The sequence below is a fragment of the Neopsephotus bourkii genome, unplaced genomic scaffold, assembly GCF_033783945.1.
Source record: "Neopsephotus bourkii isolate Nb327-2 ecotype Australia unplaced genomic scaffold, CSIRO-AGI_Nbou_v1 NB_1622, whole genome shotgun sequence".
NCBI lineage: Eukaryota > Metazoa > Chordata > Aves > Psittaciformes > Psittacidae > Neopsephotus > Neopsephotus bourkii.
In genome coordinates, this window is record NW_026902097.1 from 298,218 (window position 1) to 369,125 (window position 70,908).

At 49.7% G+C, this 70,908-nt stretch overlaps 1 protein-coding gene across 2 annotated transcripts; it reads left to right on the forward strand.

Moving 5' to 3' along the window:
- The first annotated feature begins 12,824 nt into the window (after positions 1-12,824).
- On the forward strand, positions 12,825-46,819 carry ADRB2 (adrenoceptor beta 2). Of its 2 annotated transcripts, none has more exons than XM_061372824.1 (2): positions 12,825-14,155; positions 43,403-46,819. In XM_061372824.1, exons 1-2 carry the CDS (start codon positions 12,982-12,984, stop codon positions 43,435-43,437), a joined length of 1,209 nt encoding a protein of 402 aa, XP_061228808.1. In that variant the 5' UTR covers positions 12,825-12,981; the 3' UTR covers positions 43,438-46,819. The 2 variants fall into 2 exon arrangements, with proteins under 2 accessions (XP_061228808.1, XP_061228807.1); XM_061372823.1 differs by lacking the exon at positions 43,403-46,819 and adding an exon at positions 20,780-21,501.
- The last annotated feature ends 24,089 nt before the right edge of the window (positions 46,820-70,908 follow it).

The window sequence follows — 70,908 nt, forward strand, 5'->3', positions numbered from 1 at the left end:
TTCTGTCTTGGCAGAACTTAAAAACATCCTTTAATGCGTGAGTCAGTCCCTAGGCATCTCCATACATCCTATTTTCCTTCTAGCCACCAGCACGATGATTAGAAACCTGTTTGGATAGTGCTTTGCTATGGCCTGCCAGGAGCCTGGGCATGGTCTCTGGGTGCCAACCCTGCCTGCAGAGAGGGGGTTGTGCATGGTTCTCATCTCCTCTCTTTGGGCCATGAGCTGACAAGCACTGGCCACAGTGGCACTGAAAGGACTTTAACTCCTACCCTGCCTTTAAAAACTGCTGTGCCAGGTGAAAGAGAACTTGAGAGAGGTGTCCAAAGCTGACGTTCCCTTGGGTGTTATCAGACCTTCTGCTGGGCAGAGATAAAAGATGCTGCTAGCGTGCACTTCTCCCCATGTCTCCTCACTGTGTGTTAGACGAGTCTCACTCAAACCAAAGACCATCCTGCCATGTGAAAGCAGTCTTTAAGAGAAGCAAATCAGACCCATTGCCTTCCACTGGCAGCTGGCAGCAGCAATGGGCTGAGCTATCCACAATTCAGCTCTGCAGCTAACATTAGATCTTTCTCTTATTTCCTGGGAGAGCTCCCCTGACAGCAGAACAAGCAACCACCCTTTGCTGAACAGCTGCACAAATGGGAGCTGTCAGCAGCATCCCAGACCGTCGAGGAGCCCTGGCTGCCAATAGGACTTTCAGAAACCCATGGTTTTTAATTTGCAACAGGAGCTGCACACTCATTTTTCCCCCCCTTGGTGAAGGAACAATGCTGTGTTCTTATCAGCAGAAACATTTGCTGGGGAGTGGTCCAAGAGTGACGGATGCAAGGCTCTCTTCTGTGAAGTGCTTTGTCCTATTCCCAGATGAAGTATGTTCGCATCCAGTTAAATCCATTGAGCTTTTATCAGTGGGCATATATATAGATGTAAGAAAACAGGGATGAAAAAAATGCCGTAAGGCTCTTGCATTCCTTATTCCAAAGTAATACATTATATGGCAGATGATTAGCCATATTTGTGCTGTGCTATTAACCACAATAACCATATGAAGAATCCACTTTCCTAGACAGTGTCCTGGAAGCAGGAGTGGATACCTACTATTGGTATCCAGTAATAACGGAGAGAGGAGGCTGCAGAGATGCACAGACCCTTTATAGATGAAGAACAGATGATTTGGCTCACTGACAACCCAGATAAATTCAGTAGTGCTTCCACCAGTAGGATGGAGGGACTATAATGGATGCATTAAATATGTGCCATTTCTTTCCACCCTTGTGAGTGTGGGTTTCTAGGCAAGATCACAGGTCCCAGTGCACACTGCAGATGTCTATGAGGTATTACAATTGCTCAGAGCAATATGGAGCTGGGATTATTGACCCTCAATCTCAATCACCTCAGTCCCCCTCATCTGCATTGCTGGCAGCCAGATGTCATTCACACTCTCACACCCTGCAGCTCTGCCAGAGCCGTAAACCCCAGGGTGGTTTGTGACATGAGCAAGTCGGACATAGGTGGGAAAGTGCAAGACCATTGCTGCTGCTGCTCTGCCAGGCTGATAATGCATTCCCAGGGCTGAGGGGCTGCTGCCCCCCTTACTTCATACCACTGCCATGTGTCCCTGGTGCCCAGGGTTTCCCTGGGAGAAGGTGAAGATGCTCTTTCCTTCTCCAGCCTTGCTGAAAATCAGTTCAGGGGAAGTCCAGAGCATGCGGGGAGCCCCCTGCCTAGGAGGCAGCTTTTGAGACCACCAGCGTTTTACCCGTTCCTCCACTGCATACCTGGTGCTTTTCAGTCCTCCTTCCTGCTCCTGCTCTCTGGCTCTCCCAGCACCCTGGCTGTGTGTTAGCCTGTGCACTGACACCGGCTTCGAAGTCACCTTCGGTGGCAGAGGAGCAGGAAGCTGGGGATTAACAGGAGCATTTCTTGTGCGGGAATAATCATGTGCACAGATCGGATAGCCCTTCACACGCCAGAGCTACTAATGAGGTGTTTCCCCTGTGGCTGTTGAAGGACTCATAACCAAGGTCCTGCCCTATTCCGTTTCCCAGCAGTGACTATGGCAGCTGTCTGACAGAGGTCCTCTCTTCTTGCCCTCTCCTGTTGCTGCCCTTCTTGATCCCACACACAGACAGTGCGTTGAGTCCCCCAGCTCCAAGCTCTGTGTGGTTTCGGGGCTCAGTATGCAGGATCTGCTCTGCAGCACAGCCTCTCCTGATCCCACTCCAGTGTTGGGTTCCAGCACATCCATGCGGACCCATCGCAGCCATCCTGCTCCTCCAGGGCACTGCTCACCAGGACACACTCTACGGACACCCTCACTGCTCAGCTACCTTATTTTCTTACAGGGTTGGACTATTTAATTGTAATTAGTATTTACATAATGAATAGCTAAGCAACAAGCTTGTTTTTCATCAAGGCAGTACTAAACAGCTATCATGTACCTTTCACTTTGCCAAGCAAATGTGTCAATGGAAAGTAGGTGAGTAAAGTGCAGATTTTGCCTTTATGGCACACAGAAGACACTGCATAGAGTGACATTGTTTAAAGGTGATTTGGATGTCACTAGCAGCATCATATTCTTGAGTCTAATCTAAGGGCATCAATGGAAAGTGTGATTTGAAACAATGCTCCTGGAAAAGATGGATGATCTTAAGGTCCTTTCCAACCCTATCTATTCTATGATTCTAAATCCAGACCTCAGCAGGACTCTGCTGTAATCCTGATGATGGACTTGAATGTGCAGGAGAGGGTACTGAGAAGTGGCCATAGCATGAATGAGGTGGTGTCGCCATGTAAAGGACACAGCAGAGGGGTTTCAGGCTCTGTGCTCCGCTGCAGTTTTGCCTTTTCAGGGTTCAGTATGAGCCAGCTGCTTCCTGACACGGGCTCCCCTTTGAAAGACTTTAGCTTCAGAGAAACAGTGACCAGGAATGAAAGAGCCAGGAGCTGGGTCTCATGGGGCTGGTGCAGATGCCTTTGTTCCTGCCCCCACAGCAAAGCTCCTGTGAACTGGGGTCTCCCACATTTCCCACAAAACCTGCTAACTTCACTCATAATGATAATAATAACACAGACTGAGAGGGCTGTTGGATTAATGAGCTTCAAATTCTTGGGGGAAAAGAAAGGTTCAATGACTTGGCTGGCAAAGTGAGTGATGGAGCCAGGACCTACGGCCTCTTGGTCCCACACTCGCTCTGAAGGAGAAGGTTATTACTCTTGGCACCAGAGCCCAGTGAAAAGCAGCTGCTCTGTATGCTGAGCCCTGCTTCAATAAACCACCCACACCCACCCTGGGGGCTGGGAAATACAACTACTAAAGTCAAGTTGATAGCAGGTGAAGGATAGGGGTGCTGTGCATTTCATTTTTGTTTATTTAAAGCCTTGTAATTACTTTTTACATGGCTTTATTGGTTATTATTTATTTTGGACTTCAAGCAGGATTTTCCCTTTTAAAATTGCACCCACTCGGCCTCGGCAGCTGCCTTAACTCATGCAATAGGAATGAACTGAGATTTACAAGGAAAGGGAATACATACCTTCCTAGAAAATGTTTGTCTTATCAGGTCTATCGACCACAGTCACACTAAAACTCTAAATCTGGAAAGGGACAAGGCTTTCTTCCAGGTGAAAAGTCTGTGATATGCTGCACAGGACAACTACAGATGATGCAGTGGACACCAGACACAGTGAACAACCAGGTCTCCTCCACACATCTGCTTTGCCTGTAAAATCACCAGTGGTCTTTTAACTTGAGGCAGCCTCTTTGGAAGCTATTTAAGTTGTTATGGAAACTGTTTAAAGGAGGGAGCTATTCTCAAAAGGAAGCCTTCCCCTCAAACATCTACTGTGTTTTTGTGGCAGAAAGCCCCATGCTGCATTGATGGCTCCTGACCCACCTTTATCTGCAGCTGAGTGTCAAACCCACTCAGGGGACAGGCAAAAGTTCCTGTTTCTGGACCAACATGCCTCCTCCCTGATGTGCACAGCCCTGTGTTGTCAGCTCTGGGATGTGGATGCTGCTCCTGTACCACACTTTAGCCTTGAGAAGCAAAGGCAGTTGCTGTGCTGGAAAAGGGATGGATGGCCATCTTCCTGTGTTTCCTAAGCAAGCAAGAACCACACACTGACCACTGATGGGGAGCTGGCAGGTCCCTGTGGTCCTGCCCCACCACTCTACTGCCTAATGCTGTTCAGAGCAAGCTGCTGTCAGTGGCAGGGATGCACACAGGTCTCCCTCTGCGAGTGCTTTACCCACAGTACACCTGCATACAGATGATTGCCCGTGGTTACATTACACATGAAAACAGTGGTGACTGTTGAATTCAACCATGACAGGGCTAACAGGGAGAGTGGGGAGCTGTGGTGACTTACAGAGAGGTTAAAAACTGGAATAAAATCCCCTTGTGCTGCTGCTCAGAAACACATGGGCTCCTTTGCAAAGGAGGTGGGACAAGGCCAACACAGCACATAAGCTCTCTGCTAGTGCTGGGGTATGCTGGAGGAAAGCCAGAGGCCCTTCCAGCTGCTGGATCCCCAGGACTGATTCATTTTAAGACTGAAGACAAGTCATTTGACTGCATCTGCATTTATAGCATGTACAGCACCACGATTTCCATGCATGGTGCTCCTGTTTGGCTGCACAGCAGAGCTGCCAGGCACAGGCATGACCTTTTGACAAGAGCCTTCAAACCCTGCCTCAGAGGGAGCTGGCAGCAGTGGGAAGAGCTCAGCATGGCTTTCAGGGTAATGAGCATCTCAGCAGAGGAGCCAAGTGGGCTGCTAGAAATCCCATGGGTGAAACCATAGGAATTCTGCCCCCTGAAAGGGCAATGGCATTTCTGCCTTCACCTCTTCCTCATCCTCAACCAGGATCCTGATGTGCAGATTGACTCCACAACTCGTTAAAGCTGTAAAGTAGATATGTTTTTTATTCAACGCTGAGATGCATGGGGATAATTCCTCAAAGTCATGCGTACCTCAGTGTTGCTTCCCTCTACATTTATAAGGTTGCACCATACGCCTATACATACTCATGTCCTATCCCTGCTTCATATTACAATGAACTAGAAGGTCCTTTGCGCCTGCACAGTGCCCCCTCTGGTCATGGGCAGGGGTCTCAAGATGAAGTAACTGAGTCTTCCTCCTGTGGGTAGGGGTCTTCAAGATGAAGTAACTGAGTCTTCCTCTTCTTAAACTTTTCACCTTTTAGTCTTCACATACGGCCTTAGGGTTTGGTCCCAGCCATCAACCATCTGCTTCTCCCCCTTAACAGTAAATTCAGGCGTCTGCTTTTCCTTCTCAATAGCTGCTTATCAGTAGAATCAGGCGTCTGCTTTTCCTTGTCAATAGAACCAAGTGTCTGCTTTTCCTTGTCAATAGTTAGTGCCTTTGTTCTGCTTAGTAGGCACGATAGGTGCAGACAATACCTTTGCTTAAGCAAGCCAATTCCTCTAACCCCCTTGTACAACCCCCCTGTACATTGGTCCACTCTCTGCATCAATCCATGCTTACATCTAGCTCTGCGTTTTGGAAAAGCAGGATCTCCCTCATTGCGCCACCAGGTCTCCATCAGAGGTTACACAAGTGATTATGAAACCAAATGGCTTTGACCTGTGAACTGAGAAATCAATGGCTGGGCAGGGCTCAATTCACTACAAAAATATTCCCAGGCACCTTCAGAACATCGCATTAGTTTCTTTCATTCTGGGGAGACGGCAAGGAGCCAGCCTGTGTTACTCTTGATTCATACATTAAGATCTTCATTATGACCCTTGATTTACCTGCCCTGGCCTTCTGCCATGCCCAGCACAGCAGAGCCTGGATGCAGTGCAGAAACCAGAGGCATTTCTGGGGCAAAATGTTTCTAGAACTGGAAATGTAAGTGCAGAAACCTCCTCTGGGGTGTTTAGCAGCATGGAGGTCCCCATGGACTCAGGTGATAGGAGTGCAAGGCACAGAGGCTGGGCTCCTGGAGGGTTTTCTGTGTCACTGCCAGAGCTGGACCATCACGGCAGCAGCATCTCCAGGGATGCAATCAAAAAAGTCCTTAAGCGTCATGGACGATGAAGCAAACAGCATTCAAACAAAGCCATTGATACTATCCTGGTGAACTGAGGGAGAGCATGCCTGTTCTATGGGAATGGGGAGGAATTTGGAGAATACAGAGCTCTCAAAAGGTTGTGTTTGTGCCTCCATTGAAGAGGTGAATAGCTTGAGCAGGAGAGAAAGCTCAGGCTGGCAGGCTCTCCATCTATTTAGCTAGTTGGACCTGCAACCGTGCTCTGCTGTGAGCTGGCGGAAGGGATTGAATTAGACTTTGCCAGGGCTAATTTTAGTCAGAGACAGCCTTACACCATTTCCCCCAGGGCTAGCTACATTAACGAAAATATAAAATCAACCACAGATTAAAATCACCCTATTACCATAGTATAGCAAATAAAAACACTAGCCAGAGATGTAATCGCACGTGCTATTAGAATGCACTAGCACACAAAACACCGTTCCCAGATACCGTCTCCTAGATGAATGCCACACACAATAGCCCATCTAAAAGCGATTACTTACATTGTTTGAGGAGTTACACACGGTGTTTGTTCTGACATTCCAGAGTGGGCTGGGGTGGGTAAGGAGTCTGGGTGGTCAGGAGACACGGTGCCTTTCACTTCGTGTGCTGCTCTGAATTTAGCAAGGGTCCATTAATGAGCAGAGAAAGGGAGGACTGGCTGATGTATTGCAGGTGGGATACGAGCTGAAAACATCTCCCAGGGCTAGGGAATAAGTTAAAGAGGGTTCACATCAGTTGTCATGTCCAGGTTGAGAGGAGGCAAGTAATGTGTGAGCTATGGAGACTGAATTCTGACTCTGTTGTATACATCACCTTGGCATCTTAGTGTTTACACCCTTCTTGCTACCAGACATGGTCCCCCATTAGGCAAGTTTGTTGATGGTAACCAGCATAATAAATATATTTGCATGCTCTGGAGATATTCGTGCTCAGAAGTCTCAGCGTGATAAAAGCAAAATCTTCATGACAATTCCCACTGCAAATGTCCAATCTCTGTAAAACAGGCAAACTGGTGGCTACAGTCATACTAAAGCATTGCAAAGAAATAAGACAAGCCCGGCTTATGCTAAGCCATTTATGTATTGTGATTTCCTTTCTCTAGCAGGGCATTTAGGGAAAGGAATGGACCATATATGTTGTAACCACAGAGAAAAACGACCTTTTTAGCAATACCTTGTGCAGTCCTTCCAGAAGACCTGTCAGACATCAGTGGATGTCTTCTTCAGATGCCCGGAGGAATGAGGATTAATTAATTTTGGCTCATTGAAGGAAAACAGAAAATTAAGGGCACAATGACTGAAAAGGGCTGGGTGATCTAGGAACCAAATACCAAAGACTATAGTCTTTGTGTGTGTATTGACACTCCAGGTCTGGAGCCTCCTATACAAATGCTAAGCACTTGCCCAAGGGCTCAGAAGACATTGTGGGTCCACAAGGATTGCATCCCTTTTGAATGATGCCCACAGAATGGCCAGGCAGCTGCAGGGTACCCAGGCACCAGCTGCTGGTTTGGCCCAGCACATGTTGATGTACCCGCTTCCAGACCATGCCAACGGCCTTGCCCTCAGTGGAAAAGTCAATTAAACTAAATTAATGTCCCTCGGGTTTGCAGCAAGATGAAGATCATGCACACAGCACCCACCATGGCCATGCTACCTTGCAGCAGCAAGCTAGCAAATCCCCCTGTAGCTCCTGAAGCATCCCTTGGAGCCGAGGGAAAGCTTGGTCTGATCAGCAGCCACACAAGCTATTTTGGGTTTGATATGCAGCAGATTTGATAAGAAAGCTCTCAGGAAAAAACAAATTTCCTCTTGGACTCAGTAGAACTGGGCACATATTCCAGCACACACAGTTCCTTTTCCTAGAAGCTCATGAAGTAGCCTTCTAAAATTAGGAATGAGAGGTGAAGTTCTGGCCCCAGTTCAAGCAGGAACTTCTATCTCCAGGACCAGGATTCACTTTAGGGGTACAGTAGACCCTCACTGGTGGTGGAGAAGTGAGGAGGGCAGAGGCCCTTGTGCTTTCTGTGTTGCTTCTCTGGTGTGCTTCCTATATACATACCTGTTATTTATGTGAAACAAAGGTTTCCATTGCATCAGTGCCTAGTGATGCTGAGCATTATCTGAGATGCTTATACCACTTTGAAAGAACAAGGGCTGGACGTGAGAAGCAAGTCACCTCAGTACAGCCACAATTCAGTGCATTTGTGTTTGGATCAGGCTTGTTTGCCTCACACTGTGTGTGTGCGATTGAGTGTGGCTCCAGCCCAGGCTTCTGTGAGATTATGGCTATGTTTATATAGCCTCATCTGCTCTGTGGCCCCAGGTGCCCATTGCACCTGAGCGGTGTCTCCTCTGAGCTGCTGGTTGGAGGTAATGAAGCAGAAGCCACCTCTGTGCTGATGATGCCTGGAGGATGGGGTGCATTTTGCACTCAGAAAACCTCCCTTCTGTGGCAAACTCCCCTTCTGCAGCCTCCCACCATGTGGGGAAGCAAGATGCTGGGCAGTGACCAAGAAAAGGCTACTGGTGGCATGGGCTCAGAGGTCATTGCCAGAGACAAGTCAAGAGGGAGGTGTGGGTTAGCGACAGTGATCTGCTGTGCTTATGAAAACAGTGTTCAATTGTGGGAAAAGCAGTAATGAGAAGAAAAAGAAGTCTTGATAACAATCTTTTACCTCTCACTGTTATTCCGATGCTCTCTTCTGTTTCCTCTGCTGCCCTCACGTTGTGTCATTTTTTAACCTATATTCACCATCGGTATTGATTTACACACGAGCAGTTCAGAATTTGGCCCAGAGACAATGAATCTCTGGTGTTCAGCTGTCCCAGCCAGTGTCATGTTCCATATAAAGCACTTCAGTTTTCACTGGGGTCATTGCTCATACTCAGCAGTTTCCTTTTTCCTTGGTCTAGTCAAAAAACAATAAACAGTAACAGTCTCCCTCCAAATGCCAGTGCTCCAGAGGTTAATAGCTGTGATCTCCCATACTCAGCGGATGCTCTGAGAGATGCACAGGGAGGACCAGAGGGTCCTGCCCACCTTGGTGCAATGATTCCAATGGTAGAACGATTCTCACCCTTCAGTTTCCCTTCACACCTCCAGAGCACCTTCTCAAGGGAGGATGTGGGGACAGGCACTCTTTAGCAGTGGTAGCACCTTTGGAAGCATTAGGGATGATCGTGCTAGATGGGTGCTGTCTCAGGCACTTCACACCATCCTGCAACCCTCCAGAGTGGAGGAGAGCACCTCCACAGCTCATATCCATGCAGAACACAGGATGGGAATGGTCCTTTGGGGCACTGGAGATGGGTTAGGGTGCCCAAGGGTGGAGGTGGCAGCATCTCTATCATCAAAGAGAAGCAGGAGTGCTTCTGTCCCTTCTGCTGCCCTCCCTGCTGTAGGTGGGGGCCAGGGGCAGCCCTGGGCTTCTCCTGCTGCAGGCTCCTAAAGCAAGCAGATGCCCCAGGGCTCCCACCAGACCATGCAGCGTGCTCCAAGAGAGAAACAAGCAAACAAAGAAAGAAACCCACATGTTATCACTCAAACCTTAACTTCCAATTGCACTGTTCCAAACACGCATAGAGAGATTAACAGAGAGCTGGAAGTCATGGGTGGCTCCCCCTCATGGCTTATAAAGCAAGAGAGAAAGAGAAATCAAAAGCCAGGAGGCTGCAGTGCTGCTGCCACAGCTAACCTGCCGAGAGCTCCCTGACCCCTGCAAACAGCCACAGAAGAAGGATGCTCCCGTGCTGTCTGCAGCCTCCCCGCAGTGACATACCAAATACTGATATTTATCGGGTCTCCGCAAGAAGAGGATTTTACAAATTCCTCTCCTGCCAAACACTGTGTCAAAGACTGTCACCTCCCAGCTTGCCAAGGCCCTGATCTGGCCAGCTGCTTAACATCAGAGTGCTTGTGCTTTCCAGCTTGTGACAAGCATCTGAGCAGGCGGGGTTAAAGCCAGCATCGCTGCTAGTCACAGCCCTCAGGAAGGTCTTGCATGCCCCAAAGCCTGGCTGTTTTTCCCAATTATGTCAGTTGGGCTAATAAAAGTGATTACCTCTTGCTACCAACCCTGCCTCTCTCATTGATCCCACAGGCTGTTCTTCAAATGTCACCCAGCAAGGAGGGAGCACACATCCAATTATAAAAAGAGAAAAGATTAGTGTGATGATGAAGCAGCAGAGTCAATGGTGCAGCACGAAACAAATGAGATGTGCTTGGTTTTGACATCCTCCAAGCTCAAGGAACCCAGAAGAAAGGCATTTTTAGGCAGTGCAAGAAGTGCAAACTTGTCTTCCTCTGAGGTTTGGTATTGTATTTGTTTAAATAAGGAGCCTTAAACCTGCTGGAAAGCCAATAACTACTCAAAATTGACCTGTGGTCACCAGTCCCACTTGGTGGGGGTCACCACTGCTTAGCCAAGGGCAGAAATCAGCTCAATCCGTGGGCCCACCCTGGCACACCTCACAGAGGTGAACAAAGGTTGCCAACACAAGCAAGAGCTGCAGAATCAAGGAAGAAAAATCAGCCTTTTTCTGCTTCCTTCACCACACCCTGTTAGCCAAAGCAGAGGCTCAGGCTTCTTTAGATATAGTACAACAAAGATGAAACACTCAGATGTAAGCTGGGCTGGCTGATTTCTGTACCCTGGGCCACAGAGGCTTCCAGAGGACTGAAGCAGGCTCTTGGGAGGGATGGAGGACTGCTACCAGGGATGTGCAGGACATAAAGATGTCTTTGATAAAGCACTTGTTGTGAAGCAGAGAGTGGTGTTTCCTACCACCCTCAGTCCTGCCTCTCCTCTTTCCAAGACACAGTGCTTCATGCAAGGAGAAACATTTGCATGGCTGTTAGGGCATGGACCTAGTGCTTTTTGAGCTCTTTGATTTGGTGTTGGAGTATTCCTACATGTTTGTCTAACCCACAGGAAACTTCACAGCAAACTCACCAGGTTATTACCGGAAACTTACCCTGAGCACTTTCTAGAGCCTTCTGATCAGCTCTTACAAAAGAAGGGGGGACGGGGAGCTGAGGACAACATGGAGTGCCCAAATCTCGTTTTCCCACCCCGTGGCTCTTTTGTTCACATCTCTTCATTTTTAAACCCTCTGAAGTGTGCAGAGTGTGGAAAGAGCACGGGGAAGCCACTGGTTAGGGAAGATCCCTGCCTAGACAGAAACCTCCTACCGCTGAGCTGCCTTTCATCTCATTTCCTGATTCCAGCACCTCGTTTGCCCCTCTGTTTAAACCACAAAGCTTCCTCCCCGTACACTCAGCTCCTCTATAAATAGCCAGGCACAGGCGGGTGAGACACGGACACCCAGCGGGCTGTAGCACAGGGCTGGTGGGGTGAAGGCTGTGGCTTTGCTGTCGGGGAGAATCAAGGCAGAGGTGTGAACCCCATGGGGTTCCAGCAGCTGACGTGTTTCAAATGAGAATTAACATCAGCAACTCTGTAATTGCTAGTGAAGGCAGGAGTGCTCCACTGCCTCTGCCAGAGGAGGGACATAGTGCAGCACCCAACCAGACACTCCTGGTGCAGCTGGAGGTTTGGAGGTAAACCCAGGCAAAAGCAGCTCTTTCTATTCAACCTTTCTGTGACACAGGGCAGTTTCAGAACCACAGCCTTCAGGCTTCGCTGTCACCTCCACAAGCTCTTGGGGCCTGCAGGCAGCATGATGTGAGAGAGCAGCACTAGGCTGGACAGTGTCAGCATAGAGCAATGGGCAGAACTGAAACTCCAGCAGCAGCGTTCTCTCCTGTTAGGCTAAAAGGAAGTTTCCAGAATTCCTTAGTCCTTATTTAGCAAATTTATTTGCTTTGGAGGGAAATACTTGTGACTGATAGCGTCCAGAGCCAGCCACATGCCTCGCTGCAGCATGGAGGACTGTGGTACGTGGCAGTGGCACAGCCTCCCTGACTGCCTCCTGGGGCAGCCGAGGGTGTCTGTACCTTTGACCAGCTCTGGATTCTGGGGCTGACTGCATCTCCAGCACTTGGATGCATCCCACCTCCCTGGATGCCTGTGTGCCAATGGGCTGGACTGGGGGTAAACCACAGCCATGGTGCTGGGCTGGGGACTGGCAAGGCCAGACACCTAAGGTGGCATAGAATCATAGAATGGTTTGAGTTGGAAAGAACCAGTTCCAACCCCCTGCCACGGGCAGGGACACCTTCCACCAGAGCAGGCTGCTCCAAGCTCCATCCAGCCTGGCCTTGAGCACTGCCAGGGATGGGGCAGCCACAGCTTCTCTGGGCACCCTGTGCCAGCGCCTCAGCACCCTTACAGGGAAGAACTTCTGCCCAAGAGCTCATCTAAATCTACCCTGTTTAAGTTTGAATCCATTACCCCTTGTCCTATCACTACAGTCCCTAACGAAGGGTTCCTCTCTGGCATCAGTGTCACTGGTGAGGATGGGGCTCTCTGGAAAGGTCAGCACCTGGGTCCTGAGGATCTCCTTAGTGCCGGGTGCGGGGCAGGGAGCACACGGGGTGCGGGACTGCGAGACACGGGGACACCCCGGCGCTGGGGGACACGCGTGGGGCGGGGTGCAGAGGGCTACGGAGAGGGGGGTGCGAGGTGCGCGCGGGGCGCGGCGCGGGCCGCCATTGGCTGTGTGGCGGTGATGTCACGGCGGGTGTCGCTATAAGCTCTGCGGCGCCTAACGGGCTGGGGGAGTCCGGCGGGCGGGCGGGCGCGCTGCCGCCGCCGCGACGGGACGGGACGCGCACGAACAGTGGGGGAGCGGAGCGGTCCCAGGCACGCTCGGCGGCAGCACCCCCGTGCCCAGCCCGCCCCGCACCTGCCGTCCCCTATGCGCGGCGTCCAGCGCGGCGCTGCCGCGGAGCAGCTCTAGGGCAAAGGCGAGCCCCCGCCGCCTGCCTGAGGGGTTCGCTGCGGGGCCATGGGGGTGGCAGGCACCGAGCTGCCCGGCGGCAACGTGAGCGCGAACCAGAGCGCCGCCGACCCCACGCTGTCGCGGGACGTGTGGATGGTGGGCATGGGGATCCTCATGTCGGTGATCGTGCTGGCCATCGTCTTCGGGAACGTGCTGGTGATCACCGCCATCGCCCGGTTCCAGCGCTTGCAGACTGTCACCAACTACTTCATCACCTCGCTGGCTTGCGCCGACCTGGTGATGGGGCTGGCCGTGGTGCCCTTCGGCGCCTGCCACATCATCATGGAGATGTGGAAGTTTGGGAACTTCTGGTGTGAGTTCTGGACCTCCTTGGACGTTCTCTGTGTCACAGCCAGCATTGAGACTCTCTGTGTCATTGCCGTGGACCGGTACTTTGCTATCACCTCCCCTTTCAAGTATCAGAGCCTGCTGACCAAGAGCAAGGCACGTGTGGTCATCCTTGTGGTGTGGGTGGTCTCTGCCCTCACCTCCTTCTTGCCCATCCAAATGCATTGGTACCGGGCAGACCGTGACGAGGCCATCCTGTGCTACGAGAAGGACACGTGTTGTGACTTCTTCACCAACCAAGCCTATGCCATTGCCTCCTCCATCATCTCCTTCTACCTGCCGCTCGTGGTCATGGTATTCGTGTACGCCAGAGTCTTCCAGGTGGCCAAGAAGCAGTTGCAGAAGATAGACAGGAGCGAGGGAAGGTTTCACACCCAGAACAAGGAGCAGGAGCAGAAAGGGGGAGCTGGGCACCGCCGTTCCTCCAAGTTTTTCTTAAAGGAGCACAAGGCTCTGAAGACCCTGGGCATCATCATGGGCACCTTCACTCTGTGCTGGCTGCCCTTCTTCATCGTCAACATCGTGCACGTCATCCAGGACGATATCATACCCAAGTACGTGTATATCCTCTTGAACTGGTTGGGTTATGTCAACTCTGCCTTCAACCCGCTGATCTACTGCCGGAGCCCGGACTTCAGGTATGCCTTCCAGGAGCTCCTGTGCCTCCGCAGGTCCGCCCTGAAGATGTATGCCAACGGCTACTCCAACAGCAACGGCAAGAGCGACTACAACGAGGAGGACAACGGCTACCCCTTGACATCGGATAGAGCCTGCGAGCTGCTGTGCGAGGAGGGCTCCTTCCCGCACCCCGAGGAGTATTTGCACTGCAAAGGTACCGTGCGGAGCGGATGGAGGCTGGGGCGGGGGGGGGGGGGGGAGCATGGAGGTGCCGGTAGCTGAGGCTGTGCAGAAAGCTCGTCCCCGGACGAACTTCCTGGCAGTGGCCGGTCTTGAACTTGACCTTAGTGTAGGGGCCGGTGGCGGGCGCAGGGCCCGGCTGCACGCCCCGCTCGGAGGCAGCGGAGTCGGGTCCCCTGCCGGAGCCTTCCCGGTTCCCTGCTATAACCCAGGAACGCCTCCCCGGGCAGAAGGGCAGCCTCGGGCGGTGGTGCCGGTGTTCGGCCCAGGGGCAGCGCGGAGATAGCACTCGGTGACATCCCCCCCCCCCCCGAGAAGGGATGCTGTGGGACTCGGTGGGGCTGTGTCCGATCCACTGCAGTTGCAGTCGGTGGGGCAGTTTAAACAACACCCAGAAAGAGGGAATGCTTTCCTTGCCAAGTGCTGTAGAACTTTCAGCTGAAATAATAATAATAGAAATAAATGGACCGTTTTCCCAGAATGTGGTAGTGTGACTGTGGGACTCAGGAATGTGACGCTGGGAAGGAGGTCGGGTGAAATGCTGCTAACAAACCATTCTTTCGTTGAGGCTCCAACCAAAGCTTTTAAACTGCCCGGTTTGTTTAAGTACAAGTCTCCAATGACAGCGAGCCCGATGAGGTGGGAAGGGAGGAGGTGGGACGGGAGGAGCGTTTGTTTTCCGAGGCTGGCAGCGCAGCTCCGGCCGGGGGTCGGTCGGTTTGAGGAAGGTTCCCCCTGCGCAGGCTTTGCTGTTTGCTCCCGGGCTGGCGGCGGGCGCCCAGGGCTGTCAGCAGGGAGACACGGGCGGGCAGGTGCCGAGCGGCACCGGAGGGTACGGCAGTGGCGGCGGGGACAGTGACCCTGCACGGCAGTGGCGCTGCTGCCATGGGGTTGTCCTCTCGGAGTCCCTGGCTGGAGGGAAGCAGCGATCGGAGCGAAGGGAATGGAGCTTCCCCCTTCCCTGCAGCCAAGGCTGCCATGTGAAAGGCTGGACCCGAGGGCCGAGAGAGTGTGCTAGTGCGGGGTCTTCTCAGAAACACCCGGGAGCGGTGGGGAGAAACGGTGCTCACGGGATATACAGGGCCGTGGTGTCCCGCAGAGGGATGGATGCTCAGGCACCGCTTGTATGAGCATCCCCTCCACGTCCCCCTTTCCTCCCGCATTCCCACGCACTTGCTCTGCGGGGGGCTTGGGGGGGGTGGGGTGTCCGTTCTTGCGTTGCTGCTGGGGCCGTGCTGTAGTCGGTATGCGATGTCTGGGGGTCTCCGAGTCCTCGGGGAAGAGCTGGCTTTGTAAATGCGGTGGGGTGAGCCGAGTCCCCAGAGGGGTCCCCTCGCTGCAGGCGGCAGAGGGGTTTTGGGGCAGCGCTGCAAGGAAGCAGCAGGCACAGTCCTGAGGAGACCAGAAGCTGAGGGGGGAGGAATGGAGAAGGGATTCTGGCTGCCGACACCTCTTTGCAGTTGCCACCGCGTGGCCCAGGCTCTCCCGGCTGTTCTGAGAAGGGCTTGCCCCAAGCGGTGATGCTGAAAGGGGCCGCCCCAGGGAGGGCTGGAGGGGAGCCCCCCCGGAATGGCAATGTGTGTGGGGGGTGTTGCTGCTGGTCTCTGCTGCGGCTGCTGCAAGGTGCAGGGCAGTGACAAACTCCTCGGGCTCCCACACTCCTCATAGTAAAACCCCACCTGGCTTTTGTGTGGCTGGGCTCTGGAAACTGCTTGTGCTCCCTTCCTTTTTTATCCCAAAGAGGTCCTGATCGTGTCTGGAAAGAGTGCTGTGACGGAGGAACAGCCGTAAGAGCCCTCTCCTCCTCTAGCCCTGTGATGGGTGCTGGCTCAGCCCTGCTTTCCTTTCCAGCTCAGCACTAGAGCAGGGACTGTGCCTGAGAGCCCTTCCTTCCTGCCTCTTGCTGCTTCTGATGCCCTCATCTTCTGCCTTGGTGGGGTTGTTGGCAGTGCCCGAAGTCCTCTGAGTGTGAGCCGCAGGGCAGAGGAGGGTGTGATGCCATGGTGTGGTGTGCGAGGCCCCAGGTCAGCAAGAACATGTGCTCCTCAGATAAACATTAACAGGCTGTTGGAGCATGGGGGACGCAGCACAGGACCAGACCTGCAGTCAGGTGCTGTTTGCTTCCTACTGCACAAGGACTGGAATGCTGTGTGTGCTGTGCTGGAGGTACACTGAGATGCACTTTAGCTTAGAAAGGGCCATGAGTCATGTAGTGTTCAGGGGGAAGTAAAAATTCACCTCTTGATTGTAGTGATCGATATCTCCTCCGTTTTTAACCTCACCACTTGCTGTCAGTCACTTGCTGTGTTTTGCAGCACCCAGAGGCAGGTAGCAAGGGCACAGAGGGAATGGGTGTCCCACAGTGACAGCTCATGACTGAGGGGTCACACCAGCCTCCAGCAGGTTCAGCAGCCAAACTCTCCTGATAGACTGCGGCACAAAGAAATCCAGTGTCCACATTTCAGTTGCTGTCTGTGTTTTTACTGTTACTAATTATTTGCATTTCAGCAGCATATGTTTTGGACCAGGACTTGTCCAAATAATTGCTCTATTTGCTTGGCTGGCTGTGTTCCTGCTTCAGATGTTGTGGCTGTACATAGCCAAAGCTGAGAGATGAGCAAGTGTCTTAATTGCAGAACCTCTGCAGCATCCAGAGTACATGGATGTGGCAGGGACAGGAGACACTGGGCTGTTGGCACTGGGCAGCTGACCTCGGTAGTGCCATGCTCAGCTGCGCTGTTAGGAAACCTTGGGCTTGCAATGAATTCTGAGTATTGAAGAGCTGATTTCTTTCCTCTATGGCAGTATTAGTAAAACGAAATAAGAGCTGCATGGTTCTGGGTGCAGAGGGAATGGAAAGGGGGTAATATTGAGGGAAAAAGCTGAACTTGACAAACCTTTCCTATTCCATGGTTGAAAAAGAAAAGCTGTGTAAGGAATCCTTTGGCCTGTTTACACATTTGATAGTAAAAGGATAGTTTTATAGGCATCAAAAAAAAATGGAGCACTGAAGTCAGGACAACAGCTGCTTGAATTGATTTAGCATATTTAGGATTTTACCTGAGCAGATGGTTGGCTCAGGTTAAATGTATCTGATAAAACACACAGCAGTGACTTAATTTGAGGAGAATCATTGTGACCAAATGCCAAATTCTTATGGCAAACTGAGCTGGCTACCTGCCCTGCTGCTGGTTTGTACCTTACACCACTGCCACAAAGGTGAACGGAGCATGGGTTATGATCCAGTCTGGTGTCAATGTGTACAAGTAACTGGAGCTCTGCGGTACATACCCTGCTTTTAGCCACTTTGGCCAAACAGATTGTTATTGTTTTTAAAGTCAAGAGGAGCGTCACAAATGCAGCATTTGTGTTGTTACAAAATACTGACCTCACCGTGTCCTGCTTGTGATTCAGGCAGCTGTAGCTTTCACATCAGGGGCTGCCTTTGCTTTGTCCTCCAAACAGGCAGAGTACCGAGAGCTGCTGAGTTATGTTGGTCCTCCTCTTCCTGGGAGCATTCCTGGGGAGCTTCTGCTTTCTGGGAAGCCAGGCCTTGAAATATAACCTGCCTCTTGCTCTGGCATTGGGGAGGTGCGGGAGTGCAAGTGGAGCTGGCAGAGGGAGCAGGGTCTGGAGGCAAACCCCCCCCGGGAGCACAACTTCAGCACATCTTCAGGACTGGCCATTCCCAAAGCACCTCATATCCCAAACTGCTCAGCAATTCATCATGTGCAGCACTGCACATCACTGCATATCCCACTGCCGGGGGGTGTTGGGGTCTGCCTGCCCCAGCCTCACCGGTGAAGCCAGGTCCATGCCTGTGGCCTCCCCTGTGGTTCAGGTGAGGGGGAGACCCTGCTGACAGGGGACACTGCTGAGGCAGGGGGTACAGCGGGTACAGTGGAGAGGGATGGAAGAGACTTAAGTTACCAAATGTACCCAAGTGCTCAAAAATAGGCCAGGGTTTAGTAGTGCAGGAAAAGAGCCTGGCTTCTCTTGAAAGGGAGCAGATATGTGAGCAGGCACACAGCGTGCTCTTCAGCTCTCCCACGTCACAGCCACTGAGCTTTTCAAAGGGCTTATTTATGTATTTACTTACTATAAGGGATGTGTTTTTGCCGTAGAGGGGAGGGTATTGACAGCACTGTCCAGGAGTAAATATCAGGCTGCAATCTGTCTCCCAGCATCTCGTGCCCTTGTGGTATGTACTCTTAGAATCATTTAGGTTGGAAAAGACCTTTAAGATCGTCAAGTCCAACTGCTAACCCAATGCTGTTAAGTCCATCACTAAATCATGCCTCCAAGTGCCTCATCTACATGACTTTTAAATACCTGCAGGGCTGGTGACTGCACCACTTCCCTGGGCAGCCCATTCCAGTGTTTGACAGCTCTCTTGGTGAAGAAATTTTTCCTAATATCAAATCTAAACCCTCTCTGGCACATCTTGAGTTCATTTCCTCTTGTTCTATCACTTGTTACTTGGGAGGAGAGACAGACTCCCAGTTTGCTACAGCCTCCTTTCAGGTAGTTGTAGAGAGCAATGAGGTCCCCCCTGAGCCTCCTTTTCTCCAGGCTAATACCCTCTCCCCCCCAAGTCCCTCAGCTGTTCCTCATCAGACTTGTGCTCCAGACCCTTCCGCAGCTTTGTTGCCCTTCTCTGGACCCACTCCAGCACCTCAGTGTCTTACCTGTAGTCATGGGCCCAAAACTGAACACAGATTTTGAGATGTAGCCTCACCAGTGCCAAGCACAGGGGGATAGCCACTTCCTTAGCCCTGCTGGCCACCTTATTGCTGATATAGGCCAGGATGCTGTTGGTCTTCTTGGCCAGCTTGGCACAAGCTGCTCATATTCACCCAGGTGTCAACCAGCATTCCCAGGTCCTTTTCCAACAGGCAGCCTTCCAGCCACTCTTCCCCAAATCCGTAACGTTGCATGGGGTTGCTATGACCCAAAGGCAGGACATGGCACTGAGCCTTGTTGAACCTCATACCAATGGCCTTGACCCTCTGAGACTGACAAGCTTGCAGTTCCCTGGATCCTTCTTCCAGCCCTTCTTGTAGATGGGCATTACATTTGCTAATTGCCAGTCAGCTCAGTCAGCTGGAACCTCCCCAGTTAGCCAGGACTGATGATGAATGATGGAAAGTGGCTCGATGAGTCCCTCAGTCCCCTTGGGTGAATCCCATCCAGCCCCAGAGACTTGTGTGTTTGTCTGGTGTAGCAGCTGGCCACTGATTATTTCCCCTTGGGTTATGGGGACTTCTTTCTGCTCCTTGTCCCTGCCTTACAGCTTAGGGGCTGGGTATCCCAAGAACAACTGTTCTTGCTATTGAAGACTGAGGCAAAGAAAACATTAAGCATCTAGATGAAGTTCTTACTGGGCTTTGGCCCTTCTGATTTTCCCTCTTCAAAACCTCATGACATCCTTGCAGTTCTCCTGAGTTGCCTGCCCCTTGTTCCAAAGATCCTAAACTCTCCTTTTCTCCCTCAGTTCCAGCCACCATGTCTCTGTTCATCAAAGCCAGTCTTCTTCCCTGATGCTCATCTTTCAGCACATGGGGACGGCTGCTCCTGTGCCTTTAATTGCAGGGTTCCAGCTGCCAGGAGTATCAAACACCAGCACTGGCCAAGGGAAGGGTTTTGTCCCCTCCCTTTGCCTGTCCTCTGCCTCCGAGGGTTTGTTTTCACTGGTATGATGAATCCGTTTCCCAAGGAGATGGGTTTATGAGCACGTTCATTCCTCTGGCAGGAGGGAGGAGGATGGCCGGGCTCGCACGTTCCCTGCTCTGCTTTCTGTTCAGTAGATAGCAAGTGCCACCCTTCCAAAAGCAGCAGGGAAGGAAAGGTTTCCTGGGTGACCATGGCAGTGCCTGGCTGTGTCCCTGGGATGGAAGGGGGAGCAGGGAAGGTGCCTGCTGCTCCTCTCACCAGCATCACCCCAGTCTTCCCCCTCCCCAGCTGCCTCTGTGAAAGCATCCAGCCCTGGTAGAGCACCTCATACCCTGGCTGATCTGCAGCTTTCGATATCATCTAAGAGCAGTATCGGTGCTTGCACTTGGGGTTTGCAATGTGTGTGGTACCCAGAGTGGTTCTTGAGGTTCAGATGAGCAAGGGCAGTTTCAAAAAGCCCCTGTGGCCTTGGGTGTTATTCTCAGCAGAGAGGTGCTGTGACCCCAGGCCCCCCAAGATGAGTGGTTTGCAAGGATTAAGGTTCCTTTCATTGCTGTTTTTACACTTGTGCTTGGCTTCTCAGGCCCACAAGTAGAACCGCAGCCACTCTTTCCCATCTCCTCCCTGTGCCACAAAGTCTCTTGATGTGAAAGCTTGTCTCTTTCTGAGACTTCAACCCAGCTACCTGAACACTTCTTCCCCTTGTCATTCTTTATTGGAGCTGTTTTGAAAGCAGGCATCAGCCATAACCTTTCTACCTAGGGGCACAGAGAACATTTTGCAATGAACACACATCCCGGGTTGTGAGGACACCGTCATTTGGCAGCTGGGGCAGCTGCACCCTTGTATCAAACACGTTCCTGTGGGGTGATCAGCTGCGTGGGGCGCTCATGGGAACCTGTTGGTGCTGCTTGTCCCACTGCAGGGTACTGCACCAGTATTTCACCCATCACTGCCTCCTGGGGAATGCACTATGGCTGTTCCTCAAGCTGCCACTGGTGGTATGTGGTACATACCTGTGGTACAAGTGCTCTCTTTTGCACCCTTGGCCAAAGGACCGAGGTTTGTCTTTGCCTGACACAGAACAAAGTACATCCAGCTTGGCCGGGTGCACAGATGCTTCCCCAGGGCTTTAGTGACACAGCCTGGGTCTAGAGAGAGCAGCGCACGCTGGAAGCTGGAGTTCACACAGATCTGGGAAGGAGGTTATCTCTCCTGATAAGTGCTGTAAGAGCAGGACACAATGCTCATTCCCCTGGATTTGGCAGTGTGTATGTGCTGGAATTGCTGTGTGTGTGAGTGCTGAATCAAACAGTATTTGAGGTGGTATTGAGCCCTTACAATCTTTGTAATGAAAAAAGCACATTTGATGCTTCTCCACCCATTCAATTTCACTTTTTCTCCTGTTTTCTTACCCTCCCAATGGCAGGAGCATACAACAGAATTCCAGTGCAATATTGCCAGCTCCAGTGAGAGTGGGCTGGGAAATACTTACTTGTTTACTGTCCTTGGTAAGGTCATTTCTGCACAAGTGCCTATATATTTAGGTATTGTATGTATCTATATCTCCATTATCTGTATACAGCACCATACAGATCTGTGTATAAACAGGGAAATTTGAAGATGTTTTGTTGTGCTAGATAGATGCACAGATGAATATCCCTAAGTTCAAAAGTTCGAGTGTTTATTGCAGGCCCTATTGACTGCCATTGGGTTAAATAAAGAGTATTTATGGTATGTTTGCAGTCAGGTGTCCTTGCTGAAAGCTGTTTGCTGGCTGTATTTCCACCATACTGTCAAAGATTCTTCCAGTGAATCCTTCAGGGATCATTAAAGAAAGTCATCACCTGAACAGTGCTGGTGCGGAGGCACACACAGTGGATGAGGATTCCCTTCATTTATCCAGTGATCTGAGCCCTGGAAGTGATGATCAGGATGTGGATGCTCAGCACCTCGCTGTAAAACGGCTTCTCTTGGTTTTCACCACTTATGCCAGGGTTTGTAGACAAAGTGGTTTTTAAACATCCACCTGCTTTTATGCTTGTTTGGACTTCAAACAGTGGCAGACTTGGATTGCTCCTGCACTGCTGCTCCAGAGCAGGGCTGCACAGAAGCATGGACCAGTACAACTGTGGGCTTTAATCCTCTGTTGCTGGTCTCCGGTGCCAGTGTTCCCTGGGACTGGGAGGAAACACAGATGTCTGGTACAGAGATTGTTGGGATGGGAAACATGAAACACTGCACAATGGGTGCAGGGCTGGTCTGCAAAGCCCGGTGCTGTCAGTGCTCTGTACTGTTCAAGAAGCAAGCCACAGCACTGGCATTGCAACAGAAAGGAGTGAATGATGACTCTGCTCCCTCTCAGCTTTCGAAGCAAGGTCTTACCTTGCTCAGAATGAGCCCCACACTGCAGGACTCCTGCACCCTGTGCTGTAGCTTCTCCAGCTGCTGGTTTGGAGCTTGGGCTGAAAGCAGGCATGAACTGCCCTGCAGGAACAGGGGTATAGCAGGAGCACAATGGGGTAGGTCACTGCTGTCTGTCCCAGGTTGCTTTATGTCCTAGTTAGGATTATAAAAGCTTCTGGGGGGTGTCTTCGGAAAAGTATCCTAGTCTCTTGCCTAGTTCTCTGTTACCTGTTGCCCAGCCTGGTTGTCCTGGAGCATCTCTTACTGCTCCAGGTGGGGCTGAAGAAAGAGCATGGTTAATGTAAAGTAGGATCCCAGCCCAGCGTGTTGCAATGACAAGTATTTTGCATTCTTTATGCCACTTAAGACCATGATGAAAGTCTTGGCAGCAGAGGCCAGTGTGTGCCCGGCATGTTTCGAAGCTTCTCCTTTCCAGAAGCAGCAGCAGGGAGTCCCTGTGCAGCTTGGACAGGGAGGGATTACCCCAGGCACTTCCAAAACACAGCAGATGCCCAAATTACAGTAATTTATAGGTTTGTAACTTTGTGCTTTCAAGGGATAGAGAGCCCCAGCTAGAAACACAAGCCATGGCTGACTGAAGCGGTCCTGATGAAGGAATACATCAGACCTTCAGCAACTTTGTGGGGACCCTCAGCTGCCATCCAGATCCCCTATCCCTGTTTTAAAACAGGACTGGAGAACATTTCACATCCCACCTTGGAAAGGTGCTTGGTTCTCAAAGATGCTTAGAGCCCAGTCCCTGCTTCCCAGCACATTTGTGGCTCTGATGCTCCCAGCACCCTCTCCTGGCTCTGGTCCTCCAGTCATGCAAAGGAAAGGCATTAGGAAACAGCAGTGGCCGCTGCCAGAGCTATCTGCGGTCTCACAAACGACTTCACTGCAGGCGTAGGCACCGGAGCAGTGGCAAGAAGATACCTGACCGCCAGCTGTAGAGACAGTCTGAGCACAGCTCCCCACTCTCACCACCTCCTCAGCAGCTCGGGAGGGTTCTGGCTCCACCACTGAGCTCCACAGCCCCAGCCCAGTCCTGAGAAATGCATAAACAGCAAACGGCCTCTGGGGAGCCCCTGCCAAGTCCTTGCTCCCTCATGTAAATATTGTTTCCTCTTAAGTGTATGTGAGTGTGAAAAATGGTCCCTTAATCTTTTTCCTCCCCAGCTGAAGGAAATGCTTGTTCATCCCTGGATGGGGCTGCCCTCATCTTGAGATTCTTCAGCCACCAGCCCAAGCAAGAGCCACACTGCTGAAAGTATTTCGTATCACCCCCAAAGCCATGCTGCTCTTCCTGCCTCCCGAGCTCACTGGCATCAGGTCAAATGGTGCTTACCGCAGTGGATGCGTCAGGACATTACATTCCTTAGTGACTGTTGGATGGAGGTCCTGTGGGCTACAGTTTGGTTAGGCAACATTGAAGAAGCCTTCAAAAACAGTGTAAAATATCCATAGGGTTGTGGGGTCCCTGCTCCAAAGCTTGAAATTCCCATCCTATTGTGTTGGACTAGTGTCTGGAAATGTGGGGCAGTTTTTTCTGAGGAAAACTGGAGCAGAAGCCCTCGATGCCTGTCATTGGGAACAAAGGGCTCAGTGGGGAGATAGGCTGGTAGAGAAAGGAAGGTAGAGAAAGGAAGTGTCTGCATGTGGCAGGGGCATTGGAAAACCTGATGTATCTATGCGCACACAGGGGAGTAGGAGTGGAGGAGATGCTCTGGTACCTGTTCACTGGGGAATCTGTTCTCAAAGTCGGGTGTTTCATTACTGTCCATTCACCTCACCTGGTGTGTCCTGCTTGGGAATGGGTGGGATCAGGTACAGGCTGCCACCCCTCTCTTCCAGCTGAGGTCTCATGAAAATAGGAAGACATTGCTGTTGGTTTCAGAGAGGGAGTGTGTCAGCACAGTGGGCAGCCTCTCACAAGGGAACGATGCTGAGATAAATCCGCATCAGCCTGGACTGTAGGTCTTGTGTGAAACCTCACCATAACCTGGATATTGCTGTGATACTCTGCCTTGACGTGAGTCTGGCTGAGCATGGGACCTTCTTTATAGAGACAAGTTAAGGTCAAACGCTGGAGTGCAGAGCTGCTGAGTGAGTGGGAAGGGCTGTACAAATGGCTTTGTAGCTAAAGAAGACGAAACAAACGGTTCTCTTATGCTTGGATAAGAAGCACCTTTGCATCAGCCCAGCAATTTGATATGGAGAGACGTTGACTTTCTAGGCTGGGTTTCAGGATGGTCTTCCAGGGGGATTTGCTGGGCCCCGCAGTGCCTTTCCTGCCCCTGCACCATGCCTTGTGAGGCTCTGTTTAAGTTAGCCTGGTTCAAGCAGGACCTCTTTCCGCTCTGCTTGCTCTATGTGAAAGGAAGACCTGTGTGATTAAGCCATCAGTCACAGATTTTTCCATTGGGATGTGTGTCTTCCCATTCCTGTGCTTTTACTGAGCTGGACTGCAGCGCCATGGACAGTGGTGTAAGCTGGAAGATGATGTGTGAAATTGGTTGTGATGGGGAGTCAGTCAGCACTCTGCATGATCTTGAAAACCAGTCTGTAGCTGTCACAGAGATCTTTGGTGTGGAAGGTGGGAGGGAAAGAGAGATGCTTGCATGGTTGGGCTGGAGGGGTAGGTGCTGCTCCACCTTTCACCAGCCCTTTGAAGTGCTGTAGCTCAGAGATACCCTTCCCATGTCTTCTCCTGGCAAGCACACGTTGTCCTCTGCTTTTCAGCTTCGTGACAGTGGAGTAATTTGTGAGCTTGCTAGGGTTTTGCACAATTGTTATCACACTCCCTGCCATAGGAGATGGAGCCCTGAGCAACATCAGTGGTGGTGGCAGTGGCTATGGAGAGGCAATGAAGGCAAGTCCCACCCAAACCCAGAGATCCTGCTGTATCCAGCTGGGATGCAACTGTAAAGAGTGCAAGTATATAGCGTTACAGGATAGGGTAGTGAGGAAGGCACTGGTCCGGAGTTGGCAATCCACACATACTGGAGGTGATTCGTATCACTTCAGCACAGCAGCTGAGGCAACAGGGAGGCTGTAGGGGGAATACCCATGGGATGAAAAAGTGAGAGCAGAGCCACAGAAAGATCCTTGTGACTCAGAACAAGAAGGCCATTCCTCACCAACTGCATAGCACGATTTGTTCATCTTATTGAAGATCCGGCTGTGTGCTTCCCCATCCCTCTGGGGCTCCCTGCTGCAGAGAAACACCCTTCTTAAAAGGGGATCCTCAGGGTACCTATTTATAGCGTGGAAACTGCTCCAGGGGAGTCACCCAGCCTTGTTCATCCCCCTTGCCCACCCGCAGAGTGAGGTACAGCCTGCTCCCCCCGCGGCCCCAGCCCCTCCTTCAGGGGGTGCAGCTGACATTTGCTAGCAGACTGTACGGGACGGTTGTGGACACCTCTCCCTGGCACGGGAGGTGATGACACCATGGCTGCCACCAAGCAGGAGGAGGCAGGGAGAGGGGCAGGGTGCCGGCTGCCCCTCCGTTGGCACTGCAGGGCAGTCAAGTGATGGGAGGAGAGGGGTGCGTGCTGTTCCCAGAAAGGAAAGGTCAGGGCACAGCGCTGTGGCAGCAGGGATGGGACCAGGGGGCTGTGATTTCGAGGCATGACTTGTGGATGGTGGCCAGGAGAGATAGAAAGGGGGAAAGGATTGCTAAAGTGAAGCATGGGGCTCTGCCCAAGTGCTGGCTAGGGGCACGATGAGCTCTCCCTACTAAGGCCCCCTGGACCATAGAGGGATGCTAAGAAGGGGTGCTGGCATTGCACTGGCTCAGGTTTGGTCTCAGGCTGGGCTGGTTCCAACCCTCCCTGCTGAGGACAAGCCACTTGGACTCACTTGTTTGGCTGCAGGATAGGATTTCAGTTTGCTCCAGTGACATGGCAGAGCTTTGGGGATTTTACTTGCTGATATGATTTGCAAAGCTAATGGCTGATAACAAAGTCAGAGTGATTTTGGGATGTTTTTCTTCTCTGCTTAAGAATTCTCTTTAACACACAAAACTCAGGCAGGGAAAGATAGTGATAAAACCAGATGGAGCCAACTCTTACAGCATAGGTTTGGATAACTGGAGCTTTCTGAGGGCCTGTGTCTGTAAGGAGGCTTTCATTAACTCTGCCATTAAAGTCATAAAGGCAGTACAGACTGGTGATGAAAAGAGAAGGACTTTAAGGAGAACGGTTGAAAGGACACATGGAGGTAACCAAAGAACAGAGGCGAAATGAAATACACCCCAAGGAGAGTGTGGAAAATGACAAAGAAACAAATGAGATGAGAAATCAGTCCCAAGAGTGACAATGAGTCAAGCAACAGTAGGAAACTCGGGTTGGAAAGCAAGAGGCTGAATGCCATGGGACAGGAAGGAGAAGGTAGAAAGGGACTGCAGAAGGAGAAGAAACAGGGCTGGAGAATGCCATGACAGCAGGATTTGCATTTCAGTGCAGGCAGTTGGCTGGTGCCTCTTCCCTCCTATGTTAGAATTTTCCTTGTCTGCTTTCAGCCACTATGGGTTTGATTTAGTGGATTGAAGCTGCAGGATGGACAGCTTGTCAGTGATAGGCTGAGAAAGTTGGGGCTGTTCAGCGTGGAGAAGAGAAGGCTGCGTGGAGACCTCAGAGCAGCCTTCCAGTATCTGAAGGGGGCCTATAGGGATGCTGGGGATGGACTCTTCATTAGGGACTGTAGTGATAGGACAAGGGGTAACGGGTTCAAAATTAAACAGGGGAAGTTTAGATTGGATTTAAGGCAGAAGTTCTTTACTGTTAAGGTGGTGAGGCACTGCAATGGGCTGCCCAGGGAGGTTGTGAATGCTCCATCCCTGGCAGTGTTCAAGGCCAGGTTGGACAGAGCCTTGGGTGTGATGGTTTAGTGTGAAGTGTCCCTGCCCATGGCAGGGGATTGGAACTGGATGATCTTAAGGTCCTTTCCAACCCTAACTATTCTATGATTCTATGATACATACTTGCCAGGGAGCAAGGATGGCCGTTAGCAAGGCAATGCATGCACAGTGTGTTCCCAGAGCCGGGGGAGTTGTCCGAGGCGAGTGGCCAGTCTGATTTATGCTCCTAGGGCCAGGAGGGTGAATGTTGGGTTATTTTTAAAGACAGCCTCCTCTGCCTTATGCTGTGCTCCCTCCTGCACTGGGTTTCCAGTTTCAGGAAGAGCAGGGGACAAACAACCCCAACCAAATAAAAACATTCTGCTTTTACCCATAAACAGCATCAAAGCTTTTTGTCTCCAATCATTCTCTTCCCTCTTGCCTGACAGAGGCAGTGCTGGGAGCCCTGGCCTTGCAAGCCGGTACCTCATGAGGGTGGCCTGAGCAGGGAGCAGGCAAGCTGTGGGTCAGGTCCTGGCACAAGGCAGTGGGATGATGTTTAAACACAAATGACCCGAGCGGTAAAGCACGTAGCTTTAGTTTAGACCTCACCAGGCTGAGCCATGCAGTAGGACCAGTGCTAAGGAACTGGTGCCAAACTGGAGCTGGAGTGTTTCCACCCAAAGCAGAACAAGCACCCAATTCACTGAGAGGGCTAGTGAGAGATAAAGGGAGGTGTTGAGCACTCAGAGGGAAGGCAGGCTGTTTGACAGGCTCTCCTTTCCCTTGTCTCCAATGCCATGTGCAGGGATCGGTTTCTCCTGGGGATGGGAGATGCTGAGGAATAACTGGCTCACTGCAAGCAACTGGTATGCAAGGAAAAGCAATGTGCATCTGCAAACTGCAAGTAAGGATTTAAGTGGCCCAAGTTATGTGTTCAAACACAGTGAGCACAACCCTGTCCCTGCCAATGATCGAATAAATCAGCTGGGACAGGGCATTAAGACCAAATGTAAGGATGTGGAGGTGATTTTCACTGGAGATGGGTGAAAAAGTGACAGCTGATCCTCCTGTCCAGTAAAAATCCAACAAATCCTGGCCCCGGGCATCCAGCCTGGGTGTCACCGTCTCACTGTGCCATTCTCAGGGCCAGGGGTCAGAAGACAGCAGTATGAACCCAGTCTCTAGTGATGTCCCATCCTACCCCAACACTGGAGAAGGCACAGAGCAGGTCACACCTCTGCTGTGCTGCTCAGGTATTTTCCCCTACCAGCCAAATCTTTCAGCAGGCTCATTACAGCAGCTTTATGGCTCCTTCGTACTGCTGGAGTGGGAAGAAAACCCAGGGATTTTGTGGTGGGAGGAAACTCCCACTGCAAACCTGAGATGCTCCATAAGCAGCTGGATTGTTTCTGTCTTCAGTGCTTATTTTGCTTCAGCATAGGAAAAGTGCCACATCTTGGCTGACAGGGCACTGCAGAGCAGTCCCACACCATGGTGGTGTCTGTGCATAGTGAGAGCCGGAGCAGGGATGTCCCTGGTGGTGTGCTCCTGATTCCAGCATTGCCCGCAGGACCAGACTGTCCTGTGCCTTGGTTTTGGATGCAGGTGTCCCTTCTCTGTGCTGAATGTTACCATCTTGATCCCAATATTTCTCTCTCTCATCTTCTCTTCCAGCCAGTACATGTGATGATAGACATGAGGTGGCCTAAATCTGACTTTGGGTTACCTAACCAAGAGCTCCAATGGATGGGATGAAATGCTTGTAAGCATCCCCAGAGCACTACAAATCAAATGGCCTGAAAAAAGAGTCCCTACCAAACGCATTGCTTTCTGAATAGAAGACATAGCTGGGGTGAGCAGCATCTTGATTTGGAAACCGGGCCAGACATGCTAGTGTAGTGCCTGCTTGTTCTGTGGCTGCTGCTAGCTGTGGTTTTCAAGTTCTGATGTCCAGGAGTGCTGAAAGAATCCATGGTGTCTTAAAAAAGCCATTTTAAAATGTGTCTTCTATTAGAGACCTCCACCTGCAGATGGAGGTGCCCAGAGAAAACTGGTGATGGACAACAGATGAAGAAATCCTGGTATCCATTTCCAAAATCATACCGTCTACCTTAATGTACCATCTTTATTTGCCTTATTTTCCATCCCTCCCCTTTCCCTGGTTGTTTCCTGAAGCATCTTTTTCCTCCTCTTCCTTGTAGAAGACTCAAAGACAAGCTCGTGCATTTGGAAAGTCCCTTTCCAATCCTTGACGCAGGGCAGGATTGGGTAAAGCAGTAACTCCCAATTTCCTCTGAGCCCCCCGGTTCCTTCCCAAGTGGTTGAAGCTCCTTGTGGAGCGATGATGGCCTCAAAACAAACAGCAAGCTCAGCCCGCTTCCTTCTGGGAGGCTGCTCTGCAGCGTGCCAAGGCAGGACTGGGAGGGTGTGGAGCAGGCGTTCCTGTCATTGGGCAGCCACGCGTGCCTTTGCAGTGAGTGTGGCTGACAGGTATGGAGACAAACCGGGACAGCCGTCTGCCTGCCCCAGCACAGCGATGGCCTTGGTGATAAGAGGGAGATGCAGCCGCAAGGTTCAAGTGGGGAGACAGGGTTTTCCCAGAGGAGAGCCACGGGAAGGGGTTGGGTACCTGTGTGGCATCGGGAATGCTGCCTGGGCTTTGGCATCAGCATCGCTCCTACAGGTTTTGCTGCTCTTAGTTTGGCTTTATTCTTTATTTGTCATGGGGTGTCTCTACAGCAGCTGTGGTCTGGAAGGGACAGGTCAGTGTAGCTCACCTCTCTTGGTATGTCCATCGTGTGCACTTGTCAACAGTGAAGGGGCTGCTATTTGCAGTGCCTGCAGTAACACGAGTGCGTGCCATGTGGCTAGTGTCAATGTTGCTTTGCTAAGATGGTTTTACCATGAGCAGCCCCAGAGGACGTGTGGAGGAGCCCGTAGCTACACCCTTCCCCAGGGAAGGTGGGAGCCCAGCAGGAATGGAACCAGGCAGGACCCTGGCTGTATTAGGGGTGTAAACCTATCCATGGCCCAGAGCTGGAGCAGTCCTGCTGTGAAAGGCATCCTTGGAGTAACATGGAGATGCCCCCAGTCTCCACTGTCCATAGCTGTCCCTGAAAAGCAGTCTGGGTTATATTGCCACTGGGCAGAGATTGTGCTGTTACTGAAATACGTGTGACTCAGTAGTGCCAAAATGTTTGTTCAGGCTTTGTACATAACTGCAAGACCTCAATCCTCTCTGATGCACAAAGGCTTTTATGTGGGGTGCTTGTTGGGTTGCAGGAACAAATATAGCATGAAAGTGTCACCCTGTTCCACAGCTACAAAAATCTATGATGCAGGACCCAGATTAGAAACCAAGAGCGCTAGGCTCTATGCTCTTCTGCAGTGACTCGTCTCACACCAGTGTCCCGGTGCACTTGCCTGCAGATGGAGCATGCCAGGCACACGGTGCATGGAAGGGCAGTGTCTGCAAGTGGTGTCCAAAAGTTTGGAGAGAAGATGCTTCATATCTGCCAGATACTGTCGTTTCTTGGCTTCCACGGCAAGAGTCTGAACCTCAGCCCGATCCAGATTCACTTAATGATGAAACCCTTTTCTTCTTTTGCCAGTTTACCTAGAGTGCAGTGAGGATGTATGTAAGACAGCTACCATTAGGTCATTGAGCCTTACCACTGAGAGAGTGAGAATGGAGCTAGATCCCCAAAGGATGAGACACAACCCTTTGCATCAAGAGGGCAACATTTGCTAACAGCGTTAGAAAACCATTCTGTGTTATATCTTTGAATTGTACAATCAACTAGCTTGGAAAAAACCTGTAAGATCATCAAGTCCAAGTTATATTAGTTAGACTTGAGTGATCCTGTTTAATTTGAAAGTGACTGCATCCCCTGTGAATGAGATATTCCCCATTTTCCTTAACCCTAAGTACGAGTTAAATTTCCTTCCTTCAGCTGATGACAAAAAAGTTGGTTTTGCAGAGAACTTTCTTCCTTTCTCTTTGCTTCTTGCATGATTCACCCAGAGACCCCACGTTCCTGTGTCAGGGGATACAAGAAGTCAGACTAAGGAGGCAGTTCCATCACTAACATCAATGCAAACTGGGCCAGAGAAGTCTGCCATGCTAATGGATATGTTTCTGTACACATGCTAATTATAGCATCACCAAAGCCAGGTCCAAGCTATGGCTTTGCCTGAGGAAATCCCCTGTGATTTTAGCTACGAGTTCCAATTACAAGTAAATGACTAATAGAAACTAGACCTGTTAGGTCATCCTGTGCATTTCTGAAGGACTCCTCCACTATAATATAAACACAAGGATGGGTATATTGTGCTCAGAAGTCACTCAAAAAGTTTTTCATGCTGTGTTTGTCCTGTGCAGGACAAAGGGGTTCCTTTTCCCTGGACAGAAGAGTCCCAGAGGTACACCTTTTCCTATGCCCGTGTCTCCCCTGGTTTACCTCTTTTCTCCCAGCAGTTCTGTTTGGATCCTCCTTCCTGAGCTCCCTGTTCAAGGAGCACAGCAGAGGCTCTCTCACATCCCATGCCTGTGCCATGCTTCTCACCATACACATCCTCATACCCAGCTACAGCTCCTACAAAGGATGGTGATGCAAATAACAACCACTTTATTGTTAATTATAGAGTTAATTTAGAGATGAGCGGCTGAGTGATTAAAGTGCTGGCTGGACTGGTTTTTGAGGCGAGAATAATAGAGCCGAGGATATGCATGCATCTATCCCTGCTCCATGTTTTGTCTTCCTTACATGGAAGTTGTTAACATTTGACTTCCAGTAATTTATGAAAAGCTCAGTTATGATTTCCACATGGACTCCCTCTGGATGGATTTCCATGCCACAGAAACCACTCTTTCATTGCACATCACTGGTTCTTTACTGGCCATTTTAGCACGCAGTTGGAAACTCCTATGATCCTGAGCCCTGCTCTATCCTCTCACTGTCACAGTGAGCCCTTGTGTCCCAGGGTCCAGTGTGGAGGAATCAGGCAGTTTTACAGAGCTGATTATCACTCTATAAGAAGTTGGAGGCTTTCAGATTTCAATACTGTTATAACTATGCAACTGATTTAAAATACAATAAACCTGAAAGCCCTTCCATATCAGACCGTCAGAGGGCTGTAGATGAGCTGCTCCAGCCTTTTGTAAATACCAGGGCTGTGATTCCTGCAGAAGCCTCAGGACTATCCATTTTTTGATGTGGCTTCAGGCTTTGGCTTCACAGCACAGCCTGTAATTGCTGCAGGGTCATGATGCTGTGAGGTAAGATTTGGGCCTTCCTAAAGAGCAGGAAAATTGCAGTGAATCAGTCACTGAAATGAGAACCTGATGTCCCTTTAACATTCTGCCCCTGCTGTTCCTGCATGTTCCTGGAAAGGTTTTGCTGGGCTCTCCTTTAGTTAACTTCTGCAAGGGCTGTCTCACTTCAACCCCTCTCTGGAGGCCAGGAGGACAGGTCTTGCTCTTGTGTTGTGTGCGGCTGATTTGCACTCGGAAGGGTGGGCTGGGCAATCCCAGCCTGCCTGGCTGCAAACTCAGCTGAAGACAGGAGTATCTGCTGCTGACCTAGGGCAAGTGCAGGGGCACTTGAGGAAGGGGAGCATCCATCAAGTGCAGCAGGTCACCATGACTGAAACCATGAGATCAACATGACAAGCTCCACCTCGCAGGGAAGTCTTTTTATACCTCAGTGGCAGATGCCAACCATTTGCTCATTCGCTGGAGAAGGAGCTTGCTGGAGAGCAAAGCACAAAAGCCCTTGAGGGCTGCTGTGGTGCAATCACCAGCTCCAAGCCGGGCTCTGGGAAAACAGGGCTTCTTGCTGCGGGTGTTTACCCAGGTGCCATGCCTGTTCCACCCATGGATTCCTGGCTGCTGGCTTCACACTGTTTGTGCTGCAGAACTGGGTGCTGCCCGCTGCAGGACTGTGTTATGTCTGCCTGGGATCCCATCTCAGTGTGCCAGCCGCTGCTCTGGCAGCTCTCGCTTTGCTTTGAAGGAGACCAAAGCATAGTGTGAACCCGGTGTTTTCCACACAGGTTTAGACCTATAAACCCTGGGAATACTTATAAGCCCTGGCACAAAGCTCTGTGTTCCACCCTTTGATGTGGATGAGCGGGATAAAGGAAAAAAATTGGACTCATCAAGTAACATCTACTTCTGAGTGAATGATTATCCAAGGCAATCCTGAAAACGAGACTTAAGTTCCAGAGCTGCTTTTGAAAACGCTACTGGAGATCTATTGCACAAGAGAGAAATAAAGGATGGCCGGGGCTCCACTTCTCCCTGCCCACAGAGTTATGTATTTCTAATAGGGTTGTCACTGATTTAGTTGGATGATAGAGCTGCAGGCCTTCTCAAGAGCAGTGTCCTCCAAACACCTTCCCCAAGCCACGTGTGTCCTGTGGGACAGCGACTGCACAGCATGGCTATGGAGAAAGCTGTGACAGGGATGGCCATGCTGTTAATGCTGCTTTCATGTTAGTTACATACTGTTAGTCAGAGTCACCGCTGCCACCGGAGGGGAAGGACTCTCTGTCTCCAGATGGTTTCTTTGTGCTGAATCACTTACATTTACGTAAGTGCCTTTTCCCAAGCGATAGCAAACCAGAGTCTGCCTCAAGGAAACGTCCCAAACCTGTGGCTTTTCTTCCTTCGCCCTCTTCAGTTTTCTTTCCCCTCTTTGCCTGCTCCCTTCTGAGCTATTAACATGCATGCCAGTGTCAAGTTTTCGAGCTGCCATGCGCTATCCCAAGGGGCACCACCATATCCCTTACTTCCCAAGTGGTACCTTGCCAGGTGAAATGTTGTCAAAATTCAAGGCTCTAAAAAAGAAACCCTGACCTTTACCAGCCCTGTAACCACCCCCTGAGAAGAGAGCGTGCTTCCTGCACCACTGCAGCGTTAATGTATCACCAGTTTCTCTTTCTACTTTGATTCCCATTCATCACAGGAGTTTCTCTTTCTCCCCATGCACCTACCACAGCCTGGTTAAAAGGCAGCCTGAGCCCTGAACAAACCCAGTTTGACCTGGGCAGCCCCTGATATATTTCCACATCTCTGGGTGCAGTTCCAGCAGAATGGGAGCAGAACAGAAACTGGTGAATTCTTCCTTCTTCCTTCTTAAGGATGCTTAAAGATACAGTCACCAAAGTCACGTTTAGGAACAGCTGCTTTTGAGCTGCCCCATGGCCTGCATCCTCTTGCCAAATACAAGTTTGTGTAACATGATTGAGTGATTTGAAATGGCAAGAACTGAATTTCTCCCATAATCGCCTCTCATCTGCTGCCCTGTTCCTTGTCCTCTTTGCCACGTCCCAGTATCAAGAAGTGAAGCAGGTGGATAATACACAGTTTTGGAGGATATGTTCTTCTAATGGAAAGGAAGAGCTTTATTTGAATGAAGAATTTTATTTGTGGGTGAAATGGCATCTGCTATGTCTCTTGAGTCTAAACTACCATCCACATTACCTCATTAGTCACATTAGTCAGCAACTAGCATTGGTGTTAGCTCACATATTCAGCAGGGGATGTCAGAGCTGCACAGAGTTGGCTGAAGATCGGGAGATTTGGAAACCAGACTTGTGTCACTTGTGGCTCTGGCTTGCTAAGCAGTCTTGGTCAGATCCTAACCCCTCATCTGCTGTGTGGGAGAGATAACACTGCTCCGAGATCAGCCGATGAAACACACTGGTTTGAAAAGAGGGGAAATACTTTAGTGCTGACGCAAACAAGCAAATGCCTTCCTGTCGTCCTTCCTCCTGGTTACCTCCAACACCAGCTGCTGGCCCCACACCATCAGGACCTGCAGGCAGGAGCACCCCTGTCCTTCTCAGGAAGGGTCACAAGAGCCATTTCCTCTGTCTGGCCTCACTTCAGACCCTTTCTGGCGTCGCGTGGGGTCAGCGCTCAATGCACGTCACACTCTGGCTTTAGTCGAGGAAGGAGAAGAGCAGCACGCAGGCAGGCTGGGTGGAAGGAGCATTGGAGGTGGATGGACACAAATCGTGTCCTTCCCCGATGAGGCTCTGCTCTGCCTTAGCAGGAAAGGAAACCCTAGTGCCCACCAGCTTCGGGTGTATGGAGCAGGCTGCGGTGGCTCAGCAAGGCACAGCAATCAGTAAGTGTGGTGACAGTGTCTCCCTGCACTCTGCGTAGCCCCCGGGGCTAGTGTGGGGTTTGTATGCTGCCTGAGGATAAGGGACGTGGTTGTAAACCATTTCCCACATCCTAGGCCGTTCCACCCATGCCCTTGGGATCACAAATCATCTGCATTGGAGCCTTGCATGGGAACAGTGCCTGCGAGAGAGACAGCCGCAGAGCTGCACGTGGGAGATGGAGGGAGGATGTCCTCTGTGTCTTGCACTCTCTTGTTGCCTCTTTCCCCCAGGAAGAATCGCAAGGGAATCACAGCAGGATCACAAAAGCTCACAGCAAAGCTCAAACAACAGGGATTTCTGTCTGTTTCTGCAGGGGGAGATGGTAATGGCCAGTTTCACCTGTCTTGAATCCCACCTGTGCCCCCATCCCTTGTTCAACGTTGACAGCTATCCTGGAAATGCTTGGTTGAAGGAAGCAGAATTTAGGTGAGAACAAGCTGGGTAGGTGTGACTGTCAGTTATGGCAGTAGGAAAAGCCTCAGATTCCCCTAAAAAGTCATTCTGTGCTCTGACAAACCACAGGACAGCTGGTTTGGATGTTGGCTCCTGAATTAGAAACAGAGATCTGGTCCTTCATCCCCAATTCCTTATCTGAAGATGGTTCACTGGTTGTGTATTAGGTCTCTGGACCCAGCTTTGTCCCTCTTCAGTCCCTCTTTACTAGCGATGATACTCTATGCATGGAAAAGCTCACTCATTTCACTTAATTCAGTAAAAATGAAGCCTTCTTCCAGGGAAAAGGAGCAGATTTGCTTCTGCCTCTTGCCTGTTGGATCTTTTTACCAATAGAGCATGGAGGTAGCATGAAGGTGACGGCTTCACGCAGCTTTGAGGGACACTAATGGCTTTGTTATGGATTCATGGTCGCTTCTGTTAAGCCACCTGGCCTTGCCAGTTTTACTTCTAAGTTCCTGAGTTTGCTCTTTCAAATTGGATCTTTAAGAACCATTTAGCTCTAGAGGGTTGTGGGTGGCTGCTGCCATCTCATGGAGTCCCTCAAAAGAGCTGAGAAAGATGGAGTTGTGTAAGCATCTCCCCATGTCGCAAGGCAGTATGGAGAGGATATTCTTGCTTTTTGTGGCAGAAACCCAAACCCTGGCTGAGCACTCGGTGTGTTACCAGAAAGCTGCCCCTGACTTTCTGAAATAGCAGTTCTTCTACATGTTCTCTGGCCCCTGATTGTCTTGTGTAAAACAATTCAACAGACCACCCAAAATCCATTTACAAGGCTTCCCAGAAATCCTCAAAGCATTTGAAGCAGTTGGAGGACATCATGCTTCAGACCTGAATTCCACAAACCATGACGCTAAGTCTGGATTTTCATTGCTTGAAGCCAAATGTCCACAAACATTTACTCCTTAAAACACTGGACTCTTTTTAAGTGTGAAGCTGATCCAGGCAAGCACTGAATGACCTGCTGATGTCACACTTCTGTCATGTTTGTCAGATCCCTGCCCCTTTCTTACCCATTGTTTGCAATTCTCATCTATGAATTTATATGTAAAAGCAGGGCAGGGAAGGCATCTGGGTTTAATCTCTGTCATAAGGCTCTTTTGCTCCTGGTCCACCTCTGTTAACTAAGGCTGGCAGTCTGTCCCTTCAGAAACTCCTGGGCCAGAAGGAAACCAGTGGAGCCTTGGAACAGCTTGATCCTAGGTGTGATCCCACCTCACCAAACTTGAGAAAACAACCATGCTGTGCTCCCATCAGAGCACTGGCTGCCTTCAGCTTGGCTTCCATCAGTGGCTGGTTCTTTTGATTGTTTATTTGTAAGTAGCCTACATGGCCACAAATCACAGTGTAACAGGAAAATGGGGAACTTGAGAATTAAAGGGAAAAAACACAGTAGTAAAGAAGTCAGTGATGGGGTGTCTGACGTGGTAATGCCAACGTCACCATCACCTTGCCACTCAAATGCCAGTGACACTTAACTGAAAGGTCCTCCACTCAGCAGTGCTCCTACCTGCTACATTTCACAGGACTGCAGATTGGTAGGGGCTGGCAGGGACCTCTGCAGATGATCCCATCCAAACCCCCTGCTCAAAGCAGGGTTGGTGAGAGAAGGTTGCTCAGAGCTGCGCCCTTTGCGGCAGGAGGGGAGCGGAAATCCCATACCCATTCTTTGACAGGGTGCAGAGTCCAGAGGTAGGTGGAGGATGAGGATGCTGTTTGGATATTCTGTTGTTCCTAAAGGGAGAAGGATGTTCTGCTCATTGTTAACTTGTTTGGTTTGGTTTAAAGCCCATATTAGCTGAAACAACTGCATAGGAAACTGGGTGTAAGCCCAGCTTAAGGACAAATCTACATTATGTTGGCTTCACACCAGGAAAAAAAAATTACAGTGCGCCACAAATGAAGACAGAGGCACTGCCTGCATTGCCTGGCATGCAGGGCTCTGGTCATAGCAGCACACTTACCTCTGTCATCACTTCAGGTCTGCAGAGCATTGAAAGTATGTGGTTCTTCATGTGGTCATGAAATCATGTTTCTGTGAGAGCACAGTGAGATCCCACATACCGGCTATTTGACATTTACATCATGTGTACATGCAGCAGCTCCTGTTTCAGAATAAAACCTCCTCCATAAGGGCTTCAGAAACCATCTTCCCTTTCTACAGTCCTCCCACTTGCCCTTACAAGTCACAGTGGCAGGATTTGAGTGAAGTCTATCAGCTGCAAAGAGTCGAGTGCACAATAGCACCACTTGCCCTGGCGCATTGCACTGTTGTCAGGAAAACACGGGGAGGAAAATCATTATTTGCCAAAACCCATAAAACCCCAGAAAAGGTTTACACAAGGTTCCTAACTCTCCATCAAGAGGTCCTGTGGGGGGATTGTGGGATTTTACAGTTTGATTTAACAGTTTCGAAGAGAATTGTCGCTCTGTTGGGAACCACTTTCAATCTCTTCAATGATTATAAAAAAGCAAAGCAAATAATGTCCTTCTCACTTCCCCAGAATTCAAAAAGAGAAACAAATTCCCCCCCTCAGAAACACTGGAGCAAGCAAACGAGAAAGAAATAAGATAACAGAGCTTTTAAAATCCTGTTGCTTTGCAGCTGTTCACATTCTGGCTACTTTCCAGAGTTACTTTGGTGATCTTCTGACAGGAAAAGAAAAAGTCCTTCAAACCTAGAATTTGATGAGGACATTATTTCTCAGGAAAGTAAATGAAGATCCATATTTGGGATTTAATGATGGGACTGCAATCTGCATTAAGAGTCAGTGATCGTTACCAAGACCCTGGCAAGATGAAGTGTTATCCTAGCGGTGAGAGATTTGTGTTCTTCAACTGGAGATACAGGGCAAAGAGGACTTGGGTCTTCAGAGAAGTCTGATACCAAAACAAGTGAAGATGTGAACTTACAGTGGCTACTGGCTAGTGGGGAGCAAGCTGGACATGTGGTAATAACTAATAGTAACTGGAAAGTTGTGTCAAAGTTTGGCTTTGTTGCATTGGCTGCTGGATCCCTGTTGCATAGGAGAGTTCATGGGGAGGGAGTATAAAGTAAGCACAGACTGGTGCAGGGGAAAGTGACCAAGAAGAAATACTACCCCTGAGCTGATGGATGCATTATAAAATGTGAAGAACCACTGCCAGGCATTCCCGAGGCCATGAGCTATAGCTAAGAGGCATGGATGAATGCTGTGGAGGAAAGATGCTGTGTCAGAGCCCTGCAACAAAACAAGTAGAATCATCATCATGTGTCACCCAGAGCATCACCTCATTCATCCAAGTACAGATGCCCTAAAGCACAGATTTGGGTTACAGCAAACTAAAAGATCTGAGACATAACTTCTTCCTTTCTTTAATAAGTATGGGCATAAAGTTGCCTAATCTGGGACTGGTACATTTTGGGGTTTTTCCTGCCCTTATGTTATACCTCGGCTTCTTATCACATGTTAATTGGTTCTGCTTTTACCTTATCTGTGAAGAAGCAACTGATGGTTCATTTCATGTTGTTGTGCCCTAAGATTCTTTTTTACACTCTGCATTTTAACATATGTTATTTAAGGATTATAGGAAGAATTGCTGGCAAATGCTAGATGACAGGTTGCTGAAACATGATAAAATAGCAAGAGTTTCCAATGAGAGACTGAAGAAGCAGGAAAGGAAATCTTTACTAGGTTGGAAGACCCCCATGTAGATGCAGAGACTGTGCAATGTAAGGCTGACACTGTCTCATTTGCCTGGAATGCAGGGAGGCTCTAGAGTGAAACCTCATTTTGCTCTGTCCTCACTCCATTCCAAATGCCATTGATGCTCAGGGGAAGAGCTCCTCCCCTGCCTGGCAGATAGCTACATTAGCTTGAGGACTGGGCTCACCATAAAAGTGCCCATTTCTCCGGACAACCAGCTCAGATGGAGGTTTCCACAGTGTACATGCCTCAAATCAAATGAAGCAAATCTAAGATTTGCAAAACCATTCAGCAAACCACTAAGACAATCTACTGCCACTCTACAGCCTGGGGCCAGGGAGGGAATATTTTCCTTCTTCATCCTTTCCTTGTGGGTTATTGTTGATTCCCATTGGTTGAAAAGGTCATTTTTTGCTTTGTCATCAGATCTTCACCCTGCAGAATGGCTGCCCTTAAGCCTGGGCTGTATTATGACTAATGACCAAAAGTGATTTCATCATTAGTCTTCCACCTCTTCTAGGGCTGTACTGAAACAAAATAAAGGAATGTAAATCAATTATATCCAGCCGGATTTGTAGTTAGCAAGATGAATGCTTGTGGCCTGTCTCCACACATCTCTTGCTTTGTGGGATGCGGGTGGTCCATCCCACTCATCGTGTTTGTCTGATGAGCAAACCCAAGCTGCCCACAGGTGAACAGGCACTGCTCAAGAACAGAGGCCATAAAGTTTCTTCAGACGACTTCTGGTTTGAATATTATGCTTTGACTTGTGAACCCTGAGGAATTCAGATCTCAGGGCAGAGGAAATGTTGGAAGAGGTCAGTGCTGTGCTCCCTCTGTGTTACTCGGAGCAGCAAATAGCAGGCGTTCCAGGGCAACATCTGATTTTCTGCTTTTATGAGTCAGATGTTTAGCATAAGTGATCTGCTGTTTATTTGAATTGCCATCCTCCAAACCTCCTTCCTACGTGCGTGCACACATTCGGAGACCATAAAGAAGGATTGTTCAGATTATGCTGCTATTTGGGTAGTTAGCCCTGTCTTCCATCAGTGCCTGGCCAGGACTGTGTGCTGCAAACCCAGTTCCCCTTGCACATCAGTTTTACAGTGGTGTAAATCAATTTGGTCTAATTCCTTTCTCAGTGACACTAGTGTAAATCTGAACTAGCTCCACTGACGTCAGTGCCGTAGTGGCAGTGCAAAGGAAAGTTAGACTCCCTTGACTTCAGAATGCTGACTTATAGCAGAAGAAGAGCAAAAGTCGTTTGGCTCATCATGTCCTAGCACTGTGTTACTGAACAGCAGGCCAGGGTTTGCTCTGCGATACAGCGGTGATGACGGAGAGAAATTCCATGGGTTTTGTTTCTATTAAGTTGAGAAATGAGTTGGAGTTTCACTACAGTTTGTGTGTCAAAGAGCTCCATATGGTCAGTCATTGATTAAAAGGATAAACCAATGCTCCTGTATAAAGTTATTAGTCCCGTTGCCTGTTGCTATTCCAGGAGAGTCATAAAGGGATGAATCTGACCATTTGGCTTGTGTTGTGATGATGATGATGGAGCACAAGGCTTCCTTACATCTTGATGGACACCATGGAGGCGTCCATGGGGGAACTGGTGGTCCCAGCTGAAGACAGAGGGGCACGTGGAGGAGCTTCCCTTGCAACTGGTGCTAAGAGGAGTGGGAATGCTGCCTGCACTTTTTTCCTCCAGGAGGACACAAGCAGTTGCTCAGGCAGTCTGTGCTGGCATCATTCAGGGTGTTAATCCTCACTCACTTGTTCTTCTACGTTTTTCCACTTTGTCTCTAAAGGGCTAGAAGTGAAAGCCTGGCTTTAAAAGGGGTTCTGGCCCCTCTTTCTGCTCTGCTGGGGATTCAGCCTGCAAGCTGTGGCTCTAAGCAGAAGAAGATGAGAAGTGGATGTTTCCTTCTGAAGCTGTAGGGCTTCCCAAACAACCTTGCTGTTTAAAGAGACTTTGGCAAGGAGGGCCTGGATTTCCGGAGGCTGCGCTTTGGGAAGTTAAGAGAGCCCAGTGATGGACTCAGAGTCCATCAGCCTTGCTCCATTAAAGCCATTGCAGACAGCTGATTTACACCCTTCTTCTGTGGGCATCTGGCCAATCTCCTAATTGTTTATAAGTGACTTTCCTTTCAATAGCACGTGTTTGCTCTGAGTGGCTCCGTTTGCACACAGTGAAATGCAGCCATGTGTGGAGTGATTGCTTTAAAGCCAGCAAGTCAAAACAGGGTCCATGTGAATCACCAGGTACCCTGGAAGTGCCACAGAGCAGGACAGGATCCATTGACCTCTTTTGGGCCCTTGGGAAGAACCAAGTCAAGATGTTGGGGATTGGCCTCTGCAGGATGAGGGTGGTCGGTATCACCATTCAAAGACCAATTAGGAAAGGAGGCAGTTAAATCACAGCGACCGAGGGATGCAGAGTCAGAATGTAACCTTGCTCTGCTTCATGGCTCTCTTTCCTGAATGCAGGCATGCAATTTGTTTAAAGAATTCCCCCCTCCTTCCCGTTTGAATTCTTTACAACAGTTGGCTTTGCCCTGGGAGCTTACAGCATGGTTCAAGTTTTCTCATAAGCTTACAAGCTCCATCTATAGGATAGTCGAAGCAGAGCCTTTTGGCTTCAAGTTGATGAAAAAGGGCAGAGAAGCTTCATGCAGAGATTCCAGGCTTGTTCTGGAAGAATTCCAGCAAGCTGAGCATTCTGCATTGCATAAAGTCACTGATTTCATTGCTATTATTTCATATTTGGGTATAGCTTTCCTTCCCCATTAAACTGTCATTCCTCAGCCCCATGCTGCATGACTGTGGGGCTGTTGCCTGTGGAAATTCCTGGAGTTGTGGAGCTGCTATCATTCCATATGTGCAATGCCAGGGATTTTCTAAAGAGCTGATCTGGAAGGTTTCTGGGGTACAGTTTTGACACCTTTGGATAGCCCACGGTGCCCCATTGTATTTGGTTTGCATGGCAAGGTTTTGGTAGCGGGGGGTGCTGCAGGGTGGCTGCTGTGAGAAGCTGCTAGAAGCTTCCCCCATGCCCAATGGAGTCAATGAGGTTCTAAGATGGACCCACCACTGGCCAAGCCCATCACTGACAATGGCAGCACCAAGGGGATAATGTGTCTAAGAATGGGGGGAATTTACTGCACAAGAGCAATAGCAGTGGGAGAGAGGAGTGAGAATATGTGAGAGAAACAGCCCATGACCCACCAGCCTGTAGTTATGTTTTGTCTCCCATCCAGCTGAGGAGGGCAGTGATAGAGTGGGTATGGAAGGAGAAAAAGAAGGAAGGAATGATTTGCACAAGAAATGCAACTCCATTTTGGATGCCCAGAATTCTTCTGAGAGAGGCACTGTATTCCCAAAGAACAGCTGTTTTTTTCCTCTCTGCAGATGCATTCTGGTTTAAATGCTGCTTTCTCCTCCTCCACACACAGACCATAGTCTTCAGCATGTACTTATTAAAATACCACTTTCAAGTGAATAAAAGCACAGGCATATCCAGTACTTGTTCTTTTCTCTACCTAAAGATTAGCTTCCCAGTTTTCCATCTACCATGTCTGTCATTTGGGTATCTCCACAATCAAGAAAAAGCCCCATTTCTTCCCTTTTGTAGATTCACAGATATCAAAACGAGAAGGAAATGTGTTCCCATCTCCTGGGCAGCTGACCTGAGTGTGTACGTAGAGATACATCTGTTTATTCCAATTACCCCATGCAAAGAAGCTTTGCTGTTCGGTAGCTACTGTGGGAAGGTCATCCGGTACTAAAGCACCCAGTTGTCCAGGGGCTGTTTTGGGTGGTGTTTAGTAGCTGGGGAGGGGGGCTATGGATAAGATAGTGCCAGTGGCCATGGTGTGGAGTTCTGGGGAGTTCTCTCTCCTGCTTTCAGCATCTGAATCCCTCCTCTACGCAACCTCTACCCGGCTGAACTGATGGGTCTTTTCTTTCTTTCTCTGTCCCACAGAGATCCCTGGGTGTCCAGGCATGGTCGAGAGCTGAATGGGCTGACCTCTCTTCCTCACCACCCTGAGCTCATGAGGGCTCTGAAGAGATTGAGTGGGATCATGACCTTGCTTCTCTGAGCCTAGGGATGCTGTGGGAAGTGATTGCCTTGGCAAATGTCTTCATCCCAACCCATAGCCCATCGTGCATCACCTGAAGGAGAAGCTGATGAAGGATAATCAGAGGACCAGGAAAGGCTCTACTAGCCTCAGAGGACACAGATGGGGGACCGGCACTAAGAGAGGCACTTTGCAGGAGCCACTGCATGTGAAACAAGCTCTGCAAAGAAGCTACAGGAGCCCTGTGAACTGATGGAGGGGAATGTCCAAATCACCACAAAAGGTGCAGAGGGCTTTCCCTGGCACAGCATCCTTGGAAAGCACTTTCAAAAGGGAAAGGGGTGTGAGGACCACATGGCTGTCTCCAGTGTCTGGTTTGGAAGAGGCACAGCAAGGTGAGGAGACAGCAGGATGCGCTCTCATTGCTGGCTGAGGCTCCAGCCAGAACAGGAATCTGACCAAGACTGAGAGAGAAGGAGCGTGGAAGATTGCTTTGATTCATTCTGTGCTTGTTTCTTCTGGTGTCTTCTCTGTCTACCTCTTTTTCTCTCTAGGCCTGTGTGTACTGCATGTGGGGCCCAGACCCTCACAAACAACAAGTATTAGCACAGGGCCAATCTCTGCTGCCCAGTGCAGTGCTGTTGCTAGATGGGGCTGACTTTTCACAGTGCAGATGTAACCTGGCCTTCATTTGCTCCTCATGCCAACAGATCTGCAACTGTAATGCCTGGACTTCAGACTGGAGAAAGGCTTGAACCTGGCAATCTTTTTACTTGAAGCAGTCACATGCTAGCATGGCCACCACACTTGGGAGCCAACTTTTAACACCCGAGCCCCAAAACACTATAGAGCATCCATCCCTTTCCTATAGGTGTGGACATGAGCATGCTAGCAGGCTGCACACATCTGCTGTTAAAGCTCATTCAGCAGAGAAAGAAACAGAGTGGTGGGGGCCCATGCAGAAAATAGGAAAAACTGATCCAAACCCATAGGAAAACGTGTACTTCCTAACGCAGCTGTAAGCCCAGCTGCAGGTCTCTGTTCACCGAGCTGCTCCCAGAGGCCTGGGCAAAACTTGCTGGTACCGAACTGTGCCGGGAGCCCCATCTCAGACCTTCTCCCTGGGGCTTCCAGCTGCACACCCCTTCCCTCACGTGCAATCCTATTTATTTATTTATGTTCCTGCTGTTTGATGCAAAGCTGCTAACGGAGCGCCCTCCCCACCGACATCCGCAGCCGAGAGGGGATGGAGAGAGGGAGCGTGTGCTCTGTGTGTGTGTGATGGGAGCGGGCAGAGGGATGGGTGCATGCCTTGGATGGGCACACGGGGTGTGCACGTGAGGCAGAAGGAGAAGGCTGCAGTTAACCAGAAATGCTTACATGGGTAAATGTGTGATTTTGGTCTTTCAGGAATTGCAGACAGGCTGGGGAAACCTTGGCTGGAAGGGCAGAAAGGCAGCATGAGCTGTGCTGGGCTCGTCTAGCCAGATTTACTCCATGCAGCTCTTTGCAGGGTATGTGTCTCTGTGCATGTTTCCTGGCTGGATCGTGTCCTTTCAGTGCTCAGAGCTGTAGTGAAGCATGTCCACATTCACTGTGTGGGCATCCTGGCTTTGGACACTTGCAGGGAGCTGTATCCCCATCCAAGGAAGTTCCCACCAGTGTGCTCACAAGGGTTTAATACCTGGCAGCCTTTCCTGCTCTGTCCAAAAGAGATAACTGTGTACAGACTCAACACAGCCAGTTTGAGATCAGGGGCACGAGCCTCTCTAGACAATGTTGTAACTGTAATGGTTCATGCTCAGAAGGGGCGTTGGAACTAGATGATCTTAAGGTCCTTTCCAACCCAAACCAGTCTGTGATTCTATGATTCTATGGCTGTTCCTTATCCATTTTGCTAAAAGGCTGGCACACCAGCAGCATCCAGGTGTCCTATTTTGTGGAAAGCCTGTGTGTCCCAGTGCAGAGGGCAACCATTTCTCTGGGAGAAGGGTCTCTCTGGTGCCCTGCTGCTCTCCCACAGCTCCCATGCTTAGGAGGGAGCCAGGGCTCCCGGACATCCCTGGCAGGGCTCCTGGCTGCTCCAGGGGAGCCTGGCTTCTCCCATACCCTTCCCTCTGAGATGCCCCACCAAGGCTTTGTCCAGACCTGTCTGGTTGCTGAATGGAAATATTTTCCAATCCAAACCTGTTCCTCAGAAGATTCCTGGCTGCCTCTAGTCACTTGTTATGTACTGGAAACACTGCCCCTGGGACTCGTTTCCAGGTTAGAGACATGCATGGGATCATTGTAGTTCTTCTTCTCACAAACCCTCTCATGTGCAAGAGCAGGTTGCAGGAAGTGAAATGGATACGCTTGCTCTGATAATCTGCCAGCATGGCCCAAAAGCAGTGACCTGCTTATTGCTGATTACTTCCTTGCAGAGTTGTAAGAGTTGGAGATAGGAGAGGCGTATTACTCATCCATCTGCCTATGGCCCTTCAGGCCTGTTCTATGTGTTACATTTACTGATGGTGTGCTCGGTCTATTTTTAAATGCCCTGACACCAGGGTTATTGTGCTGTCCTTTGGGAGATTGCTCTGTAGTCCAAGTCAGAAGCTGCTATTAGTATTCCCCCTGCATTTCCTCTTGAAACTTCATTCCGTTATTCCTAGTGATGCTCTTCAAATACCTGCTGCTCATTATGTCCCAGCCAGGCTCCACCACTCAACCTGTACTCCTCTTTCCTCCTCCCAAGAACTTCGCTGTATCCCTGATCACTGCTGCTCCCTGTCCTTCCCATAGTTTGGCACAGAATGAGCCTGATGATTCAGCCGTGTGGGGTTTTCCAGGGATCCGACTGACCAGGGAGCAGCCAGGATCTCTGGCAATGCCCGGTCTGTGGAGCTGCTCTTCCCTCACTGCACATGGGATGTAGGAAAGGGGCAGGCACAGCATTTGTAATGAGCATTCCTACCCTGCGGGGAGTGAATGCCTGCCAGGGACAGGACACAACAACGTCTCCATCTCAGCAAAGCCCAAACTGGGCAGTGGAGGTGGGTGATGCTCTAGGATCGCCTGTGCTGCTGTACAGGGATGGGTGGGGGGGCAGAGGTCTGTGCTGTGACAGGGGGAGCTGTGGTCTGTCCTGCCTGGAAGTCATATCCATGAGTTGGAGCCGCAGCTCTGCACAGAGGGAGCCCCATGAGCAGCACATGGGGCTCATTGGGCTCGGGACATGCTTGGGGAGTCTGTGTACAGCGCTCGGCTGGAGCACCATTGTGATTGTAAGAGCTCTGTTCTTCTCACCGAACAAATTGTTACTACCAATAAAGAATGAATGAAAAGTCCTTCCTCTATGCTATTCCATGCGGCACCAGAGAAAGGGGTAGCACTGGGATGGTGGGAGCAGAATGTCACTGTGCTGCTGCAGATGCTAGGGCATCTTCTGGGGAGGATGGTGGAGCTACCTGGGGCAGAAGCTGAATGCAGGCAGACTATCCAGGGATTTGAAAACCCAAAGTGCTTCAGAGCAGGTTGCAGGGCTTTGCCACAAAGCCTGCTGCTGCTGACGGGTTGCACTGTCTCCAAGCATTGTGAGAACAGGGCTGTGCAACAAGGCTGCAGAGGAGCTGAGCAGCAGCAAGGCAGTCTGTGTAGGTGCCTGGAGGTACAGTGGAGCAGAGCAGGGGGAGGACACGCCACAAAAACCAAGGGGGAGAAAAAAAGACAGATGAGAGTGAAGAGACTTCTAAGGGTTTTGCTGGATGACAACAGAGGAATCTGGACTCTCATACACAGCAGTGTGTCCTGAGGGCTGGTTCCTTGCCCAAGCTTCCCATCAGTGATAGAGCAGGAGGTTCCTTAGTTCCTTCTCTGTTCACCCCAGTGATGTGGGGCACAATGGCAGTGACAACGTCACAGCTTTCAGAAGCAATTGTCAGGGGAAGAATTTGGTCCCCAAACAGCGAAAGAATCAAAATGACACATTTCCAACAGAATTCATGATTAGACAATTAATCATCCCTATTTAAAACATTGGAGGGCCTCGAGTGCCCTCATGCATAAAGATATTCAAGGCAGTGGTTGTGTACGTCTGTCAGCAGCCTGTTCTCTGGCTGCCAGCGAGCACGGGGCCTTGGGGAACACACACACTGCAGGACCACTCTGTGGGACCTGCATGCAGAGCTGCAGGGGGTTCTGGTATGGCTTTGTCATACCAGAGACAGCCTTGAAGGGCTGCATGACTGTATGCAGGTCTCCACAGTGCCCTCACTCCTGTTTTTAGTTTGACTGTGAACCACGACACCTCAGCCTCTCATCCCTGTTTTCTAAGGGCATTGCCAAAGTCACTTACAGCTCAGACACGTGCCAGCCATGTGCACACACAGGTACTTGCCCATCCACATCAAAGAGGCTTGTCTAACCTCTGCAGGCCTCCAGCAAGCTAACAGGATGGATTTTCTCCATCTCGCAGACTTGGTATCTGGATTTATTGAGCTCTGGGGTCAGCCTTGGAACTTGGGACTGGATAAATCCTAAGCCTTATTTGCCAAGAGCACACGCAACCACACTGCCTCCAGACATCCCAGGATGTGTCCAAATACCTTCCTCAAGCTCCTAAAGCTTTAAAACAATCCAGAGGAAAGAGCTATGAGGAGATTACTGCAGCACATAACTGCAATAAACCTTCTCTTCATCCTTTCATGGTTAGAGGCATGAACATGAATTATGGTAACTTAAACCTCTTGAGAGCAGTGTGTAGAGCAGCTTTCCCAAATGGCTGGTAAAGGGCCTTGTTAAGCTAAGATGTCAGCGCTTGCAAATGCTGCTGTCTGAACGGGGTGATTTTATGAACCAGTTTAATCCTTTCAGGAATCAAATGACCACACCAAGCAGCACATTCACTCTTTGCTCCTTGTTTTCTGACCTGTTGTTCATTCAGGGCTCTGGCACTGTCACCTCTTGCAGCAGATGAGATCCCTCATAACTTGCAGATGTAAACAAGCTCCACATCTGGCTGGCTCTCATGCTACCTGGCAAATAGCAGAGGCTGCAGGGAAGTCAAGGGATTTTCATGTGCAGCCAGCAGGAAAACAGGAGGAAATCAATGTTCACTTGCTCCAGCTGTAACTTTTAGGGTTGTTTTGTTAGCTGCCATGCAAGCAGGGCTCCCAGTCCCCATAAATCCTTCTAGGATGCCTCCCTGCAGTGCCCTGTTGCTTCTGGGCATGGATTATCCAGGGGGATGTTCTCAGTTCCCTAAGAGCCATGGTCCCTCACAGCTTTACCCACATCCCTTCATTCAATGGTCCTCCATCTCTTAGCATCCCTTTAGAAATCACACACGGGTATAAGCAACAAGTACTTTCTTTCCCTGCCTTAAATACCTTCTGCAGGATGTGTCCCTTTCCCTGGCCATGCTTTCTTGGCCTGACACCAGCCCAAAGGGTGCTGCTGCCACAGCACTGATACTGTCCCTGAGCCTTCCCAATACTACACCAGCCCCAGCTGGTACAACTCTACCCTCCCAAGGCAGAAGCTGATTTCTGGGTCCCCCAGACACATTTGCTTTCAATTCTATAAGCACAAATCCCAGTAAATGTTGGATTAAATAACTTTGTGCTGGTAATTTACCTCAATTTTTATTATTATGGGAAAACATTTAAATCCCAGATGCTCTGTTTTGGTCTCCATGGAAATTGACAGAAGAGCTCACCTTTTGATCGCAGAATCCTGATGCTGAGGGGAATGGTTTTGCCCCATCATTTGGAGAAATGATGGGGGCTGGGTTATTTTGTCAGTGAAATTCATACTGAAACTAGGAATCTGCACAGACCAGGCTGTCATCTGACATCAGGAAACAAAAAACAGGAAGAAGGGGTGTTACAGAAATGGAAATTATGGTAATTAAACCACAAAAATAACAGCAGAATGTTGGCATTACAAACACCAGGCTGCTTTATCAATGCTGCTTCTCTAAAGATTGTTGTGACTGGAAGCTGAAAGAGTTGAGAAATATCTGATGCTGTTGTTAACCATTAACTATTTGGCCATTAGTCTTCACTGCAGCCTGCATGGGGAGCGCGTGGTTTTGAGAGTTAATCCTCATTCAAAGCCACCCAAGCCAATGCAAAGGCTGTACGGAGTGCAGGGCTGCAGGTGACTATGAACCGTGTTTGCCACTGCAATAGCAGCCAGGCAACCAAAGAAGAGAGCTCCATGGCTCTGGATATCCACACAGCCCACGTGGGAGAGGGTCTGGTCCTGCAAAGCTCAAGATCTAAATAGGTGAAAAGGAATAAGTAGGAGAGTAACAAACAGCATCTAAGTGTATACCCTGGTTAAGCAGATATGAACACCCTATGCTAGGATAAACTGCCTCTCTAGACAGGCTATTTTTCTCCCAAGCTTAGAAAAGCACTTTGGAGCAGCACAGCTGGAAACATCTGCATTTAGTCCTACAGATCCTGGCCACTCCATCTGCTGTCTGCAGCCTTTCCAATGGCCCTGCACTGGTAGGGGAGCGGGGATCTGGCTCTGAGGCAGGGGTGTGTATTTTGCCCCTGGTGCCAGCCTTCCCAGGGCAGGGAAGACAGCAGTGCCCTGCTCTGGGGAGCTGCACATTCCCGACTGCATCCCCACAGATGCCTGACTGCTGTGCAAGCCCGGCAGGAGCAACACGTGCAAAAACTGTAGAACCAGAGAGCAATTGCACAATGAGCACCCAGCTCGCAAGGGCAGATTTGGGGGAAGTTTGTGGAAGGTTTTTTAATATTTAAATAATTTCAAATGTCTTTTAAAAATACAAAGAAGTCACATTTTCATTGCCACGTTCTTCCCCTTTCTAACGCTAAATGAGTGCCCTGACCTGCTGACTGTTGTGCTTTCTCCTGCACTTCTTCAGTTGGAGAAGTTTCATGCTTTTCGTTTTTAAAGCAACCAAGGAAGGGGAAGGGAAAACTGAGAACACCCCCAGCATCATCTAGATAAGGGCATCTGGGGACAAAGCAAATGAGGAGGAAATTAAACTTTTCAGTTTTCTTTTATCATCAAAACCAAAGCAAAATGAATGCATCAACTGCAAAATGAAGTTCGCCACATTTCAGAGATTCCCCTATGAAAGTGTAATCTGAAATGACTGGGTTTTTTGAGAAGGTGGTTTTGATGGAATCTGCCTCTTTCATCCCCAAATTGTGGCTAACCACAGCTAAATGGCACTTACAGCTCCCCATCCCGTGGCTGTAGCCAAGTACTTCCCACTGATCCTTGTACAAACTCCAATGGTTTTGGTAAACAGCCAGAGAATTGCACTTGGCAATTGAGCCCTTGTGCCACAGCACAGGCAGCACAGGGGAACCCATTGCTTGCTGTCTCATACTGCTCACTGCATCCCAGCGCCTGATGCACCCCAGCTGCACCTGGCAGTGAGCCACGGGATAACAACACAAGGAATTGCACTGCTTTGCCCACACCAAGCAGCGCCGTTGGCCGCGGTGCCCAGGATGGCACCTGTTGCTGTTGAGGTTGGTGCTATTTCTGGAGCATGCATGAGGGCAGGAAGGATTAGCGTGCCCCAAATTCAGCAGAGCCGGGCTTGTTATGAGCAGAGAGGGCTCAGATTTGCTCACCAACAAGGTCCGGGGGCAGTAAGGGCTGCCCTGGTCCTCCTTGGGCATGGAGAGGGCCAGTCCAGAGCAAGATGCTCAGAAGTCACCCCTGAGAGCATTGGGGAGAACGGCAAGTTTGCAGCAATCCTGGGATAGCTGAAACGTGGCAGGCAAAGGCTGATGGGGTGGTAGAAGCAGCCAGGTTTATCTGCAAGATGCCACTGCAAATGTGCCAGGGGAACAATTTCAGCAGATGCAGAGCTGGGGAATTGCAACTGTGACGCTTCAGTGCATGAAGAAATCCCGGATACGCCTCAGGAACAGCGAACAAGCCTGTCCCCAGAATAGAAATGAGCACCCATTTCATTAGCAAAGACTTCCCTGGGCTTATTTAAGCATCGATTCCTGCAGTGGTTGTGCGCTTGTAGCGCAGATTAACAGTTACAGAATGTACCAGAGCAGTGTCATCAGGGCACAGCTGGAAACTGCGGAGCCAACCGGGGCGATGCTGCGTCAACTTGGCAGCTGCATCTCCAAGGGTACCTTTAATAGGAAAGCACTTGCTGGGTAACACTGAAGGAAGCAAACATGGTTTAAAGGCAGGTTTATTCTATGCTGTGAATTCCCCTTAGCACAGCATTCTAGCTGCCTGATGGAGCAACTGCCTGAGCACTATCTCCCTTTCTCAGGCTGTTGTGTCTTCTTGCTCTTCAGCTCCTGGTAGGAGACATGTTTCCTCAAAGTCCATCAACACCTCCATTTCTTTGCCATAGGCAGCAGAAGGAGCCTTCCAGCTTTCTACATGGATGGTGAGGAGAAACAAAATGCCTATCCATGGTCATGTTTTTCCATGACATTTCATGTCCCTTCCTGCCCATCCAACTGACGGCTTGGATACTCCTGATCCCAAACTCCACGTGCCCTAAACACTGAAGAGGACCCGTCTGGGGTTATGGCCTGTCCATTGGGAGGTTGAGCTTCCAGATTCGGCCAGAGGAGGGTATCAGAGAGTAACGCAAGGGGGGCTTCGCTCCATCAGCGCAGCCTTTCTGCAGCTTTCCCTCCTTCCCATGGCCGGAGAGCCATCCTGGTGTGTGCAGCCTAAAGGCTCCCCTGAATGAATTGGGATCAGCTCAGAATGCAGCCTGGCTCTCTGGGTTTGAATGCTGCACTATTATTAACTTGGCCGAGGAACAGGAAAACCTTGCACATTTGGCCGGGGCTTGCTCACTTTGTGTATTCCCCCATCTTCCTCTGGGACATCAGGTGCCACTATCAGGGACAGGATATTGGCCTCAGTGCAAAGGTAGTGTCAAGTCTTCCTCTCCTACAAACTGTTCTTGTCCAGAGAGGAGCTTTCATGCAATACCACAGCACTGGGTTCCTACCTCCCTTTGAGGAGGGGTTTGGACTGTAGGAGCCTGTATCTGCAGAGGAGTGGGTGCTTAGAGGTCCCAGCAGCTCACTGTGTCCTCCTGGCCTGCCCACAACACTGCTGCTGGCTGTGCCAATACCACATGGGAAATGCTGGCATTTCCAGAAAGATAAAATGATGGCCTCATGACTATTCATTCCTTTGGTGCCGACTCTCTTGTGCCCACATGAATCCTAATGTGCTGATAGGGTATTCATGAGGGTGCCCTGGATGTCCCCAAGGAACTGGCACTGATGCAGTGTTGATAACTCATCTTCATTTCCACTGAGATGTTGTTATATGTGGTGTGCCTTGACTTTAACCTGCTCCGAACAAGCTCTTTTTCCAGGCTGGGGTTTCTTTCTGCTGATGGCAGAGGCTGGCTGCAGTGGGGCAGAGAAGTCCCACAGTGAGCCTGGCACTGAGGGGACATGCCCATGGTAGAAGGGTTGGATCTAGATTATCGTTAAGGTCCCTTCCAACCCAAACCCTTCTATGATTCTGTGCCAGCACTGCTCACTCCTCCTGGAGAACCCCAAAGAAGGGATTTGAACAGCCCCCTGTATACATCCAACATTCCCCATCTGTTCCATGGTGCCTTTACGTACAGCAAGGCAAGGACTGCTATCCCACCTGCCCAGGCAGGCAGTGCTCTGCAGAGCAGGGCTGGGTATGGCCAACAATACATCCCCAGGCAGAGGAAGAGTGGTTCATCCCCTGGTTGCTCATCTCATGCCCTGTTTATAGTCTGAAACCTGGGGTCTGTTTGTCTGCTCTAGCCCAACATACTGTGAGCTTCCTCCCTCTGAGCCAGGCAGGCAGCTGCAATGTGAAAATGAGGGAGTTTTAATTAACCTCAGAAAAAAAAGAGTCAGGCTGCATCTCTGGGGAAGGAGAGAAGAGAGAATTTGCTCTGTTGGTTACAGAACTGTTACTCTCCTGCCAGCTGAGAGGTGTCTGGGACAGCGGGGAGATGGGGAAAAAAGACTTGAGAAGAGACTTCCAGAGAGACGTGGACTTGGAGATGAAACACTGAATAGAGTATATTTTACATGTAAAATACCTGCCACTGCAGGAACCCGGGCTGCTAATTGGATTGACAGTCCCTTTGATCTTAGATATATGTCTCCTGGCTGATTCATGCTGAGACATCCTTCTGACCTTTTGAATATTCAGCTTTTTAGGGGGAGAAGCAAACAGGGAGCAGCTCTCTTTTAACAGGCTGAGCAATAAAGCAGTCACTGTAGCAGTCCCCCTCATTTTCTTCAGCATGATGTATCAATATCTGACTAATGAGTGTAGCTAGTAGCTGAGTAACTTAACCTACCAAGAGCGTGACTCTAACACAGAAAGATGGTCTCCCATGAGCAGTGGTGCCAACAAGCAAAGGAGCAGGACCAGGACTGATGGGACAAGTAGCAGCTGTTGTGGAAGGTCTTCAGCAAAGGTGGCTTCACAAAGTGGGTGCTGAGATGAGCTCTACTCAAAGCTGGGGACTGTCTATAGCAGCAAAGTGAGTAACACGGTGAGCAGAAGGCAAAGTCACCAGCATCACCCAGCCCTCTGGTGCCTCCTGTGGATGCAGAGCATGGAGCCCTGGAGCATGGCTGCTATCTTCAGCCCTCTTCCCCAGGCAGGGATGTTGGTGGCAAGTCACACCAAGGTGCATGCACCTCAAGGGAGAAGGGTCTTATCCTCACCAGCAGCCCTGCTCTACAGCCCCTATGTAGATGGGTCTCTCAGTGGCACTGCCACATTGTCCCCTGGCATGGTATTTACAGCATGAAGCATCCTCTCATGTCTCTAGGGGAGGACCAGGGAGCTGGCAGACTTGTGTGTCCTCTTGGCATGTAACAAAGGTTTGTTTGTCATGGGAGCTCATAACCAGCTCCATTAATGTTCCCCTGGGAGAGACTGAAGCTAAAGTCTTTGGGAGATAAACAGAGCTTCTGCCAGGCTGAAGGGATTTCTTTTTGCAGCAGCAGTTTATCCTTCATGGCATTCCCAGTACTTATTGCCTGGCTTGTCTTCTGGAACAGAAAAACTCTGATGTGGGGACTGCCTTAGGAGCTCTGTGGGGTGGAAGGGTGCCCTTGTCAGAGATGCTGTACCCATATGCATACATGTGCCTCTTTATTGGGGTAATGTTTCTTGATAAACCACATCCAAACTGGATCTCACCTCTCATTTACACAGTGCAAATCCAACCCCACTGCAGCCCCTGCAGGGCTCAGACCCAGCCAGGCCCTTCAGAATTACCCAGGTTTTGCTTTTCCCAGGACACCTCCACTGCTCGTGCTCCCCCGTGACCTCACACAACCCAACCCCAGCTCCCAAGGACCCTTCTTGCAATGGTGTTATTAGAGGGGAGAAAAAGGAGCCTGGCTCACCGGGTCCTGCTCCCGCAGCTGAGTTTCCTTCCCTCCTCGCTAGCAGGGAATGCATGTTCACATCAGGGCTAGTTTTCCATCCCTTTTTGGGGTTAATCTCTCCAGGGCAGTGCCTGCTGGAGGAGGCTCCCCTGACTCCTGCTGCAGGCAGACGTCTGTCTGATGACAGAAGTGCCCTTCAAGCCTGCCCATATCCTTCACCTGCTGCAACCTGGTCCCCCAGGGGCAGGTAGTGGGGACACAGCCCAGAGGGGAAGGCAGCAGCACGGACAGAGCTCCTGAGTTCTCCCATTCACCCACAGTTTGAGTGGTACATGCAAAGGGATGGGAGACCCAGCAAAGGGCCCTGCTGCTTTCTGCCAGAAGCAGATGGACAAAGCTCAAGCCTCACCCATATGGATTTCCCCATTTTCTACCATTTTCTCCACCCTCAATGGTTTCAAAAAGCAAGGAAAAAAAGCAGGAATTCTGAGTGGGAAATTTCCTTCTAGGCCTGGATGCAGGGCTTGGGATGTATCTGTACTCCCTGCTGAAGTGCAGGGATAAATCTCAGTGGAAGATATATTTCTGTCTTCTAGTGATTAGTGCAGCCTTCAGCAGCATGAAATGCTTCTGCTGATGGAACAGATTTTGTAAGCAAAAGGATCATTTACTACATTAGGAGCTGAACTACAGGTCTTTCAACCCTCCCCATAACTAGATTAAATCAATGTAAGTGACCATTCCCCCCCATTACAGAGGCTCCCCAAGGACTCCCCCACAACAGCTGGCATGGGGACAGACATCTCCAAGTAGAAATCTCAGGACACACTCATTCCCAAAGCAACATCAGCCACAGAGACTGGGAACTGGGGAATAAAGAATAGGCTGGCATGTGAAGTGTAGTGCCATTTGCAGAACAGGGCTGGTGAGGAGGTGCTCCCCATGAGCCCAGGGTCACCAGCAGCACAGAAGGAACCTGTGGGTCATTGGGAGTGCCTTGCAGAGAGCAGCCATGAGCAGCTTTGACAAAGAGCCAAAAAAGAGGAAACTTCCCCAGCTATAACCCTGCAGCTCAGATCATCTCCAGCTCCCCAACCAAGGTGCATGAGAAACAAAATAAGGCTTTATGCCTGGGGCTGCCTTTCCTCCATTCCTGCCAGCAGCTGCCCCTGCACAGATGAGTCTAAATGTACCACAGCTGGCCTTAGCATGCAGCTCTGATCCTTGTGGCTGTGCTCTGAAGGGAACAGGAGCTTCTGCTCTGTCTTTTGAAATAGCTCTGCAGGTGAGTCAAAGAGATGTGATAATTGGGGAGCTTTCAAATCCATAGGCAAAGGCTTAAGGGACAGAGATGCTGCTGGTACAGGGAGGAAGAAGGAGGTTGTTGTGCTTCTTGCACAGCTGGAGTGAGGGATGTTATGTGACGGCACCTACTGCTGGTGTTTGTGGAGCTCACGCTGGCTGTGATGGTTGTTTTGATAGTTCTCAGCCCTTCAGAGAAGGTGAGCTTGGAGAGAAGAAAGTGGGGTGGGAGAGCCTGGGAGGATCTCCAGGCAGCAAACTGCTCTTGTGTTGGCAGTAGTGAAGGAAAAAGTCTTTTCTCTTTTGTTTTTCCTTCCCCTGGGAATGTGATAGTGAGCAGTGTGGCAGAGGACTGGGGCCTTGCAGTCAGAGGCCAGAAGTGGTTTTGGGGTGCTTTCATTGCCTGCTTATCTACAGATGCCTTTAAAGAGCTGAAAACCAGGCCTAGCAACACCATTATGTGACTGGAGATGTGCTTGCTGGTAGGCATGACTATTGGAGTCATCATCAACCAAGCCATCCGTAGGAGTAGCTTTGTTGCTGCATCATCAGTATGTGACTGGCTTTGGTTTTGAGCTCCTTATCCGAAACCACTAGTGGTTTTGAAAAAGCCCACTCTTTGGCACGTAAAGCTCCCTGAAGATCTTCCCTGGATCTAGTGTGAGAGAAGAAGAAAAAGCCTGAATTTGCAGCTACAATGATAAGGCTGGAAGTGAAAGGTGGATAATCTATCCAAACCCAGCTCATGGCATGGCTATGACAGTACTAAGGGTTCACCGAGCTGGTCATGCATCTCAAAATGAAGCTCTAACTCCTTCCTTTGCTCATTTCTTACTTTGTTTCTTTCTCACCTTTGGATTTTAAGGTTTGTAAGTGAGATGCATCTCCTGTCACGAGGACTCTGAGAAGCCCTTGCCTTCGTAACCTGTTGGTGGGGAGCTGGCAGTGGGGTGGTGACTTCCCCTATGCAAGAAAGCAGGATTTCTAAAGAGAAAGTTATCCTAGATGAAGCAAAGCATGCTGCATCTGCAGTGCTCCCAACCACCGCTGACTTGATGGGCAAGCTGTGCTGGAGCCCGGATGCCCATTAGATGTTCCTGTGATCAGCTTAGCTCCTGCCACTCAAAACTAGGGAATTGTGACCTATGGCAGCAATTAGGGAAGATAAAAAGTGCAGTAGTTCCAGAAACAGCTCTTGTGGGAGAGTAAATCTAGACACTGTTGGCTTTATCCTGGTGCAAACGGTTGGAGTCAGGCTAGAACACCCTAAATGCATGAAGGCTTAGAGGGATTTCAATCTTTCAAAGGGCTTGACATCCAGACCCACTTGTGAAACTTAAAGCATCGTGCTTTAGCAGGTCAGAACCCAGCTGCTTTGCCTATTTGTATATGACCAGCACAGAAAGTGTTTCATGCATTAAGGGAAGTCTTCATGTGTAGACACTGAATTCATTTCCCTTCTCAACCTCAATGGCTCTCCCTGTGGGAGAAGATAGCAGCTCAGTTTCGCAAGGCAGAAGCCCTAACCCTCTTCCTGTCCCTGGGGATGGACAGTGCTTGAGGTGTGCAGCTGGGTCCTAACCTGCACGTGGAAGTTCCATGTAAGATGCCAGAAATAGACCTACAGAGTCCAGGCTGGAGCTGTGTGTGACAAGGAAGCCACTTTCTCATCCAGGCTTTCCACTAAACCCCCAACTTTCCATGTGCCCTGCTCCAGCAGACCTCATTTGACATGATGTGAGCTCAGTGCACAGGGGAGGGAGGCACCAGGCAGGAGGCCTCTGTTTCCTAAAATATCTCTGACAGGTGCCTTAATGTCCTGGCACCAGTGTGACACCGCTGAGCAAGGGCTATTAGAGATCCCAAAGTGGATTTCATCTCACTGAGTCTAACCAGATGCAACCCTGGACCTCCAGGTCACTTTTATTTGTCCATCTTCTGTCAGGCACAGAGACTTGAGAGCAAAAACATGCCCATGACATGCGTACATGGCAAACATCTCACTGCTAATGCACGTAGCTTTGGGCTGTGGCAAGCGTACATGTCTCCCCATCCCAGCACAAACAGCACCAGCCCCTCCTGACCAGCCAGCCCTGGGAATTGCATGGATCAGTCTTGTTGAGTTGCAATCTGCCTTCTCTCCGCTGCTGCTCACAAGGTTTTGTGCTTTTTCAGGTCAGGGCTTTTCTTCCTGAATCTCTGATTTCACATCTTCTTTTTAAACTGCCACTAACTAGTAAAAATACAGCAATTCCAGCAAGTTCTTGCCTTGTTCTTCCTTTCTTAATTTGTGTGGTCAAGACCTCATGTACCGTCTTAAAGATAAGGCAAGAAATAAATGCCCCAGTTCACCTATAGTTGTTGCCCCAGATACATGCAGTGATTGTATCCTGCTGGTCCTATGTGCAAACATACTCCTCCTTCAGAATTAAGTCTGGATGTTTCTGACAGAGGCTGGGACTCTGTGATGAATGGATGGACTCTTTGATGAGCTATTGGAAGGCAAAACTGCACAGTGCATTGCACTGGGGTTTGGGGGATTTCTTCCCAGCACAGCCAAGAGGATATCTGGAACATCAACCAAATCACCTCAATTCTGCATCTTGTCTTTTGACTTCTTCTGTAAAGACATTAAGTTCTCTTTAGGACAAGCACCAGGTTTTGTGATTGTTATTCTCCCTATCCAAGGAAGCCCTAGGGATGCCATCCACAGATTGGTACTTTGCAGTTGTCTACCTTCACTGGGATGTGTTCTGTTCCCTGTCCTTCACTTGGGGGTTCTGGGCATGGTCAGCTCAATGGGCTGGACCTGCAGGAGCTGCTCTGCTTGTGATGGCTGTGGTGGAGAGGGCCACAGAGATGACGGTGGGGCATGCAATGCATCAGTTGTCTGATTAAGCAGGAGGATGTGAATGCCTCAGAGATGAAAGCTTTTATTAAAAGGCAAGAGGGTAATTCTTCCTTTGCAAAATGACACAATGTTCCACAAGGCAAAAAAAAAAAAAAGAAAGAAAAGACCAGCAATGTAACTGAAAACAACCCACCCAACCTCAAAACAGTAAATCCAATCAAGCTTTCCTGTTAAATGCAGGCTTTGAAGAACATTGTATTTAATCATTAACAGTGCTGAATCGATAGGAATAATGTGAAGTGACTCTGAGCAGCAGGGGCAGTTCATGTTTACAAAGAGATGAATACTGATGCAGCCATCGCAAGGGCAGCCTGAATGCTGCAAAGCAAGTACATGGGGTGGTGACAGAGGACATGGGCCAGTGGGGAAGGGTCCCCACAGCTGAATGCAGGGAGAAGTGCACTAAAGATATGTAGGAGGCTGTTCTCTGCCAAGTGCAGCTCCAGACTGTGCTGTTGTGTAGGAGAGCCCAACACACAGTTGTTCTACATTCCACTCTGTGCTGCTTACTCTAGCTGTTAACAGACCACATTCGCACCACCGCCCAGGACCAAGTGATATTCTCCCTGTCCTTCTGCAGGCAGTTACCTCATCTGGACCTGCTGCCCACGCTAGGGTGACAAGGAGATAACTCAAGGCAGATTTTGACCTGATGACTTGCCCTGGTGGGACTGTGCAATGAGCAGGATGACAAGTGTACTCTCACAATTTAAGCTGCACTTGTAGGTTTAGAGTATCCTGGCTGCCTTCAGCCCTAGCGTCTCGCTGGCACAAGGGAAGTCCCAGGGCATTAGAGTGATGCTATCTGCTGTGAATCATTTGGTAGAGAGCGGTGGTGGGTGGGTGTTGCTGTCTGAATCACACAACTCCTAATTGCAGCCCCCGCTTAGCAGGCAGTGCTCAGGGTTTGTTTAGTTTTGTTTTTCCTTTTTGCCTGCCCATTTGACAGGGGCTATTCGTTAGAACAGTTTTTATTTGGACATTCTGAGAGCCCTGGTGCCTTTGGCTCTGGGGTGCCAATAATTTTAAATGAATTCTCACGACTTTCCCCCAGATGGAAATGAACGAAAGAGCCGGAGGAAAGGGTACGATTTCCAGTTTGTGGGAGAGCTTCACAAACAGCTCAGATGATTAAAAAAAAGGCAAGGGTGCTCTTTTAATAACAGGTTTTGTCAGGATCCAGCCAATTAATTTCAAAGAAAAATGAGCCATTTTGTTAAAGCAGCCACTTGAGCTTCCTCTTCTGTTCAGCTTCTCTTAAGCTTCACCATGCCTTATGGCTACAGCATCTAACACAGAGGGTTTTAACAGGGGGAGCAGAAGAGCCCTGCAATTCCCACGTGGGCTTTGCAGGGGAACGGCTGTCATTACTGCCATGCCATGGCATTCCAGCTCCTGCTTCCCACAGCAGCTTTTGTAAGTGTTATAAGCACAGAAAGAGATGCTCCAGCAGAAGGCAGATGGGGGTGACCGCAAGATCCAGAGCTCACCTGGGCACTGCTGGAAGGACAGCATGGCTCAACGCCCTCTGGTAGCAGCCATCACACAAGCCATTGCCCCAGTGGCACACCACAGTAGGTATCACTGCCATGTGGGCTGAAGAAGCATCACCCACCATCCACAGGCTTGCACTGGTGGGAGAAGGTTCAGCTATGGGATAACCAAAGGAGAGATAAAATGCACTGAAAATATGTAGGAGGCCATTCTCTGCCCAACTGGCAGCACTCCTTCTGCACCCACGGATGCAGGCAGCAGCAGCCCCAGCTGTGCCAGATACCATGTTCTGATGTGAGCAGTTCAGAGCTGACGATGGCTTCCAAAAGTTTTCCATCACAGCCTCCAAATCCCTTCTCTCTCTAACGTGGTTCATGGCTACAGCATTACCTGGCTGCCTTGCAGCACACAGGGACCGGCACCAACCGTTTCTGTCCCAACTTCTGTGATGTTGTTATTCCCTTTTCTGTGCACAGCTCCTTCCCCTCAGCACTTCAAACTTGGGGGAAAAAACCAAAACAAGCCCAAACCCATGTTTCCTGATGAAAAGAATAAAATCAGTAAATAAATCAATCTTACTCGACACCATTAGATTAGTGCAGCTTGGGCAATTGCATTCTCCCTCACAGACGTTTCCCAGCCAGCCACTGCCAGTGCTGAGAGAGAAGATGGGTTGGTTGAAGAAGAACCAAACAACCCAGCTCAGGGAAGTTGTTGGCTTGTTTCCCAATGGAAATGGGCTCTCTGTTTGTGCTGGGTTTCAAATTCTTTATCCATGTTTTTCCAAATGCCTTATCTCCTCCCCCCCACAATGAACATGTTACAGTACAAGAAGTCAAGTCTGAGTTTAGCTAACGATTCCTGGTGTTTCTGTTCCTAAAAAAAGGCATCAGAAATGAAAAAGAAAGCTGCTTTAGACAATCATTAACACAAAAACTGTTAGCAACTTGGAGCTAGTGTTTTAATCCTGTATCTGTTGTGAAAATAGACTGGTTTGATGGCTTTTCTCCAATCTGTTAAGGGCAGTATTGATCTGGGAGGACAAAAAAAAAAACCTAACAAAAATCTAGATGGCAATTGGCAGCTCTTTGAAATAAAACTTTTTTAGGTATCTAATCTCCCAATCTGCAATCACACAAGTAAGCTTCATTAACTGTGGGGGGGAAATAAGTAAAACATACAGCTTCAATGAGAAAGTTAATAGCCTCTGTGCTGGTTTCTGTGTTTATAGACTTAAATAAATGACAAAAGGAGAACATCTACCAAAACTGTGTTTTGCTGATTGTTAAGGGAGGTGTTAAAGACTCGTTCTACAGAAACAAAAGGAGGTCTATCAATTTGGCATACTAAAAAGAAGCTCATACATGTGGTTTGCATTGCCTGTACTTAGATATTCTGCAACTTTCCCTTTCCTCTGCCTACCTTACTGCATGGATGCAGTGTTGTTCCACATATCAGTGCATTTCACCAGGTCCCCCTTATCTTCACAGCTTTTAGCATGCTTTCTCCTAGCCCTCAGAGCTCTGATTAGGATGCTGCCCTGCTTTTGCCGCAGGCGCTGCTCATGCAGGCTATAGGTAGCATCCCATATACCAAAGTCCTCAGCAATGCAGTCAGCAAAACCTGATGCTCTCTTGGGAAGACAAAACACTGTAACTCCAATTGTACCCCTTCCTTCTTCCCCCAGATGTATATGCATGACATATGGAATATCCCTCGGGTCAGCTGGGGTCAGCTGTTCTGGCTGTGTTGCCTCCCAACCCCTTGTGCATCCCCAGCCTACTCCCTGGTGGGTGAGGAGCAGAAAAAGCCTTGACTCTGTGTAAGTACTGCTCAGCCATAGTGAAAGCATCCTTCTGTTGTCAACACTGTTTCCAGCACAGATATAAAACATAACAGATACAAACATGCTAGCTACTAGGAAGGAAGTTAACTCTACCCCAGCCAAAAGCAGCACACCAAGCCCGATCCCAGTTTTGGCTTGGTTTCCCTTGGTCCCTGATCAAGCACACCCAGATTGATGTCAGCGCTGGGAAATACAGCTCAGGCAGTGCATATCCAGGGAGCTGGGGATGCCCAGAACCTCTCACCTTCACACAGCTGACAGCAAATAATCAGGATATTCCATTCAGCAGGTTCTGCCTGAAGATGAAACTGCAGGTTAGTTTGCACTGTAATCTGCACCTTGTTTAGAGGCTGTCAGCAGGCTGCTGATCTGACCATTCCATTCCTACTGCCCTCCCCTTGTATTTGTCAGTTAGTTTTGTGCTCAGCTTTGGCTTGTTCCCCATGTACTCACTGGGAAATGAAGAGCTGTGTTTGTACCAAATGGGTTTATTGAAGTATCAGAAAGCACGAATCAATTTACAAACGAAATTATATGGTACCCCAAGAATCAAAACTGACAAACACAGAGACTGGCTGTTAAATTAATAGCAAGCCAAGATAAAAGGCAATGCAGACCATAACATCAGTCAGGTACAATACACTCCCTAAAATTTAGAGCTCACAGGCACACTGCTCCATTTCAGAACCAAAGAACCAGCAGAGGGGTTTTAAAACTCAATGTTGCAGGCCACATGGCAGAGCAAATTCCATAAAGCACTGTTTGCATTCTGCAATGGAGGACTTGCTCCTACCTTCCCTTGTCCCCTGTGAGCCTGGGACAGCACCAATGTACGCACTGCCCATGGCACGGGCTGCAGGAGAGCACTGATAGAGTTTCTGCAGCAGGTTCTTCCACTTTTCAAATAGGTTTGGGCAGAGGCAAATTCAGCACTGCCTGCTCTGCCTCTTGGGCAGAGGCTGAGGACCTGCTTGTGTCCTCCTCTGGCACCGGTGGGACCAAGAGTTGGTGCTTCCCTTGCGGGTTGTGGCACAGGGCTGAGAGCGTGCATTGCTGCGGGGCTGGGGAAATGCCATTTGTTCAGTGTCTAAATTAACAGGAGAGGTGAGGCTGGAAGAGAGAGCCCATGGCAAAACAGGGTCAGCGCTATCATCACCTAACGCATGACTAACGGGCACCTCGGCTTTCCCAGGGCAGCACAACCCAGCTCCAGCACCATAAAACCAATGTAATGCTGGAAATCACCCTTGAGTGCTGCAGGGCAGGTGTGCCAGCATGGGACACTCTCTGGAGATGCTCACTTTGTCCTGCTCTGCAATGAGGAGGGTCCCTGCTGAAAGCCAGGGCCACAGTGCACTGCTGATAGTCACCCTTGGAGAGGAGGTGCTCTCTGGGCACGGTGCAGCAGCAACACATTGTGCTAAGTGTATTTATCCACTAATAGAGCTGTCCTGGCCTGGCACAAGCATCACCCTGTGCTCCCTGTTCATCCTGAATGACAGGAACAAGATGCCCAAAGTGTGGCTTTCACACAGGGCGGCACCTTGGGCTTTGCTTTCTCAGCTCATGTGGCATTTTCACACATTTTGCAGGGCTTCTGCCTCTTGCTCTTCTGTCCTCTAATTAACTGAGGGGACATATGATGAAGCATGACAGGCACAAGACATGACAGGGCCATCAAGTGCTTCGGTGTGGCATTCCCCTCAGGTGCCCTGCAAAGCAGCAAGCGTGGGGCAAGCTTTCAGAGCTAATGTGCTAATATACATTGAAATATGAGCGCTTTTTAAAGGGAGAATAACACACGTGTCAAAAGAGACTCAGAGCCCTTTAATCCTGGATGCTACTGCATTCCCAAGTAGCCAGCACTGGAAGACATCAGCAGGAGAGGTGAGAGAGCTCTGGCTTCTCTGGGAGTCTGCCTCTGGTCAAGGCAGCATGACATATACTTCTGAAAGCTGACATGAGCGCTTGTATCCCAAGGATGTGGGCTAAAACTCTCCTGGAATGTTCCAGGCTTTGAGTTAATAAAGCTATTATATGTTAATTAAGTTAAAAGTATTTGATGTTAATCTCTTTGGTTTTCATTGCCTTTTGTTTATGAAACTAAATACGCTGATGCCTAATAATAATAATTAAAGATTGGCCGAGGAGCAGGAAATCAATCCGTGCCTCCTGGGCATTCACTGAGTATCAGTCAGTCAAAAACTATGATGTTTTTTATAAACATGCAATTATTGTCTCACTGAAACTGGATTAACAAATGCAGCTGATACATGCCTGTATGTAAAGCAGCTCTGGCGGGTGGCAGTGACTTCTCCAGGCTCCAGTTTGGGCTGGAAGAGGTCCAGGCTGACCCAGCACAGCCCTGCCTGGAGGAGTCAGTGCTCTGTAAATCCTGTTCCCAGCCATGAGCAGCTTTTCCACCTGCTGGCCCCTACTTGTGTTTATCTCAGGCAGTCTCTGGGTTCTGGATGTTGTCCCTCACAAACCCATCCTTTAGGGCAATCTGCTGGGTGCAGATCCCAACCTTCCCATTACAGCCTGCCTGAACCCTAAGAAAATGAAGGAAATGCAGAAGAGCCTCTTCAGAGTGCAGCTTTCCAGACTGACCGTGCAGAAGAGAACTCACTGAGCTGATAGAGGGGTACCCCAGAAACTGCCTGTCTGAATGTCTCATTTCATGATGAACCAAGTAAGCCAATGTCTCAGCATCACTCATGCTGCTCGGGCACCCCAGCACAGCTCTGACAAAGGGGCTGTGGGGCATCTGCAGAGTCAAGCTTACCAGGTTGGCTTTAAAACCCATTTCATTATTTCTTTGGTGGTGTCAAACTGCCGACAGCTGCTGAATCTGGGGGTGGGAGGTACAGTCATGGCCAGGCTTGTCCACAGGTCACTGAGCAATGATAACGAGTCCGTAGCTACTCACGGCACATTGCAGTCACAACCCTACAAGCCTGGCATGAATGATCAGTCACAGAACAAGAGCCAAGAAACGGGTGTACTGATTGTACTTCACCCTCCGAAACCATCCTCATCAGCAGTTCTCCCTCCACATCTCATTCCTCCCATGCTGCTGCCTCTGTGCCCCCAAACAACATCTTAAGTCAGCTCCTGCCCTTGCAAATAGCTTCTCTCCTACCTTGTCTTACATAAGATCACAAAAGCTTCAGGACAGGCTGAGTTTCGTGGTATAAACACATCATCTTGGCTAACTAAAGGTAGCCAGGAAAGGGTTGTGATTATTAATCAATGGAATCAAACATCAAACACATTTCTTTGTATATGGGAGCCAAATCAAAACCAGCGAGTGCAAGAACAATCTGAACTGCAAAATTCAGCCAATTTCGGAGGGAAATTATCTCTTCTCCCCTTAAAAAGCTCCCTTGGCACATATATAATAGTTACAACCCCTGCTGAGGTGCATTTGATATGTAAGAAAATAAAAAGGGTCTGGCAACCTGGACTTGCAGCAACAGATTAAAGAAAGATCAATCTATTCCTTTGAAAAAGGGAAGGCAGATGGGTAACTTGATTACAGACTCTAAATGCCAGCCTGGGGAAAGCTTTGTGATGATAAGGTATTCAACTGAGTAGCAGAAGACACAGACAGATCCAGAGCTTGGAAACTGAAATGAGACAAATAGGAAGCAGGGTAAGAAATATCGGTACAGCGTGCACAGGATGGAGTGATTCACTGTTACTTGCAGGCTTTGAAAATCAGGACTGAATGTCTTCCTAAAAGGCTAAAGGAGGAGATCTAGGGCCAATAGGAAACAAAGTGTTGGTGCCCTGGGGAGCCTGGAATGATAACTTCAGGATTAATTTGATTAAAAAGTTGAATATTGAGGAAAGGTTTGGGATTTTGAAAGGTGGGACAGGGAAGCAGCTGAGGCTGTAACCCAGAGGCTATGGGAGCACCACCTGCTTCCAAGACCTTTGAGAACTCCATCCTGCAGCAGGGAAACACTATGGATCAGTCACAGTGACCAATGCTGTGTGCCACATTCACAGCAGATCTGAGCCTGCCAGCCTGAAGGGCATCTCCTGAAGCACTTGTATGTGATTTGGGGCTGAAGTTCAGTCCCTGCCGCTTCCATACCCATAGCAAAGCACACAAATAGCATCAATTACAGTGTGCATCCCAGCACACAGCACAGACTATGGAGGCTGGCCCTTGGTTGCTCATAGGCTGAGGCTGGGTAGGGAGCAGAGCCCCTCGAACCAGCTTCCTGCCATCAGGAGCTGCTATCCATTCTCCATGGGTGAGAACACAAGTGTCTGGGCTCAGTGGGGTCACTGCCTCGCTGGATGAGCTTTCTGGGGTCCAGAAGGGTAATTTAAGTGTTTACACAATCTCAGTGTCAGAACCTGGTAATAACCATAATTTACTGCAGTCTAATTGTACAAGAAGCAACGCATAAACAGTTACTCCAGACATGCCTTGACTCGAGGTGTCCCTTGGCTGAGTAAATCCAGCTTAATTAATGGCTCTTAGAGGAGAAAGGGACAAGGCTGGCTGTGTGCCACGTTCCCAAGTGAGTTGAGTGTTAGCTCATCTCTGCATCTACAGGCTGCTGTGGGCTGAGATCAACAGGCTTATCTCACTGCAAGAAGCCCAGGGCAATGAGGTGGTGACCTACAGCTCTGTCCCCTGCCACTCTCCATCCTGCCTCTCCTAGGCATGCACCAACACCCCATCACAGGGTGACACTACAGCAGCTACCTGAAGCCCTCTGGAAACTGCTTGTGCTGCATCTTTCCTCCAGTGAAGCACCGCTGGAGAGGTGACCGAGAGATCTTCCATCCTAAAGTACAGCTGCAAATCATCTCCCCACTAAGGACATTCTAACTTGCTTGCACTTGGTTGCAGGCCAGCATTTCTCTCCATGTACCATCCCTCCCTGGTTGTGAGCAAGATGGGACAGAGCAGGAACATTACCTGCTCCAAAGCCCAGTGTGAATGGGCTACCACTGAGCTGAGCAACTCAGCGTACACATCCCAGGCAGCTCCCCATGATGACAGGTACAAATGGGCTTTGCTCCCTGGCCTGAAGGCAAGTCCAGGAAAGGCTGTACTGGAAGGTGGATGGATGGATGCCAGAGCAATGCTTCAAATCCCCACAGCTCCCAGGAGTGAAGAGTCCATTTCCCCTTCTGCTGCCTTTATCCTCTTCCTCTCATACACATACTGGACAGCAGTACCCTGCATTACCCAGCCCAGATGTGAGCTTTTGAAACAGACACCCAAAGCAAGGCAGGGAAGCCAGATGTAGGGAGAAGAGCAGGAATCCAGATGTGGGATGAAGAGCTGTCTGTCAGAGGATGGAGGGGACCTCCAGGAAAGGCAGGGGAGGGGAGGAAAGGCTCTAAAGGCCCTGTTCACAACGGCAGCTGGCCCAGAGACTGTATTTGTCCTCACCATGGTTCATGTTTATTTTTCACATCAGCCCAGGCCTCTCACCCTTGTTTGAGGGGAAGGGAAAGGAAAGGGCTCGTTTCCCTCAATCACACAGGAACAGCAGCTGTTGTTTGGCAGGGGATGGGTTCAGGATGCCTGTGAGAGCACAGCTATGACCGAGAGGCTGCTCGAGGCTGCCTTTAGCCTAGAGAGCAGGAAACGTTAATGAGCTGTTAATTATTGCTGAGCTTCCCTCTCTCTCGCATGCACCCCTGCACCCCTGCACTCCCCCAGGTCAGGGCCAGGGGGTGTTGGCAATATCTCACCATCCACAGAGGTGCGTTCTCTTTGCTGTTTCCTTTCTTCCTGGTGGTCCTCCCAGAGCCACCTCCCATCATTTCCCACGTATTCTTCTGCCATCTGAGCAACTTCATCTCTTCCTTTGCAGAGAAGCTGTGAATGCTTCCCCTTCCCTGTGGTTCATTCAGGCAGTGCAATCCCCTTGCAGGAACACCATGTCCAGTAATAGGTATTTACACGGTGTGTTTGCTGTGGACACTTGTTCCAGCCTGGCAGGAGGCTGGTGATGGGTGGGAGCAGTGCTGCCCAAATTAGACAATGCTTCACTTTGCTCTCAACTACTGGGATGCAGCCCTGCATCCTCTGAGCCTCCTATAATCCTGGGAAAAGCCAAACTGGCTATTTCAGATTGCCAAGTCCAGCAAACCCAGGCCCCCATGGCAGCACACACGGCAATATGGGCTGGGGAATAGGAAACAGCATCTACAGCTTCCTCGGTGCCTTCCCCTGGACCAGAGCAGAGCTGGCTAACAGCATGGAGTGCACAAAGCCGTGCCACTTCCCCGCTTCCTCAGGCTGAAGCACTGGCAGTGTTCAGAGACACTCTGGCTCCCACAGGCACAGGCAGCCAGGGCCAGGAAACCCAACCAGGCAAACAGAAACCAAACAGCACCCAGAAAACAACAGCACCAGCTTCCCAAGGCTTTCCACTCCAGAAAGGAAACGTTTAGCAGTCGGGCATTCTTCAGAACACAATGGGGAGGAAGCCAAGCTGCAGCAAGAGCAGCAGTGTTACAAGCAGAAATGGGCAAAGGCTGCATGTGCTCCTAAGCAGCTCTGGAAGATCCCTCAACATCCCACTGCAGAAGTGATATGTAGGCATGGGAAAGGCTTTGTGTCTGCTAAAAACCAGCATCAGTGAGAGCATCTTATCGACTGTTGTGATCCAGGAAAACAACATCCAATTGTGAGCCTGGAAAACAATGGATTTGCTTATGGATGAAGTTTACCTGACCTATAATAAGATAACCCAGCCTTCAGAGCTGTGTTTTTTAACTACAGAATGGGAAGAGGGGAACTTGACTGAGAAAGGGCACTTAGGGGCAGGTCGACTGAAACAGGCTCAGCAATATTCCACAGTCCAGCAGAGGAAATGAGAGAAGGAAAGCAAAACACGTCCAAGAGAATATGCAGAGATAAAAAGCAGAAGAGAGATAACTGCAATGAAAGGTCTGTGGGTGGTGCCGAGAAAAACACCACAATGGAAAATGATGTGCATGTGGTTCCTGCACAGTCACCATGGCAAAAGGAAGTGTTATCCTAAAGCCTGCAGGGCACAAAAGCAAGGGAAAGAGCCACCCTGTCAAAGCCATGACTGAAGGTTTCTGTTATGCCCTCGGGTGACGCTGCAGGTACTGCAAATCTGCAGAGAGGAGCGCCCAGACTGGTACAGTCAAAGTAAGGCAGCTACGTGCGGATCAGCCTCAATGTGAGCCCCAGCATCAGAATGGCACCAGGACATCAGGGCGCCTGTGAGTCAAGAGAATCCTGTTCAGCACTCTGGAAGTGGAGATGGCAAAGCCACACTGAGGTGTCTGCGCTGGCACAACCACAGCAGGAGCTGCAGGATGGACATTCACACGAGGCCATGGGAAGCAATGCACACAGAGACTTGGGTTTGTGTAGGCAGCACCACCACCTCACACACCTGGTGCCATCAAACCCCAGAAGAAATCTTTGTGTGCTACCGGCAGAAGAAAGGACACAAGGAAGTCCCAAATGCAGGTGACATGCTGTGACATGCTTCTACTAGCACAGAGCGCCCAAGATGGATTTCCAGGAGGAGGAGCTTACAGAAATGGTACCAGTAAAAAGAAATGAATTATGCACGCAGCACAGTTCTACGCAGGGAAGAGGTACTGCAATGGGAGTAAAAATAAAGGAGGGAATGAAGTAAATTGGAAGAGAAGCCACTCCACCGAGAAGGCAGAGCTTATCACCCATTCTCAATCCTTCGTGTAACATTCTCCTTCCCCATCAGCCAGATGTAGACAGTCAGAAACCTGAGTTAAAATGCAAGTGGAAGAACAGGACTGGCAGCAGCAGGGCTGGCAGGGCAATGCCACAGCAGATGACATTCTGGGTAAGGCACTGACCCACCAACCATCACAGCCCTGGCTTGGGTCTTTGAGGAGAGGCAGGAGGAGGATTCAGCTTGGACAAAAGCAAGATGAAATTTTCAGTGACTTCCAAAGGCAACAGCCTTCCTGCCAAAAAGCAAATGCAAATCACCAGATGCCCCTTCAGAGATGAATAGGGTTTGTAAAGCACCCCACAGACACTCGTGTCTAAGTGTCTCTTTACCCATTGTATCCTTTGGTGTGAAAATACAACAGGTAAGCAGGATCAAGAGATTTCCAATCTGAGATGAATACTGAGAGCACAGAGGGACAAGGCATCAAGAAAATAGACATGTGCCAGTTTTCAAGGCAGGTTTGGGAAGAATCTGAGAACAAAGCATACTGTTAGTGCTCATGTCTACTGGTTCATCAACACAGCATCAAGATTTAAGAAGATGTAAATCCCAGACAAAGATACTGTGAGGAGAGTTCAATAGGACACAGGAGGAAAGTACTGACATAAGCCAGAACAGGCTCGTAACCCTACTCTGCAGAAGCAGCGAAGTACAAAGCAGAACCTGTCATCTCCAAAAACTGGAGCTCCTGGAGTGTCTAAATAGAACATAACAGGATGCAGACACAGAGGGCAGAGATGACTCG

What these genes read in the sequence shown, in the direction of transcription:
- ADRB2 (XM_061372823.1), top strand. Translation starts at nt 12,982, where the DNA reads ATGGGGGTGGCAGGCACCGAGCTGCCCGGCGGCAACGTGAGCGCGAAC. An exon ending in GGAGTATTTGCACTGCAAAG is followed by an intron (nt 14,156 to 20,779) that starts GTACCGTGCGGA and finishes GTCCCACTGCAG; the next exon opens with GGTACTGCACCAGTATTTCA.